Source organism: Bidens hawaiensis, unplaced genomic scaffold (assembly GCF_021521415.1).
Source record: "Bidens hawaiensis isolate Kalapana, Puna unplaced genomic scaffold, B.hawaiensis_p1.1 tig00014618_1, whole genome shotgun sequence".
In the NCBI taxonomy this organism is placed as follows: domain Eukaryota; kingdom Viridiplantae; phylum Streptophyta; class Magnoliopsida; order Asterales; family Asteraceae; genus Bidens; species Bidens hawaiensis.
Window position 1 is genome coordinate 118,603 of NW_027492275.1, and position 72,089 is coordinate 190,691.

Consider the following 72,089-nt stretch of genomic DNA (forward strand, 5'->3'; position numbering starts at 1 on the left):
TACGTTTACGTGATATTTTTTTTCTTACACTTCTTATAATTTGTTTCGTATACAATATTGTACTACTTCCATAAAATAAAGAACAAATTAGATTTAAACAATAATCTAAACTATAATATATTATTCGATAATAATTCATACCGACAATATGACCAACAACACCGCTAACTTTCACTTTCATTACAAGAACAGTTTCTGTTTAACGGATATGTAACTTCATGTACCCTTAACTTTCACTTACTCTGTTTCAAACCAATCTTGTAACATTTTAATATGCATAAAAGTCAGCATATTGCTCAGCATCAGTAAGCAACATTATTTCTTGTTAGATTGAGATTGCTCTTGACAACAAAAGTAAAATTTATAAATCTCATTTGTCATGTTCTCTATATGATTATTATCTGTCGCTGCCGAGTCATAGTTTATATCATTAAAGATTAAACCCAAATTGCTAAAATCATCATCATCGTACTCAGTTAATCCCACTAATAGCAATGCTATGGTAGGGTCTGAGGAGGGTAAGATGTAGACAGCCTTACCTCTATCTCATAGGGATAGAGAGGCTGCTTCCGGTGAGACCCCCGGCTCGATAGTAGTTTTGCATCAAGCCTTGGACATAAGGCACATAGCACTCAATCATCGGGACACCGGCTGATCGGTGCATGTGCCCTTGTCTTTCGGCTATCAACGCCACCACATGATGCCTGATTAACCTTCCGCCACTTTTAACGTTATTTTCACGAGATTAGTAAAATAACGTCAAAATTAGTGCAATTTTACTTTTGCCCACCCAAGGGTTCACACATATATACATTATATGCGCGCACCACAAGCAGGGCGTTAATTTAGTAGTTTTGAACGCGTAAACTGGAAAAAATGTGAGGCATTGAAAATAACAAGAGCCAACAAAATAAAACAAACAAACAAATTGCTTCTTCCTACGCCACCTTCGGATTTATATCAACAACACATGCACTTCTCTCTCTTCTTCTTCAGATTCACTTCTATTTCATACCCAATTATCTGTCTGAAACATCATTGTAAGTATATACCCACAAGTTATCTTTTATTATTATTATTATTTGATCTTTTATTTATTTATTTATTTATTTATTATATTCTTCAATCTTTTGACCAAAAGTTTTGATCTTTTTGTTAAATGTGTATTTAGATGTGGATTTGCATTCATAGGTTTCAAGATTCTGTGTCAAAGCTTTGATCTTTTTCTTTTGACAATTTCAAGAGTTTCAAAGATACCCATTTTGGGATTTGTGAAAACATAAAAACAAATGTGGGATTTGTGCTAAAAGATTTCATCTTTTTGACAAATTCAATATTTTCAAAGGAGCCCAGGTTGGATTTGTGTTGAAAGATTTGATCTTTTGAGAGAAAGAGAGAATTCGGGTTCGGTAATCCGGTTTTGATTAGGGGGTTTTGTGCAAGAGATGTGGGATGTTCAAAAAACTGATAAATTGTTGTTCGCTGTGTTGGTTCGGGCACGATACTAATAATAATAATAAGGAAAGTGTTGTTAGGATCAATGGTGATTTTGGGAAAGACGGGTTGTTGTGGTATCATGATATTGGGAAACATGTGTATGGGGGGTACTCCATGGCTGTAGTTCAAGCAAACCAGGTGCTTGAAGATCAGAGCCAGATAGAGTCCGGTCCCTTTGGGACGTTTGTTGGAGTTTATGACGGTCATGGTGGGCCCGATGTCGCACGATACGTTTGTGATCATTTGTTCAGACATTTTCAAGGTTTGTTGCTGAACATGTTAATTTTTGTACTCATTATATGTGATTTAAATCATAATCTGATCTTGTGTTAAAGTGTAATGCTAGATTATATCTATTAGGTTATAGATTTAACTGTTTAACATAATTTGTAAAGTTTGATACTCTAGTATTTACAACAAACTTTTACCTGTTTATTTGAATCTGATTTAAGAGTAAATTTCAAATTTTGTCCGTTATGTATTACCCACATCACGAAATGTGCCATTTAAGCTGGATAGTTACACTGAGTGTCATTTGTTTTGAAATGTCATCACGCTTTATGTCCTTTCCGCTAAACGAAGTTAGCTTTTGAGGTTAGTGTTATGAAAAATGATCACTTTTCCCTTACCCCTTAAAGGACGAAATGTGTAATTCTCACTAATCTTTTTATAATTACTTTGAGTTTAAATAAACTAATTAAAATATTTGATAATGATCTGTTTTATCCAAACATAGTTGAATTTGCAGTGATTAAATTAATATACAAGTGGCAAGATGGGTGGGGTGGTTAACAGGTCGGTTTTAGTTAGGTCGGGTTGACCCGTAAGCCCATATATTGACATTTTTTGGTTTTTAATGTATAAGTAGTGCATTTAATATCTGATTAAGTGATTAAGGAGGCTATATGAATTAAACTAAATTCACTCTGGGGGACTTTGACCTAGGGGTGTTCATCGGTTTGGATATCGGTTTATTAGATTCAGTTTTGAATTTGTTTTGGCCTAACTGACAACCGAACCGATCCAAATTAGAAATGTATCTAGCCGAGTCAAATTTAAAAGACTAAACCGGTTATTCGGTTATCTGATTAAATTCGGTTACCATTTGGTTTATTCAATTGAGTTTTGAGTTTAATTGGTCCTAACTGAAAACTGAACTGATCCGATTTAGAAATGTGTCTAACTGAAAAGAATTCGACTTTAATAAGTTTACAGTTCGGTTATTTGATTATATCGGTTATTATTCGATCCGGTTATCTAATTAAGCGAAGATTTGTGGAACCGAAAACTGAATTCACAATTCGGATACGGTTAGGAACGAAACTGAAAATTGAATTTACAATACGGTTCAGTTTTTTCCGGTTACTGATATGGTTTGGCTTTTGGGGTTTTGCACTTACCAAAATTTCGAGAATCAAAATGGCCCAAATTGGTCTCATACCAAGAATTTAAATAGAAGATAGGATTTTTATTTGATTAATCTTAAGGTTGGTGTTTAACTGTTTATGCAGCATACACAACTGAAAATCATGGTATTGTGACACCGGAAACGATCAAAAGGGCATTTCTTGAAACCGAGAACGGGTTCACGACTCTTGTATCCAAAATGTGGAACGCTCGACCCAGCATTGCAACCGTCGGATCTTGTTGTTTGGTTGGGGTCGTTTATCATCATACGCTTTTTGTTGCAAATCTTGGAGATTCTCGTGTCGTGCTCGGTAGGAAAGTTGGTAGCAGTGGAGGCATAAGCGCCATTCAGTTATCAAAGGAACATAATGCTAATCTTGATAATATTAGACGCGAACTTAGAGATTTGCATCCACATGATCCTCAAATTGTGGTAATGAGACATGGAGTTTGGAGGGTTAAAGGCATTATTCAGGTATTATACTAAACGAATGAAAATGAGCACATTTCAAATTCGTTCATTTATGTTTGTGAACGTTAGGTCATTAAATTCAATTATGTTAATTTAGGTTCGTAAATTTACGTTTGTTTAAGTTTGCTAACATAGTCATTGAAATTTTTTTTGGCCCGCTACAACTTAGTCTAGATTTAGTAACTTTTTAGGCCCAATACATTGTTCTTCACATTACTTTTAATTGGTTTTAGCTCAGTTATGCTTGTTCGTTTATGTTTGATTTACATTCGTGAACCGGTCGTTTATATTGTTTACGAATGAACTCAACGAATGCGAACATTTTCATTTTCTTCACGAACAAACACAAACAAGGAAAGCCCGCTCTTTTAATTTTTTGTGTTTCGATCGCTTGTTCTGTTAGAGTTAAACTTTCATTCAGTTTGTTTATAAGCATGTTTTGTTTATAAAATAATGATAAAAACACACTCACTGGTGAGCAATAAATAAGCCGATTTGTGTGTGTTTTATCTTAATTTATTCTACACTTTGTAGGTTTCTAAGTCAATTGGGGATGCGTATATGAAGCATGCGCGGTACAACAAGGAACCGATTGCAGCAAAATTTCGGCTCCCGGAGCCGATGGTGATGCCGATTTTGTCTGCTAGTCCATCTATCATTTCGCATCCGATTCAAGCGGGTGATTCTTTTCTTATATTTGCTTCTGATGGTTTATGGGAACACTTGAGTAATGAAGAGGCGGTTGATATTGTTCATAGCAGTCCACGTGCGGTGAGTTTCTTGTTAGTTTATGCCACTTGTTTTATAACTTATTACGAGTTCATTTTAATATTCCAATTAGAGTTGTTGAAAAAGCTCGCAGTCTGCTCAAAACTGGCTCGTTTGTAAAAAGCTGAGCCCGAGCCAGGGTCGGATCGGCTTGTGGCTCACTCATTAACTGGCTCGTTGGCTCGTTTAAATTATAGCCCAAATGCATACTCACACATAAATATATGTGTGTATACTGTATACATTGTAACTTAAAGGCACATGACAATTTTTAATGAAAAAAATTTAAAAAATAAAAAACAATTGAAAATTCTCGTTTGACTCATTTAAAAATAAAGCCCAAATTTGAACAAATACACACACAAATATATTTAGTGTGTATGTGTGTGTATATATATATCAGTATGTTACAAATATTATGTTTTGTTTTTATATTTGTTATTGTTTGTAAAATATAAAAATTGATTAAACGAGCCGGGCTCGAGCTCGAGCTCAACATTTTAGCTCGGTAAAATAAACAAGCAGAGCTATGGCCCGGCTCTGCTCAGCTCGTTTACAGCCTTATCTCTAGTGGTCCAAATAAAAAAGAAATGGGTCAAACACGATGAAAGTCACCCGAAATGTATTTATTTTTCTTTGTAGGGAATTGCCAAGAGGCTGGTGAAGGCTGCTTTACACGAAGCAGCTAAAAAACGAGAGATGCGGTATTCCGATCTTCGTAAGATTGATAAACGTGTAAGGCGACATTTCCACGATGATATAAGCGTAGTTGTTCTGTTCTTAAACCATGATCTCATATCTAAAGGGTCAGTCAACGGCCCTCACGTCTCCCTCCGAAGTGCATTAGAACACTAGTTTCTGTTATGGTAACTTTAATATTTAAAGGATGATATTTTTTTTCTTTTATTTGGGAACCGTTTTATGGCTGATATTGAGTTTGATTTTGTTTGAGGGTATTTATTTTTATGAGTAACCGAAGGCAAATTTTTTTTTCTATGTTAGTTTGTATTTGATGTGTTAAAAGTTGTGCATTTGCCTGTTTTATTCCCGTTAGGATGTTCATGGTCTGATGGTCAAATTTGGTTGGTTTGTCACAAAATTTGAACCAAAATTCTTAATATGTTTTCGGGGAAGAACAAATCAAACCGGTTGGGTGGATCGGTGAACCGACTTCTTTTAGCTGTTTGAACAAATTAAAACTTAAGTTAACGTAACGAGCACCCCTGTAGGTTAACGCCATTTGCAGTTTAAGCACTTGTGGATTTTTTGCACGCTTACCATATTCTTTTTGTCAATGTGAACCCTCCTCCGTTCAGTCAAATGTCCGTTGGAGTGTTAGAATTCGTACGAAAAGACAATTAGACCCTTGTAGTTTGCAACTTACATTCGCACCCTCTCTTCTTTCTCTCTCCCTACACCACTACCACACAATTTCTTTCTTTATCTGGCTCTCTCCGGGTCATTCAACTTGAGGGCGAAATGACGTGCGTCTCCATTAGGTGGTGATCGTGTACCAAAAGATGTTTCATCTCCATGAGGTTGTAACCTGATTAATGTTTTTGATTGTATTGTACTTTCTTGACTTTGGAACAAAAGATTATAGAGTGATTTCAAGTCAAATGGTGCCTCAATTCTCGGAATTATAATGCAAACCAAATACAGCAAAATCAAATTTTCTTTTCCAAAACTGAATAATAGAAGATGCATTCGAGTTCAAAACATCAAAACCCCTAATTATATACATCCAAACTCATACCCACAAAGAAATCAGAAACAAAATCAACGTATATGAAAGCTTAATTGAGTGTCTGGTGATTGATTTGGTGGAGATAACAAAGTCTGTTTTGCGTGGCAGGGAGTGTAGAAGAATCTAATTGATATACGGTCTGCTCGAACTGCCTAACAGCACACTGCTGAAGCATAAGTGCATCTTCTGTTAGGTTCCGATGGTGATCATCAAAAAATTATTTATTAAAACCCGGTTCAATAAATATTTCAAATAATAGTTTATAAGAATAATCTATCTAACAAAACCGATGAGATAGATATACTGGATGAGATATCGAAGTTCAACGAATGAGTGTTGGTTGATGAACGGCGCGGAGGCGGTGCAGTGTGGCGGCGAGTGATGGTGATGTGGTGGTGTCTTGCAGAGGTGATATATGTTTGCTGTCGTGATTAACAGAGAAGGAGATAACACGTTTTGTTTGTTTTTTCTTTAAACTTTTTTGTTTTTATAGGAACCCTTTTTTTTACGGCTCCAAATTAATTGGAGTGTTTTCCAAGTCAATCCTGTATTATCATTATATAATTATACTATGTTAGTAGTCCCTGTGATACACGGGTTTAATAAAATATAAAGATGTATTATAAAGTTTAATAAATTAGAAATTACTTGAGACAAAAAGAAAGTTACATGATTATGTTAGATATGTTGTGAAACAAGCCTAATAGCGTTCTCAACGTGCCGCCCGTGTAGTCAATCATTTGCATCTTCAGCCATTTACTTGCGAATCCTTAGGTTGAATAACGTTTCATGATCTTCATTTGAAAACTTCTATTGCATCATCTCGTAAACATATACCACTGTATTGATAACCCTATTGTGTTTTTCTGCATCGACAATACTAGCCAAACTTGTTTTGATGAGTTAGTAAAATATAAGTACATATCTTTCATACCTGAAATATATATATTTTAACCCATTCTGATGTCTCCTAGCTATACACATGTTGATAAATATAAATAAAAGATATAGAAATCATGTATAGTTAGCAATAAATAATAATGTGCATATGCATTTAATTGTGATACTTTTGAACCCAGAATATTTCATATTGTGATAGGAAATGATATAGAGTGCATTGTTGGACATCTTTTAACGTACTCAAAGAATGAATCTTGTATTTGGTAAATTGTCTCAACATTTTCATATGTACTTTGATAGATTGATAAACATATAATTACACATATACTCAAACCGCAAGTTGAGCAATAATCACATCGTGTCAAGGTATTTCAAAAATTCTCCTTCTAAAAGTTCTGCAATTTCTCTCGATGATGTGTATAACATCACTGTAAACTGTGATTATATGAACTTTAAGAGTAAAATTTTGATAAAAGTATTACTAATGACATCCAACTTATCCCCCTCCGTATCAAAATAATTATTGAGTGTACCATGCTCAATCCGACTATATCAGTCCATACGCAATAAGCATAACTCTATGCATTTTCCAATCTATCATGAACTTCTTTCCAACTTGACAAATTATGCATGTGTATTCACTTTTCTAGGATTTTTGCTGCATAAATTTGCTCATTTGACACATCAATTTTGTATCACATATCAAAGGTCCATATTGTACCATTTCTTTATTTATTGAGATATTGTACTCATCATATAGATTCTCTTCTATGTGTATGCTTATTGATGCACAAGAATTCCATCATTAAGATGTATTAGTTAACCTTTCAGGTATTCAACTACCTTAGGAAACTCTTTAGGAGTTACATTTATATTCAACATATTCAATAATCATAACATATTCAAATATGAATCTGTATACAACATGAGTCATAGTGTTCTCGAGAATTTAATTTACATGATTTGATAATTCAAATCCTTCGAAGACTTTCTTGTAAACTTTCAGTATCAACTGAATCACACTATTTATTAGACTCATATCAATTCTCTGTTTTTATTATCAGACTATTTAGATATCGGAAAGTCATTGCTTCCACTATTGGAGAATGTGTCTCCTTATAATTAATCATGGGTCTTTGCAAAAATTCTTGTGCCATCAATTTTTCCTTATATAACTTGATGAATTTTCATAACTCATATTCAATACCCGTTTGTATCTAACACATTTTACAACTTTAGTTGTAAAAACTTTCCTTTATTTAGAGAATTCAACTCTGCCCCGTTTGCGTCTTTCCACTTTGGCCAATCATTTTTACAGGCAAATTTAGAATATTGATCCACCTCATCATCATTTCAAGCGCTAGTTATACATATATATAAAAGTATAGCGACGTCGACTTTATTTCGATTCCATATATCTTTGTAGACATGATACAATATAATTTATTGAGAGCTCTTTGTTTTCAGGTACCTAAGGTTCTTCAAGAACCATTATGTCTAATCTCTTTCAAGAGACCTTTTACTGCACCTCGACTTGACCATCTTCATTACTTGCTCCAATTTTCGAGGATATTTTACCTTTGGAACCGATTGGTCTACCATGTTACACGCGTGTATTAGACCCATTATCAATATGCTTTTGTCCTTCTTAGACAACTTTAATTGGAGCATTAGCAGTTGGTATATGTGTCTTAGATAGACACTCTCTTTTAGTCAGTGAATCGTCTGGTAATTGATTCATTAATCTTTATACATGAATTATCCTTTAAACTTTTAGTTCATAGAGGATCAATGATAATTTATTTCAACTAAATTCATTTTCCAACTGCTTTATTTCTCCCCCTAATGTTGGGAATGTTGATTCACTGAAGTGAAAACTAATGAGCTATAAAAAGATTAACGGCTCTAAGTATATAATCATATATATCGACATAAATTCCCAACTTCCTTTGTGACCTCATCTTTGTGTCTTGTGGTGGATTAATTTCAGTAGTTTTAATTACTTAAACCAATTGCTTAAACCTTTATAATGCATGAAGATGTGATTCTTATAATCAACAAAGAAAATATAACTAAAGAAATTGTAATCATCACTTCACATAATGCTCTTTATTTAATTTAATAAATTATAAGATCAAAATTAAATGATGTGGGAGAATAATAACTATTAATCAAGGTTTTATTTATTTTTCTAAAAAAAACCGTTAATTTAGAGGCTAATTAAAGGAAGGATTTTCAAACGATTACAAAACCATATTTATGTGCATTGCTTGTTTAAAAATACATAGTACATGTCTCCGGAGGTTTTCTTGGATTTGGGTGGTTCTGCCCACCAACTACAAGAAACACAAAACCAAGAATACTGTTTGTGTCCGTCTTCTTTGGTTAATACAGTGACCAGAAAACTATTTCCTTTTTCATTGTAAAAAGAATGTAGTGGGCATGGAAGTAAATTAAACAATATTTTAAAATCTTTTCAGATGCGAGTCTATCTTTTTATTGGGCTGAAAAAGAAATACTATTTTTCAATATAATGATGATGTTCACAGTTTCATAATTCTATTCAAATGATAAATATAAATCACCTTTTAACCCAAAATTGTATGCATCTTAATATGGATTATGTTTTAGGGAATAAAGACCAATGATAAATAAATTAGACAATACCAGCGTACCTTATGATAAAGCAATCATGTTCCAAAAGCAACTCGTGCTGATAACGTGTTGTGAAACAAGCCTAATAGCAAACCAATAGAGATGAACATGTAGGGAGAAATAGAGAGATTTCATTAATTAGATGTATTGCAATGAGATACAATATGATATTATATAAGGATGGGAAAATTTGAAGAATAAGCCAAACCTATTTTAGGTGTTGATAACCATAATTATAATTATTCATAATAAGATACTCATATATAACACGGGTTAGTTAAAAACTATAATGGAAACAACTACACAATATGAAACAGTTAGAAAGAATTTGAAAAATAAATATAAAGATGTATTGTATATAGTCGAATTGATCAAAAATTACAAGAAAAAAAAATTACCTGTTGAATGCAATTCATAAAGTGTTATGGATTAGGAATCATCTTAAAAGTATATATCGTTCCGTCAAATCAAAATATTATAACCTTTGAAAAGAATAAAGTGTGTTAATTTTTTCATATATAATGATGTTGTGGTACTTGATCGTTGTGTGTATGTACTATCATATATCTATTTTAATTCGAATCAATATTATCAACATTACATTATAGAAAATATATATACACGCTAATGAGATCTGCACAAACTTTCGAATCAAGCTTCAACTTGACAGTTAACTAAAAGTTTGCACTCAATTAATCATACATGTTGCAAGGGTAGCATTATTTCAAATGAAAATAACAAAATTAAAACTAATTAGAAATTAAGTACTTCCCCTGTATAACATATTTAGATTTGAAGGTATCTACCACCACGTCTTAGGCCTTGCCTAAGCATACTCAACATAAAAGAAGCACATGCATCCCATGTTCTTGCAATTTCTTTGTGACATAGGTTATGACAAATACTGAATCTTTGATTTTGTTTTTTTTTCTTGAAATAGCTTGAAACTTCTTGCTATGAAATAAGCATACCAAGCGTGTCAAAAGACAAGAATACCCCTCTGCATTTTTACTTAAAAATTATGATTCATTGTTGCACATATGACCAAAATACCCTTTTACAAAACATAAATAAGTGCAACAAAATCAATACTGAATCCACTTTTCGAATTCCTAAAAATTCAAGACATTCAGTTGAGTCAGTTTACTTAGAACTTCATGATTGTAATGAAAAAGAAAAGGCTCGAAAGGAATAACAGGAATTTAATGGTCACCCAATCCAATCAAGTCTCATTCGCTTTCATATCTTATGTTGCCTTAAACTCAAGACATCATTCACTGTAAAAAATGGTAATGGTATGTGAACAAAATAATTTTTGAAAACAATATCTTAATAAAAGAAGGGGGGGGGGTGGTGGTGTAAGAATTAGTTACCAATCGTCGTGTCTGTCCAGCAACGAACACAAATGAGAATTGAAGATCCCGTTTTGACTGGAATCAAACTGATTTTTTTTAAAGTGGGCCTTTTTGACCCAAACCAAATTGATGATTTTTTAAAGCCACTCGTTCTAACCCAGACCAAATTGACGCTTTTTTAAAATGACATGAACTCATTTTGCTCAGAACCCATATTGACGCTTTTAAAATGATCCATTTGACATGAAGTTACTTTGCCTATATCACATATTGACCCGAACCCATTCTGACCCATGACCGGAACCCTCAAGACCGACCAAGTTTGCCAGGTCTAAAGCTTACATATCATAACTTTCAACCTCCACGAATCACGATGGTGTGTTCCAAGTCAAGTCATCCAAGAAACAAAGGTTTGTAAGTAAGAAATGATTACATATGGATGTATAATGAATGAGTGAGTGTCGAACTTTAAATTTGTTAAAACGACCGTCAAACTGAAAATAAAAAATATATGACCTTTATAAGTCAATCGGTTGTTGACTTTTATGGTAACACATATTGTTATTTTTAAAACACTATCATAGCAATTACATAAGTAGTAAGACTCGCCTTTTAAAACAAATTCATTGAAATAAACGAATCGTACCTGTTTTGGTTCTCCATTACTGCCACCAGTGGTTGATAATAGCACATAATTTGCCATATCATAATATTGGCCAACTAAACTGTGCAGATTAGTTCAAATTGAGTTTCTTATTCTTTTTAAGTATTGAGGGTTTTTCCTATAAAAGTCAGGTTATATGACCACAAATTGACCAGAAGGTAACATAACGACCACTAATTGCCATTTCCATTATGTCTCCTAGCTTCTGCAAGTTACTAAAAAAACAGCATATTGAAAGAAAACATGTATAATCAAAATAAGCAAATTCAAGTAGGACAAGAATGAATAAGACAATCACTTGCCAAGAGCACCATCAATGAAGTGGACCGAAACATGACAGCAAAGTATGTTGCAAAAGATCCTGTGACCACATTTCAGATGTACTTCAAACCGAGCATAATGACATTATAATATAGACCACCAGTTGGCTTATAAGTGTATGCTTATATTTTACATAACTAACAACTTAAAAGTAGAGCGTTCACCTCTCAATCCATCAGCACCCAAGACAACTCTGACCATCTGCGATATACAATTTTGCTTCTGATCACAGGCAATCAATGCACCGACATTAAAATGTAGAACACAAGATGTAAGAACTTGTACATCATATCTAATCATTGAAACACCTAAAAATGAAGTAAGATCGTTAAAAATCAATCGTCACATGAAACAACACATCCGACATGATCTTTACCAAACATTCATTCATACATATATATCTCTACACAAGTAAATTTCACATTTTCCATTTAAATCTCATAGTTTACTCATTGTGACATTTTATCGAACACTTGGTGTGCTTGAAACTTTAATTTAAGCATGTTCCAAGCTAATGTTATCAATTCCATTAAAAACACATGTGAGCCAACTCAACAAATTAATCTCTAAAATACATAGGCATATATAATAAGATGAATTAAATTCCTTAACAATCAAATTAAACCACTCTCTTCGATTAGTACCCTATGTTACGTTTTAAACAAGTGAAACAGTAAACAAATCCAAGACCCAATACACGATCGAACAATATTTGCTCAAACACACGAGCGTTTCTTATTATTTGAAAACAAGAAAAGAGAGTTATAAGACAAACTTAAATTCAATACAAGACACACTTGATATTTTTTACAACTAAACCATACAATCCTCATTTCAGTGTTGTTACATTTTGGTAATAAAATTTTTCTATATCATTTTTTAATAAAGTTTGTTTGATTTTTCAACAAGTAAGACCTTAAGGGTGAGTGTAGTGAGGCGCGGACGACGTGGCCGCCGCGCACATCACTACCCCTGTTGAGTGGACGTGGGCGCGGACGGCCGGAGCGGACTGGTCCACGGGGGTGGATCAAAAACTTGGGGGTGGATCAATCAAGCCCCATTACACCCTTTGGGGCTTGATCCAAGGGCTTGATCATGTGTCACGTCAGCGCCTACGTGTTGTAAATATATTGGATCACTTGGGGGTGGATCAAGCCCCACTACCCTTTGCCTAAACAATGGTTCAAGTTGTTACCACTTTGTATACAAATAATATCAACTAAACTGTTGGTGTGCAATAAACCAATTACAAAATTTAGAAATTAGCCTCGAGTTTATCTTAAGCCTTGAATTGTAACTAGCTGTTTATTTATCATTACTTATTTATAATTTTCTAATTAATCTAATTTATTTGTTCATATATACATTTGAATATTCTACTATACATCTCCAGGTGATGCTAAAGAAGCTTTTATAGTCATACCACTATAGAATTGTGTTACACAGAAAAGATGGACCCAAGGTAGGAACTTTACTTCTAAGCATGCATTTTTTATTTTCGAGTTGTTGAAAGATCAAGCCCTCGAACGAGTTTGAGTTCCATTAAACTGTGAGGTATATTTTTTATTTCTTTGAATTCATCTACATTGCTTCGGAATTCATGCTATATATCTACATGTATTACATCATGTTTGTATATTTTTGTTTTAATTAAAGAAATGAGCTTTACATTTAAATGGTTTTATCGTGTTTAAATGTAAAGGTTAAATGTTAGGGTTACATATGTTTATAATTTTGCCCATTTGGCTAAAAAGTTTTAATCGAGTCGGTTGGCTAGAACATTTTATTTGGCCTGACTAGAACCAAGGAGATTCATTAGAAAGCTTTTCTATTTGTTAATTAATACCGTAATAAATTTGTGTTTATAAATTGACATCAAATCAGTCATTTATGTATAGTGGTCTCATAACATACTTTAATTATTATTTTTTATGCTGCCCGTTTCGACCTATACTTATATTAATCCTAAGCCGTGATGACCCAAACAAATCCAACTTTAAAAAAAAATATTTGTTATCATCTGAATCGGATGATCTTTTCTTATAAATGGTCCACTCTAACCCAATGGGTTTGGTGAAAAAGAGTTAGGCTCAAAACAGGCCATTTTAACAATACTATCAATTTGATTTGATTCTGTTAGCAAGAGCTATATCTAAAATTTTGTTATGATGGTCGTTGAAATATTCCACTTCCTTAGGTGTGTTCATGTCATGAATGATGTTAATTTGTTAAGTACTTAAGTGATGACTAAACTTAGGTGTGTTCTATTGCAGGTCCTGCATGATCAAGTTAGTAGTGCTAACTTTGGGATTGTATAGAGAGCATTAGACAAGTATAGGCATATTGTAACGCGTGCGTTGGTGCAAGTGTACTCAACAATGATTGTATACGGTTACATAACTGTAGCTCACAGCAAGATGTCATTTTGTACATTGTATATTTTTATTTGTACTCGTAAACTTTGTTAAAAAAAGATATGTTTAAATGGGTGGCTTGGTAACAGTTGTGGTCAAAACAACTAATTTTCCGTACCAATACGTTTCATACAGCTTATCACGAGGGATTGACAAACTAACACAACACAAGTCTTATGTTGTATAATTATTCGTCAAAACTTAAAACCTAATCAATATCACAGACCACGGCAGCGATCTCCACAACCGCAGTTGGCTGTACGACTACAGTAAGTTTCAGTACACAAATTATTCCGTCTGATCTGATTGATAATACTATATATATTTTGTTTGTTGTGATTTAGGGTTTGTGTTGAAACATAATGATTCATATGAAACCCTAGGATCTAATTACAGGACTTGAAGATTGTTGCTTTACTAGAAACCCTAGGTTTTCATTTTCTGTTTAGAATTGTATGCTTCACTCTGTTTTTTTCATTTATTATTCAGGTATGGCTGGTGAAAATGGAAATTTTCCGTTGATGGGGCTAAATGTTGAGTTAGGGTATTTCATTATTGTGCCGGACCCTAACGGTGGCGTTCAGTTGGCGCCGGTAGGTGGTGGTGTTTTCCCTGCTGCACACTTCGGGGCGCATCTTATTCGGGGGCCCGGTTTCCGTTTTTGCCAGAACTGATCAATCCACCCCCACCGCAAGGTGATTGTCCAATGCCGGTTCCAAGAATTATGCAGTCATTAATTCGTTTCCTGCAAGCATGTGATTTTCTTTTGGAAGCTAATTTGGAGGACCTTGTTCGACAACAAAATTTCAGAGCCATACCGGCTCTTCGACAGGCAATTGGGGAGGTATTGACGCGGGCTCCGGATTTCTTTCCGCTAACCCTCCGAATGATGTGCTACCCACTTCGCCTTAATGACTCGTCTGAGGTCTCCCAATTTCACCCACAAGGTAAGTTCACTAAAACAAAACAGAGCATAATTTTAGTACAATCTGTTTTTACTTGATTTCATTATTATTACTAAAAATAAAATTATCATAAATAATATATATTTGCTATATGTAAAGTTATAAGTGAAAATTTTGGAAAATCTTCAAAATATAGCCCATTTGAGGTGACCCGCTTTTTTTTGTATATGAGTATATTCCCAAAATAGCCTTACAAAATTCATCGGCGGCGACAAGTTTTGAACCAACTCAGTTGACGTTGACGATTTTTGTTTGAGCCAATCAAAACCAACCACATGTTGCAAATTCGTCGATGTCGCAAACTTTTGATCGCAATCCGTCGGCTTCGACAAATTATGAACCTAACCCGTCATGGCTGACCAAGTTTTGAAATTTGTTTTCTTTAAATATTTAAATATTATAGTCAGTTTAACACATATTTAGTTTTTTATTTATAACTGTTAAAATATAAGGTTTTACAAAATTTCGAGTATACCGTTGAGACATACTTATATTTATCTACGTGTAGATATAAATATTACTTAAAACCGAGCCGGGTCAAATTTATATCGAAATGCTTAATAAAAACTTGGTCCTACTCGGTTTTGAACAAAATTTATGTCACGCGGATAAAAATAAGGATGTTTTAACGATATATTCGAAATTTTATACATTAAAAGTTCATAAAGTAAAACAAATTATGAGAAGAATTCAATATAATATTAAGTTAAATATAATAATATAAAAATAAAAAATTAAAACTTATATAATGCGTTTGTTCAAAATTTGTCGGAGCTGACGGACATGGCTAAAAAATTGGCGGGGGCAACCAACTTTGGTTTAGGCGGAAGTCAGGTTGGGTTCAAAATTTGTCGGAGCTGCAGATTTTGATAAAAACTTGTTAGATTGAGTCCTCTAAGATGTTTACTTTCACTCACTATCATCCAAAAACCCAGTTAAGGAATGCGCTAAGCACATGAGGGTATGAAGGTAATTCTATCCTTTGTTATTAACACACACACATATATATATATATATGTTAAATAAACTAAAATATATATTTCTATTATACTCCCCTCTTTATATCCCCTATATAATAAAAGAGAGCAGGCTAGGCCACTTGTTCCCCTTCGTGGTGATTTCTAGTTAGGGCAAGGAGGATTGGTGGTCGGAGGATGATGGAGGCGGGTGATTTGGTTGCTTAGATTAGGATATTGGTGTTAGATATAGGCTTTTTTTGTTAGTTTTTTTATAATAAAAGAAAACAAAGTGGGTCCCATTAAATAGTTAATTTTTAATTTATTTTGTTTTTAAAGTTAAGGGGTGAAATAATCATTGGCCCTTATATAGGTTTTTTTGGTTAGTTTTTTATAATAAAAAAATAAAACAAAGTGGGTCCCACTAAATAGTTACCCCCTCTGTCCAATTATAAGTATCCTAGTTTGACTTTTCAAGTCTTTCTTTTGCAACTTTGACCGTAAATGTTTTTGTTCGTGTCATATAATACTTGATGAAAATTATATCTGTTGGGTTATGAAGGCCTTTGGGCCGGTTTTATTAGGAGGCCCAGTTTTGGTTCCTAATTATGTTTAACCCTAATATTGTTTATTATATATATCCCATCATGTAATTGTAATCTTTGTTCTGAGCTAATAAGAAAACCTAGTTGCAGCCCGTGGACGTAGGTCCCCTCGCGGGGACCGAACCACGTTAAATTCTTGTGTCGTTTATATTTTCGTTTATGCGTGTTTATCGTTGTGCATGTGTGTGCTGTTTCGCTTCCGCGCGCCGCTTTGTTCCTAACAAGTGGTATCAGAGCTTTGGCTTGTTGGACACACGGTTCGTTGCACTGGTAACGATTTCGCATAAGGTTTTGGTTCGAATCTGTTTTTTGGTGATTAGGGTTGGGTGGGTCCGTCACCGTGAATAACTCTTGGAGGTCGCCTGTTTTTTTATTGGTTCGGTTGAAGGTCAAAAGGTTTTAAGGCTCAAATGTTCATCGGTTTTAAGGGTGATGATGTCGCCGAAAAACCGAGAATCTGGTTCGATTGACAAAGGATCCTTGGATGTTGTCGGATGTCGAGACATGTGGTTGGCTTTGTTGTTGCGAAGAGCAGATTTGGTCACCGGGTAGCGTTTTGCGTGCTGGTTTGTTTGGCCGGAAAAGCGTGGCCGGGGCTTCTCTTTTAGCTGCTGCATGTTGACGGTTCCTTGTTACAAGGAGGTGACCTACACGCTTTTGACTTGTTTTTTGTTTTATTTGACCAGTAAGTTTCAAAAGAAGCCCTGCGTGGGTCTTATTTCTACTGGGCTACTTTAAGTTGATGGGCCATTGTAGGTTTTTGGGCCAGCATTTGGATTTTGTGATTTTCTTATTTCAAGACTGGATGGGCCAAATGTAACAACTTGTTGGGCCGGTTCTTTAGCCTAAACACTGTTTTGGAATTATTTTAAGTTCGTGTTTTGGCGTTATTATCAACCATTATTATTTTAACCCGGTTTTGTGAAGACCATTTAGGTTCGGGTTCAGATTTGTTTGCAAGAGATTAGTCTGAGGTAACTTTATATAGTTTATTTACCGTTAGTTGATTTATCGGTTATTGCAAGAGCAAATCGGTTTATTTGACAGTGTTTGGTAGAACAACCGTCAAGTTATGGCCCGTGCCCTTGTTGTGTCTGTTCACTGTTTCCGATTTGTTCTCGTTTGTTATTGCTATAACTGAAGACGAGATGGTTATGATCGGAATGTTTGACGGTTTGGATTTTGGTTGATTGGTTTGTCATGTGAACTTGGATATAGTACTGGTGATGGATAAACTTGGAGAAAATGGAACCAGCGGGTGTGCTGGTGACGGCATAAGTGAAAAAAAAAATGAGGTTAGTGGCAAGTCATGTAAACTATTGCTCGTTTGGATGATCTTTCGATTAGGGTTTGAGTTAACTGATCGTGTGTACGGTCATAGAACCCTTGGTACCGCTTGATTTTATGAAAGTTCTACTGTTGTTATAGCTGTCTGCCTGTTAGCTGGTTCGAAACTGTGATTATTACTTCTTGTTCGTTTGGAATTGTGAAGTTATATCTTGTTTGGTGGTGATCAGTGGTACACCATTTGAGAGGTTCATAATCTCGTGTTGGGTAAAGTTATTTGCCGGGATAGTACGAGTGGGGTTCATCTCATGGAGTGTTGGTGTGGCATGGGTTGGGATAACAGAAACAGTGGGAGCTGGGCATAGTCGACTTGGTAGGTTGCGTAGAGGTGAGACATTTTAAGGGTCGATGTCGAAAGGTTTGGAATTCTGCTTTTGAGAATGTATCTGGGGTTGATGCATTGGGACTCAGTGAAGGCGGTGACGACTCTTGGGTTCAAGATTATGGTATGCTTTATTTGTTACTCACTTCAATGAAGCATTGTTGAATCTTTTAATTAAAGACTTTTGGAAGATACGAGTTTTTTTTTGTATCGTCGGAAGAAGTGAACCAACTTCCGAGTTATAAGGTCTTGGCTCGCTGAATCGGGTAGAGCTAAGGGGTTTCAGTTTGTAGACATGAAGCCTGGAGCCACAGTGATGTTAGTTTGAGCGTATTCGGAGGAGGTCTGAACATGTTCGGGGTTTTGGTAACAGTGGGAGCACGCAGGTGTGTTCTAGGTTTGTTTCCAAAGGGACGTTGGGTTCGGAGGACCAGGAATCCGAATGTGAAAATCTCTCCTGGTATAGTCTGCTGATTTGGAGAGTGTTTATCCTCTGGAAGTCTTTGAAGCCGGTTGTGTGAGTAAGTGAGGGTCGGTTAAGATTGAGGATGAGTCATTGGCGAGTTTTGTCATGGCTGGGTCTGGGATGACCTGATTGGAGTTCTCGGGAGCTTCAATAGGCCTTTCAGGTAACTGATGAGAAGGGCGGATGCAACCAGGGTGTGGATTGGTAGAAATCTTAGTTTGTTCCTAGAGAACTGGAGGCTTGGAGAACTTCTTTTGTTGAAGTTTTAGCTTGTTCTTGGAACTGGAGGCTTGGTAGATTTCTATTACTGAAGATTACTAGAGTTACTGGATGAATGAGATTGTTATATTTACTTGGATGGCAGGCTGGAATTTATCGCAAGGCCTTCAAGTGGGAGATTGTTGGGTTATGAAGGCCTTTGGGCCGGTTTTATTAGGAGGCCCAGTTTTGGTTTCTAATTATGTTTAACCCTAATATTGTTTATTATATATATCCCATCATGTAATTGTAATCTTTGTTCTGAGCTAATAAGAAAACCTAGTTGCAGCCCGTGGACGTAGGTCCCCTCGCGGGGACCGAACCACGTTAAATTCTTGTGTCGTTTATATTTTCGTTTATGCGTGTTTATCGTTGTGCATGTGTGTGCTGTTTCGCTTCCGCGCGCCGCTTTGTTCCTAACAATATCAATGTAAACCACATTTAAAACCCAATTCATTCATATATTTTACATCAAGTATTATATAACACAAACAAAAATATTGTCGGTCAAAGTTAAACAAGAAAGACTTGAAAAATCAAACTAGGACACTTATAATGGGACGGAGAGAGTAATTTTTAATTTATTTTGTTTTTAAAGTTGAGGGGTGAAATAATCATTGGCCCATCACATGCCTTGTACATGGTGTCACTTAATTGGGTTTTTGGATGACCCTTAATCAAGATGCAATAGGACGAGGTAATTAGTCTTTTAAAGGACAACGAGTGAAAGTAAATTTTTTAAAGGACTCGATCTATAAATAAGTTATGTTAATTGTGAGATGACTTAACTAAGGATTTGGATGAATGTTAATCAAAAGGACTAAAAGCGAGACACTTTTGTCATTTTAAGGACAGAGTGAAACCGAACTTTTTGAATGACATGATTCATAAAGTGACTATGTTTACAAGACAAAAGTTGTAATTCTTTCTTTATTTAATATTGTTAATATATAAATTTGTTTATAACAGCTCTCCGGTATACCGAGGATGGTTACCCATTATGGTCTCTTTGTGATGATCACGTGACGCTAATGGTAGGCGTGTATTATTGGACCGGATTCCAACGTTTGTTCTATACCAGTATATCGATTACTTTTGATGGACTGCGAATGCAGTTGACAGCTGCATGCGGAGTGGCGATTGAGCATCAATTTCGTGTCTACGTTGGGACGGTGTAAGGGTATGTTTTGGTTGAAGATGATGTGCACTGGAGGGATGCCGTGGACACTTTGGCTGCTCCTCGCATAGATCTATTAGTTGTTTCATTTTAGTTACATGTGAATTATAGGGATGAGATCAGCATAGATCTATTAGTTGTTTCATTTTAGTTACATGTGAATTATATGGATGAGATCTATCGGTACCGAAAATCGCAATTTTTTTGGCACCGATTTGGTACCAGTTTTTTAGCTTTCGATACCGGTATGGGATGGTGCCGGTATTGAAGGCAAAATTCAAAAAATATCGCTACCGCACCAGTACCAAAAACTCAATCGGTACCCCCCCCAATCGGTACCAAGTTAATATCGCTACCGCACAGGTACCGAAAACTCAAAACTTAGTATGAATATGGAACAACTTCGAATTTTGTTATTCACGGAAGAATATTTGTATTATTCTTAAAAAACTTAGTTTGACCTACCCTCTACGAACCTTTTATGAACCCCGCTTAGGAAACTTCCGCATATGCGGGTAATCTTTTACTTTTTTTATAGCTGTTTGTACTGTTTGTGATGCGTGCCCTTTCTGTTTCATGCGGGTGATGAGGATGATCCGCGGATGACTTCTGAGGAAACCCTGCATGATCCGCGGATATTATTTCATAGGTATTTGGAGCTTTTTGCTACTCTAACTCTATAACCCGTTTCATGAAAAGTCTACATATTCGTAAAATATTTTGTGATTGATGATATTATATTTTTTTATAGTTAAAGTCGATTAAAAAAATCTAACAAGACGTACGTTGTTGAAAATATCAAAATTTGCAAGTGTTAAAAGACAAAAACTTGAAATAATCCGGTATTTGCATGTTGAGTAGTTATGATAGCTTATTTCATGTACACGTTTTTATCAAGTAAATTTTTTGTATCAAACTCCACTAAATCATACAAAAATTACATATAAAGTTTAAATGTGTGCATTAAACTTGACGTACAACAGCAATTTAATTAATGGCCACTAACATATACCTCTACAAAGATCATTATTATATATTATGAATACGAACCAGTTAAGAGTCCGTGCTTTACACGAATAAAAAATATAAAAGAAAGAAAAAAAAATTATTATATGTGATACTTAAATTCAATCATTTAATATAATAATTTTTATTATTAAATTTTTGATATATTATGCACTAATTTTAAATTGAAACCCAAATTTTAGCTTTTGATTTATTTAAAATAAAATATTAATACAGATATTGTTATATCAAATATTGTGTGTATAATATTTATAACAAGATGTATAATATTTATAACAAGATGTCACAACTTTGAAAACTAAATTTAGACAGAATTACAAATTTTGTTCTTTAAAATAAGACGAATTACGGTTCGTGTCCTTTTCTAAGTTTCCTTGCAAGCGGTGTACTTTAAACTTTTTTTTCCTACAAGTTATGTCCTTTACGCTAACTGGGTTAGAAAAACTCTGTTAAATCCCATCACGTGAGAAGCATGTGAGGGTAGTTTTGTCTTTTTGCCTACCCTGCAACTTCTTCTTCTTCTTCTTCTTCTTCTTCTTCTGTTTCTGTATCTATTAACACACACACTTTGGATTCAAGATTCCGACCAAAAATCCAGAAAAATGAACCCAGAAAAATGGTGCCAGAAATTAACGATTTTGCGGCTGAACCGTCGTCTCCGACGGAAATATCGCCGGAGTTTCAAGATTCCGACCAAAAATCCGGTAAAACATACCCGAAAAGAACCGGGTCCAATGCTAAAGAGTTTTTCACAAGCTTTTATCTTAAAAAGAAGAAAAGAAAACAAAGACAAAGAAGTGTAGACAATTTAGACATTCTTTTACACCATTCACAACCTCCGGTCAACACCCACCTCCCGCCGCCGTCTCCGCCACCACCGCCGCTGCCACCACCACTACCACCACAATCAATCCTCAACAACTTATTCCCATCCAAAAAAGAAAGACGAAAAAAACACCACCGCCGTCGCCTCACCGCCCGTCGATTACGCCCAAAAAAATAGTAATATTGCTTTTGAATACCTGTATGGGATAATTTGAATCAAACAAGTTTCTTCTGCAAATACATATTGTAACACGTCATTCATTATATACATCAAATTGGATGAATTAGGAAACACGAAGCAGTTGTTGGAATCTAAATAGAACATAACAAATAATAATAATAATAATAATAATAATAATAATAATAATAATAATAATAATAGAAACGTATATAATACCCGATCGCCGATATTGCACTGATTGGTTTCGTCGTGTGCCATGAACTTGGAGGTGCGCTTGAAGTAGCGATTGTAAAGCTTGTTATGGAAGAGCCTGTTGACGGCCACCACCACCGACTTCTGCATTTTGTTCGACACCACCATTCCCACCACCGATTTCATTTTCGTCACCAAAACCCTAACCCCCAATTTCGCAGGCGAACAAAACCCTAACCAGTGGTTTATTATTAGAGAGAGAAGTGGTTATGGTGATGGTGTGGTAGAACATAGAGAGAGAAGTGGAAGTTGCAGGGTAGGCAAAAAGACAAAACTACCCTCACATGCTTCTCACGTGATGGGATTTAACAGAGTTTTTCTAACCCAGTTAGCGTAAAGGACATAACTTGTAGGAAAAAAAAGTTTAAAGTACACCGCCTGCAAGGAAACTTAGAAAAGAACACGAACCGTAATTCGTCTTATTTTAAAGGACAAAATTTGTAATTCTGTCCTAAATTTACAAAGATTAATGTTTTGTTGTAAAAATTAAAAATAAAAATAAAATAAAAATACATTATCTATCTATACTTATATAAAACATGAGTGAGGGACCTCTTAATTTTTAAGAGTTACAAAACTTCTTACTTTTAATACAAACTATAATGCATATGATTAAGACATTTAGAGGGAATTTTGTCTTTTAATAATTTTGTCTTTTAGCAAAAGCAAAATCATATTACGGTTTATTTTAAATTTATTCAAAAATAATTACAAGTTTGGTCCTTCAACTTTAATCACATTTTGTTAATTTATATGATACTTACATATATGCCCCTTATTTTAAATGAACTACACCGACGATGTTAAACGTTTATAACTTTTTCACACGCTAATATTTTTTTAAAAAACATTATACCATAAAAACGAGTATTATATTTACTTTAATTTGAGTATGGTATTGCTATACTTTTTCATTTTAAAAAGTTAACATGTTACGTGATTACCATTAAAGACTATCAAACGAATCGGACGGGTTCGTCCGTTCGGGTCATGGGTCTAAAAGGTTAAGGTTGGAAACTTGGAATGGGTCGATACAAAAAATGTTAATTTGGTTTGAGTCGGAACGGGTTTGGGTTGAAAGGGGTCACGTCGTAACGAATTTCGGGTTAGAACATTGTCAAGCGGAGTGAGTTGCTGGTTAAGATTATAACGCCGCAATATGGGCATACTATCTTCGGGTTACGTGGATACCATTGTGAAGTCACGAGATATGAGAAGACAATGTGATATTGTGAAATATGAAAATGTTAAAAATTAAATATAAATTTGGTTTTATACTTGAAGATAAATCACATTATATATATGAAGTCAAGAAATCAAACACAATCACTTTAGGTGTTTGTTCTGAAAAAGGTCTTCACAACCTCTTTTGTATGCGTCGTGCAGACCACACACAAACACTGTCATTTGCAGACCGTTTGTTTTCTCGAAGACGTTTCATTAAAAAATGTCTGCGGAAGCTCTTCTTGGTGTAGAGTTGGCCCATCCACTTTTGAGATTTTCTAGGGCTTGCAGAGGGTTAAAACACTACACCCTACCAACACCCACTACCCACCACCACCACCCACCGTTCGCCAGCACCACCATCTACCACCCTCCACCACCGCCACCATCTACCACCCACCACCACCATCCACCCATTGTTCGCCACCACCATCGTCCACCCCACCACCCACCGTCCACCATCACCACAACTTTCCATCACCACCACCACCACCACTGTCCACCATCGACACCATCCACCACCATCGTTTACCACCACCTACCACTACCACTATCACCATCCAGCACCACCACCACCCACTACCATAGTTCGTACACCAACACCAGTTTGTTTTAGCCATCTACAGTACCATAGTTCGTACACCACCACCAGTTTGTTTTAGCAATCTACAGACGTTAAAAAAAACAGTCTTCTTCTTGCAGACTGTTGGGGTTTGGTCCACCTCTTCTTTTACAGATGTCTGGAGATATGATCCGCAGACCACATGTATTTTACCTCTTAAAAAACAAACAGACTAAAGGTCTTAGGCTCGAAACCCGTGTCACACAACAATTTATTTTTCAAAATTTTATAAAGCCTATGGGTCATGTTATAATAGGAAAACGGGTCATGGATCATAATACAATAGGGAATAGTGACATGACATCTACTTGTCATTATATGTGGATTGCATAGTTAAATACAATGTGAACAAAATTATGTTTCTTTAATAGATTAGTTAGATTATAATTGAAATCGATAAGATATGTCAATTCCATTTTTAATTTTCTATTTTCTCGTCTAAATTACAATAAATATTATTTGTTTTATTAGAAATTGTCTCATTTTAGAATATATGATCTTTATTTATAATATAAATAGTTCTTAAAATGCCTATAAAAAGTGATTAGAAATTTGAACTGAAAAATTAATTAAGAATAAATATGGGATTGTCATATTGTTTTTATTATTTTCTTTTATTAAGATACTAGATTTTATCCCCCGTATTACAAGGGTTGTTTTATATTATTCGTTTATAATATTTACTAGATTTAGAGCCCGTGTAACACACGGGATTATCAATTATAAAATTACAAGCAAATCAAAGAATTACATAATGTATAAGAAAAAATGTATCGCATCTTTGCTTGTATATATACTGTGTGTACATAAATTATTTTATTTATATCACAAAATGATTTTTTTTATTAAACTTAATAACACGCGTCAAAACGACCCCGTGAACACTCCTTTTATTGAAACTTTCATTGCAGTATCATATAAGTATAATTGAAAGAATTCAGGAAGAAGACTTTTCATTTCTCATACAATAGTAGTTCTGACCATTCGGCCTAAATACCGAAGAAGCGTTACTTTTATTGATATATTTATCGATTTACAACCCACGGAAGGAAATGAGAACATTAAATTATAATGGAGGATGTTGTTCAAAAACTATGTTTTTCTGAGCTACGCTATGAAAAATATTTGATAAGTTTCAAGGGGCTTCTCGACTTTGCCATAATGACAATATAAAAAATAACATGTTAACCTTTTGTGAATATTTTGTTTCATTTGAACATAGTTTTACATGACATGCTTTTCATACAACGTTCTGCTTACCATTGAATGAAAAGTTAATGCTGACACATATGTTTCAGATTTGATAAAGTTAGAAGCATTGATGTGCATGGGGTGGCATGCAGGAAGTGCTCACTATCTTTTTTTAAATTATAATAGTCGAAGGAAAAATAGTCAATTTGTCAAATCTCGAACCTTTGATTATTTTCAAAAATGTCCATGATAATAATACTGAAACCCGAATCATATTTAAAATTCTAACTTTTATCCGTTTGATATTTTGAAGTCAATACTTTGAACCCATAATATATTTGACGATAAATCTATTTGTATTCTCAAACTTTTAAAAATATTCAGATTTCTCATTTTTGACCCGCAACAAATTTTGACACAAATGTATTTAACTTGTACCAAACAATATATTTACCATCTTTTAACTGTATAAATCAAATTTAAGTTTCACAAAACCCGAAACAATCATTCATAAAAAAAATCAAGTAATTAAATATGATAAACTTTGTTATATATGAAAGTGATTGGTATATATTAATAGATAACTAAAAAATAAATATAGTTTACTAAACTAACCGAAAAAATAAATTGATAAATTTAAAACATGTATTATAATTTATAAATTTATATGACAATTTAAAATAATAACAATAATATATAAATGGATTAATTTTAAAAAAATGGATAAACTTTTAAGCATAGACTTATAATTTATTGATTAAAAAATTGTTTTGTAAAACGAAAGCATATTTAAGTTTTGTTTTTCTTTGTAATCTTTAACAATATACATAGTACAATATGTTAATAATAACATTTGAAATTATAATTTTTTTCAATCTTTAACAAACATGGTTTGTTGTTATTTTTGAATTTCACAAAGTATTTTGAAATATATAGTAAAATAATATGTTAATATATACTTTTATAAAAATGTATAGAATAATATAAATATAATGTAAAAGGAAAGTAAATATGACATATATTGGGGTCAATTAGGATCTTGGTTTTGGAGGAAAAAATGTTGTGAGGTTTAACCAAAGACTGACATGTGCCACAGTTATTTTCTTTTATTTATTATAGGTAGATATATATTGTTTGGCTTTTAATTTTAGGAAAATTGGATTTAAATAATCCCACCTTTAATGGATTGGCCAATAATAATCCCACCTCCGGTATTTCCTGCTGGCAGTCCCACCTTTTCAATGTTTTTTGTTTTATAAACCAGCGTTAAAAAAAAACTTAACGGGGTTAAGTATTTGCTTATGTGGCGAGTGACTAGGCTTTTTAATATCCACCTGGATTTTCCCTTTATATTTCCCCCCTCCCATTACCTACGTGTATACTCACCATAAACCCCAAAACTAACTGAGGTTAACCACCACTCCTCCGGCCACCACCTCTACCACTTACCCCAACACCACCACCACTTATCACCACCAACACACGTCGCCGTCACAACCACAAGCCATCAATCCGCCCCCCCCCCCAAAAAAAAACTCCATCTCTGACGACCATTAAATCCGGCCACCTGACCACCACCATCACCGCTGCCTGACCACGCCACCGTCACAACAAGCGATCAACGCCACATCTCCGTCTATGCTTTCTTTCTCATCCACAACCAACACCAAGCATCACCATTAAATCCGGCGACTGCTCAAAGCTGACGGCAAAAAATCACCACCACAATTTCAAGATGTCGGCGACCACCAATCACCGCCACATTCAGACCTTTTCTATCCTTTCTCTCTCATCCCAAAAATCAATCACTGGCTCATAAGATAGAGATAGAAGAAACTGATCCGAAACCCTAACCTTATGCTCACCGTCAATCTCCGACCGTATATCCGATCTCAAATCCACCGTCACCCTTGACTTTCGTCCTAACTCCGCCGCCGTGCCGGAAACTGAAATCTAAACCTCAGATCCGTCCAGAAATATTAGGGTTTCTAAAGGGAAAAGCCAGGTGGAGAGAGGGGGGGGGGGGGATATAAAGGGAAAAGCCAGGTGGATATTAAAAAGCCTAGCCACTCGCCACATAAGCAAATACTTAACCCCGTTAAGTTTTTTTAACGCTGGTTTATAAGACAAAAAACATTGAAAAGGTGGGACTGCCAACGGGAAATACCGGAGGTGGGATTATTATTGGGCAATCCATTAAAGGTGGGATTATTTAAATCCAATTTTCCTTAATTTTATTATTGTAAAAAGTTAATAATATACTTAGGATTTGATAATGAAAGAATTTCACAAATAAATGAGATGCTATAAACCGGTTTAAGAGCTACATAGGTTTGGTGAAACCCATGACCCGCTTATTTTTGTTACTATAAAATTGTTTCTTAATTATATAATGTATTTTTTTAAAAAAAAATCATATATTATTTTTTAGTATATCCCTATTATATAGGATTTCATATCAAATATTTGACGAGATTAATTTTTAATGAGATGTTATAACCCGTTTAAGGAATATATGAGTTTGGTGAGACTCATACCCGTGAATTCGAGTCAAACGCATGAGAAGCCTCAATTTACAAATAATGCAATCTGGTGGCTTGAGAGAATGTAGGGAGTAACCAGAAAACTTATAAATGTTTCGTTTATATATATTACTAGTTTGATCCTCCCGTGTTACGAGAGTTTGTTTTAGTTATTATTTTTAATCGTTTTGCTATTTTATAATGATTTATTTTATTTTTAACGTAGGTTTGTTATATATATATATATATAATATATTAGTTTTTTATTATATTTTTTAGCGTTTGGGTTTTTCCAATTGAGATGTGTAGGTTTTTAGATTTTTAGCGAACAAATATAAAAGAACATGAGATTTTTTTAAATGAACAAACATGATCATAAATATTTGTCTAATGATAGGGGACGTTGATGTAGTTGACGATGGTGGGTAGAGTCGGAAGTTAATCGACGATGGAGATGATAGCCCAACAACAAAGAACATGTAAAGAAGATAAATTAAAGAGTTAAGTGTCATTTTAGTACCTGTGGTTTGGTCAACTACGTAACTTTAGTACCTATTATTTATTTTGTGCAAATGGCTATCTCAGTTTCAAAAAACTTGCATTTTTAGTACTTTTTTTCTAATCCCGTATATTTTTTCCGTTAAGTCTGGGTTAATTTGGTAACTTCGTTATTTTCTTTTTCTTGTTCTTTTCTTTTAAACACTTATATCTTGTACTCCTAAATCCCCAAATCATAACAGCAACATCCAAATCCTAAACCCCCATATATCGTAAAAATTCAAACCCTATGATGATATGGAGAAAGGGTTTGGGGATTTAGGATTTGGATTTTGATGTTATGATTTGGGGATTTAGGGTTTATAAGATATAAGCGTTTAAAAGAAAAGAAAAAAGCAAAGAAAATCACGAAGTTACCAAATTAGCCATGACTTAACGGAAAAAATAGACATGGTTAGAAAAAAAGTACTAAAAATGCAAGTTTTTTGAAACTGAGGTAGGCATTTGCACAAAATAAAGAATATGTATCAAAGTTGCGTAGTTGGTCAAACCACATGTACTAAAAGAGCACTTAACTCTAAATTAAATTATGGTTTGATGATGAAAATGTTACCAATAAATGAAATGTTATAACCCATTGGAAGGCTATTAGGGTTTGGTAAGACCCATAACCCGTGAAAATTATTTTTTTTTGCTGATTTAGAGGTTATTTCACAAGTCAATCAGATGTTATAACCCGTTTAAGGGTATCCGGGTTTGGTGAGACCCATGAGTCCATGACCCGCGTAAATTATTGTTTGATTATGAAAGAGTTTCATAAATAAATGAGATGTTATAACCTATTTAAAGACTATTCGGGTTTGGTGATACCCATACCCACGAATTCGGGTCAAATGCATGAGAAGCCTCCATTTAGAAATCAAACAATCTGATGGCTCTAAAGAATGGAGAAACAACCTGAAGGTGACACATAGGATTTAATGATATGCAATTATATAGATAGATAATAACAATAAAATTAAGAAGAGAAAACTTACGTGAAGCTACTTCCTCGTATTCGTTCTTTTGTAATAATAATCCTCCGCGTTTGGCTGAGCTTGAACGCTCATGGCTGGAGGAGGGTTGTATCGGTAATTCGAAGATAAAATGAACCGTCGGTCGGACGAATTGGGTGGCCGGAATGTGACAATCGTCAATTTCAGGTTAACTCCGTTAACTCAACTCCGTCAATTCAAACTTTAAGATCGTTGAATCTATAACGTACACTTCATTACATTTAAACTAGGGTTTAAATGACGCGTAACACTTACTACATGTGTAGTCTTTCGGGATTTGCACCGAAACGCAAACGAGTTGACGCAAACGATTGATAAATAAACGATAAACGTAAAAACAATAATTATGTGATTATTATGTGTTAGTATTATGTGCTATGTGATAAAACTATGGTCATGTTAACTTATTGGGCAAGTATGATGGAATGTTCTAGAAAAACAACACTTGGAAAGAAGAGGGACTAGAGTGTAACTTGTATTATTATAAATACATCACTAATAAACAAACCCTAACTTATTATTAACCTACAACCCTAAATCGGCTCTCTCTCCCTCTCTTGATCCACGGCTGCCGTCCACCTTCATCACACACACACACATCAATCAAGAGATTAATCCAAGAACTAGGTGCTAGGAAGGTATACTTGATCATCTCTTACCTCCTTGTTGTGTAATTTTGATGTTTAATGGGTTGTATGTAAACCCTAACTCAGCCGATTATATGTATGTATGTGATCAATATGATAGTTGTTAGTTGGATAATAGATTGATAACTAGATTGATGTTGTTGCATGATTGATTGTTGTTCTTGATTTGAATTAAAACACAAACCCTAATCTTGTATGTATGGTGTGATTTATATGCATGGATAGTAGTTATGGTGTCTAGAGGGTTATATGGATGCATGATAGTTCATAGATTGTTATGATGTTGAGTTTTGATGTGAACAGATTCTGGACAGAATATATATACGATGTTTAACTGACTGTAACGAAGTGTAAACGTGAAAATTGATTGAGATTGTGAGTACTGCAGTAAACTAGGTTGAGTCTAGTTTCTATAAAGTATAAATTCGTAATTTTTGGATAAGTGGAAGTATACTTTTATGATTTTACAAAAACGTGATGCAAAGCTGAGCTGTTAGACCTGCTGTTAGGTTATATTGTAAATTCTATATCTCATGAACTACGAGGCCAATTGGGTTGGTTCCACTTCTGGAAGTTGACTCACTGAGTTAGGAACCAAACCCAAGTGGTCTTGCATTTATTGGATTTTTCGTTTACCGGGAATTGCAAATAACATTCTGTTGTGCATGAATCTGACTGATATGAGTTTACTGTAGTGTTTTGATCATTATGAGAAATCTATATGGAATAAAAATAATATAAAATATGTTCTGGAAACCTAAGACATGTATGTTTCAGTGGTGATTTTTGGTGAATTAATTGAGATGATATGATCGGTGAAATAGTACAATCTTTCAAGTAGAAATTCTGTCACAATGAAACTAGCTGCTGAGTTGTATAGGAATGCATGAAATATGATAGTTTTTATATAATTGTGGTATTTTGACCAAAATACCCTTGCGGGGAATAATTGCTAGTTGATTTCCATGAATTGACCAAATTGCCCTTATGGGGAATAATAGTTAGTTAGTCTTTGTTTGTTGACCAAAATGCCCTTACGGGAATAATTGCTTGTAAGTATGTTATTAATACATGACACGAAAGTAATTGCTCACTCGTGTATCGTATCACAATTGTACTTGTTTAAATCACACACGGTTCACAAACGAAACACGAAACATGATACGTGCATAGGTATTATGTGCCGAGTCTAGAGACTCGTTAAAACGTTCCGATACTTAGAAAATCTCTTTGTTATTTTAGAACGCTAGAGAGTTTTCTACGACGCGCATCACTCGGTGATCTAATTTGGAATATTCTTCGCAAACAGTGAGTTCACTTACCCCGCTCTTTGAACTGTTTTCAAACGTTTTTCACTTGGGGGAGATAACATACTCCGATAAACGCATTTTTGAGATAAACACATATTTAAGATTTTGTTATAAATTATATATATCACTTGTAGAGGCTAAGCGGCACGTAACCCTTGAAGTCCCACGCATCGAACCGGTTAATATTTGGAATAGCGAGTCACTGTTGAGTAGTACTACTGGGTTTGACAAACCCCACCCGACGCTAAGCTCAACTGGAGGTTGAGTGGGTGTAATTTTTGGCTAACACTTACCATGGTCTGGGTTGACCTGGTGACGGGCACTTGATAAACAGTCAGCTTCGGTCTCGAACCACTTAGTAATACTTGTTGTATAGATTAGCTACCTATCGATATATAATTTGACATAACATTATCTGGTAACACTTAAACGCTGTAACGTGGTTACACACTTAAACGCTGTAACGTGGTTACACACTTAAACGCTGTAACGTGGTTACACACTTAAACGCCGTAACGTGGTTACACACTTAAACGCCGTAACGTGGTTACGCAAAACTTTTAAACGCCGTAACGTGGTTACGCAAAACACTTAACGAAAACGCTGAACTCAAACGCTAAACGATTTGTCTTATATAACTTGTGAACTCACCAACCTCGTGTTGACCCCTTTTAGTATGTTATTCTCAGGTAGCCGAGGCGGGCGCGCGGTTTAGGAGCATGCATTAATTGTTAAACATCTTACTCTGCAAACTTAATTTTAACATTTACATTTGGTTTTAAGTCGTCCTGCGTGACGCAACTTTTGAATTAAGGTTTTACGCTTCCGCACTTATTTTTCATTTAAACGTTTTCTTTGGTTTGGTTATAACTAATGATTCCGATCCTGCCAGTTCACACCCTCTGACGGTAAAACTCCGTTAGTGGATTTTGAGGGTGTGACACGGAAGGTTGCCGAGATAACATCCCGTTGGTCAGACGAATTGGAAGGTTAGCATACGTCATTGCTACACTCCTTTGGTTGTCAAATTTATCAATAAGTGGGTGTTTGGGATTGCTTATCTTTTTGCTTTTTGCTTTTTGGAGAGGCAAAATGTCCAAAATGTCCCTCCAAAAGCAACTAAAAGCACAATTTGGTGCTTTTGGAGGGACATTTTGGACATTTTGCCTCTCCAAAAAGCAAAAAGCAAAAAGCAAAAACGATAAGCAACCCCAAACATGCCCTAAAACTAACTAGACAAACAGGAAGTTATTATCATGGCTAAATAGCCCTTTGAGGTTTCTTTCTTTTACATTTTCATCCTTTTTGTTGGGTTTTCAATTTGTTAACAGTTAATCAATCAATAGGGACGCAAGGTTCACATCACATTTGTTGGATATATTTAATATTTTAGTGTAATTGGATTTTATGTCAACCAATATAAATAATAGCTTTTATCCCCGTATTACGGGGGTGTTTTACATTATTCGTTTCAAATATTTATATATTTTGTTTGGATTTTAATTTTATGTAATGAGGAAGTTAATTATGTAATTAGGATTTGATGATGAAAGATTTTCATAAATAAATGAGATGTTATTAACCGTTTTAAAAACTATCTGGGTTTAGTGAGACCCATTACCCGCTTATTATTTTTTACTATAAAATTGTTTTTTAATTATAAATAATTTTTTTATAAAGAAAATAGGATATTAATTTTTAGTATATCCCTATTTTATAGGAATTTTCATATCATATATTTGGTGAGATTAATTTTTTAATTTAATGAGATGTTATAACCTTTTTAATGGCTATCTGGATTTGGTGAAACTTATACCCGTGAATTCGGGTCAAATGCATGAGAAACCACAATTTAAAATAAAGCAATCTGATGACTTGAGAGAAAATAGAAAGGTTTCGTTTATAAGGTCAAGTTATTTTACAAAGTTGAACAAAAATGAGAAGGGCAATTTTTTTTTGAAAATAAATCATAACTCAAAATTTAATTAAAAAAAAACGTAAAAACACAAAAATGTTTCCACCGTCTTTCTCATTCTCATAATAACCACAATAGTAATAGAAAAAAGTCGTTGTGTATTTTTTTTATCATTGTGTTTTGTGTTTATTTTCGTCATTGATTGTGCCTTTTTTCCTTGACAATGTGTCTTTTTTTTCTTTATATTGTGTTATATTACTCAAAATTGTGTTTTTTTTTGTTTGGCATTGTGTTATATTTTGCGATCTATTGTGTCTTTTTTAATTATAATTGTGTATTTTGTTCATTTTCGTCATTATGACTTTGAGCTCACCATTGTGTCTTTTCGTCATTTTTTTTATTTTTGGTATTTTTTTAAACGGGAATAATGGCGGAAACATTTTAGTTTTTTTTTTATTTATATTTTGAGTTATGATTTTTTTATTATTATTTTTTTAATTTATTTTTATGAGGTTTTTTGTTATGGTCATAAATCCTTATCACACTTCTCATTTTTGTCTTCATTTTTATTTTAACTTTATCTTCGTTTATATATATTTATTTAAGATAGATAGATGTTTATGACTTTATATGGCGGCCATTTTTAGAATTCTTATTTGCTTATTCAAATTAAGACCTAAAATAACATTTAAGGAAGTTGCATTATTTTAATTAAAAAAATTGGATTATAATAATCTAAACTATTGAGTTCTGGCCAACAATAATCCCTACCAACAATGTGACTAATAGCCGTCTCAACTTTTAATTTTGTTACCACTAACGATCTAGATATAACAAACCGTTACTCCGTTAATTTTTTTTTGACATGATGTGTTAGTGTCAATTAACTAACTATTTAATAATTAAATTTTATTATTAATAAAATGCTTACCCTTTTCATCTTCTTCGACCTACAACCCCACCGAATTCTAACCATGTAACCACCCAACTTATGAAAACCTCCGCCATAATCCACTGTCGGAATCATCATTGTCAACGCCATAAAAAACAAAGATGTTTAGGAATTTGCTGACTTTGTTGGCTAATTGGATCAGCATCATGCCCAGGCCACCTGTTTTGGAATCTTGCTGGAACACTTTTGAGTTTTGACCTTAACTCTAGCTATTGTGCGACCATTGCCGGAGGCATGGCAGAAGACCGACTATAAAATCAAAACCTTAACGCCGCCGACATGTGAAAGTCTCTACAACCAGCCCACTTGTTACACTTGTTCTCATCTGTTGGGGCTGCCAAAGCACCTTCACCGTCAAAAAAATGGAAAAGAAATTAAACAAAGATCATTACGAATTTAATGACTTAGTCGGCTAATTGGATCTGTTTTGCTAGGATGTGTTTTGACTAGGTGAGCCATGAGCGACAGCGGGTGGTGGTATAAATGTAGGGTACTAAAAGGACCCAAATACCCAGAAAAAACATCCGTGGGTGAAAGAGGATCCCCTCAGAAACCACCCGCAGAACATATAAATCACCCGCATAACTTAAGTCAGAGGAAGAATGATATAAGAATCCAGAGACTTTTAGCGGAGTGACCCAGACGTCCTCAGAAGCCTTCCGCAGGGCACTGTTCAAACCCGCAAAGGAGGCTAAAGAGTGACGTCAATGGACAGCTGTAATCGACCAACTTACTTCGAGAAGATTTACCAAGATTCTTTCTTGGAAAAAACGAGACATAATAACCAATAAAAGGAGGACAGATGGCAAGGCCCTATAACTGTGCACATTGCCAAAATAGCTCTTCCTATCAGGTGAGGACACGTGTCCAGGTTGTTACAACCATGCACATGGCTAAAATAACTCGGCCTATCATATGTGGACACGTGTCCAGGTTGTTACGAGAACATCTTAGAGAAAGAGACAGCTTGACCAATTACATTCCCTTACCCTTCGGCTATAAATACCCTTCGTCATCTCTGTGAGGTATTCATTCACTCACCACTATCTACTCTCAATACTCAAGTACTTTTTCTCAATCGGATTTGTACTTATTCTTACGCCGGAGGGTGATTACGGGAAGACCCCCCTCTTGTCCTTCCCGTAACGAGCTCACGGTGGTTGTTTTGCAGGTTTTCGTCATTGAACTTGGGAGATCGGACTCGTATTCTTAGTTTGGTAATTGATTGACCCGAATCCTATGGACTCATTGATCTAAATCGTTAGGGATTAGATCCATGTTTCTTTAGGTGGTTTGATTAGCTAGAATGATCCAGTGAATCTATTCATGTTTGCGGTGATGGTGGTTTCTGGCGGTAGGAGGTGGCTGCCATGGAGGACAAACAAAGAAGAAGTTGGGTGGCTATGGGGTTAAAGTTTGGTAGGTTTGTAGGTTGAAGAAGATGAAAAAAGTGAGTATTTACTAATTGACACGTAACGCTTTCGTCACGTCATTAAAAATTAATGGAGTTAACAGTCGGTTATATCTAGATTGTTATTAGTAACAAAACTGAAAGTGCGGAGGAGCCAGATGAATACGAGCATATGATTCATGAAGAAAGAATTCGTGCTAGAACTCTAGTTTATGATGAAGCCCCTATAAGATCCCCATCTCCTCCTTTGACTTTGCGGAGGAGCCAGATGAGGGACGGTCTTAGGAACGAAAGATTCTGTGAGGAAGAAATGGGAGGTGGAATTTATGACAGAAGTTGTCCAACGACGCAGGATTCCTCCCGCCTAATCGAGTTTGAAGACTATTATTCTAGAGGTCGGAGAGACCCGACGTATCACCATGATGAAGTAAGTTACTTCAGCGGTAATAGTAGGGCCCCTGGAAGAGAAGAGACTAGTCGCTCACGTGCGATAGTTCGTCATACGGAGTATCACAGTGATGCAGAAGAAGATTTCACGAAACCATATCGTCCCGCAGGATTTGCTGAAAAGTCAAAATTCATTTCACGCATTGCAACAGCTCAATTCCCAGTTAATGCGAAAATTCCTACGTCATTAAGAAAATATAATGGGATGTCAGATCCTAGCGATCACTTATTGGATTTTGTGGCAGTGGGAGGAGTCAGCGGTTGGACTCTTACCTATTGGTGCCCTATGTTCGCATTGACGTTGACTGGGGCGGCGCATGAATGGTTTGAAAAATTACCTGATGGACAATTCAAGAGTTGGGATGACTTGGTGACCAAATTTTCTCATCACTTTAGTCAGCAAAAGAAACAAACTCGTGATCCGTCCGAAATTCTAGATGTCATTAAACGTGATAATGAGTCTATTGAAGACTTCATTTCTCGGTTTAACGACGAAAGTCTGAATATTGGGGGGATTAGTGAAGACATGCGTCGTGGAGCCGTTCGCAAGAATCTGCGGAGCAATGCCCTGATCTGCACCTTAACTGGCAAAGATGGAATGCCCAAAGCTTGGGACGACATAATGTCACCCGCAAAACTTTTCGCTTGAATTGAAAAGACCTTGGGGTCCGATAGTCCCAAACAGTTGCCAAAGGTAGAATTTCAAAATCCGCGGCCAATAGGCAAGCTAGGGGAACAATTTGGCCAAGAATTCAACCTTTCACGGAAACATCAAAACAATTTGATGCAATAACACTGATTGGTAACTGTGACAATCGTCAATTTCAGGTTAACTCCGTTAACTCCGTTAACTCAACTCCGTCAATTCAAACTTAAGATCACTGAATCTATAACGCACACTTCATTACAATTAAACTAGGGTTTAAATGACGCTTAACACTTACTACATGTGTAGTCTTTCGGGATTTGCACCGAAACGCAAACGAGTTGACGCAAACGATTGATAAATAAACGACAAACGTCAAAACAATAATTATGTGATAATTATGTGTTAGATATATGTGTGTTACTTGATTATGTTATGTGGAATGCTAAACAAGAAACAAGAACCAATTAGTTAGGCTAGTGATGTAACACTTGAAAGTAGAGGGACTAGAGTGTAACTTGTATAATTATAAATATAACCTTAACTACAAACCCTAACCTATTTTTCTAAACCTACAAGACCCGATCGGCCCCCTCCCTTGTTTCCCCTTGGCTGCCGTCCACAAGCACACACACATACAAGCCCTAATCAAGTGTTTAATCCAAGAACTAGGTGCTAGGAAGGTATAATTGATCATCCCTTACCTTCTTGTTGTTTAATTTGATGTTTAATGGGTTAATCAAAAACCCTAGGCAGCCGATTTTTCTTATGTATGTATGAGTTAACATGATGATTGTTGAATTCATAATGATTGATAACTAGTATTGATGTTGTGCATGATTGATTGTTGTCTTTGATTTGAGTTGAAACACAAACCCTAATCTTGTATGTATGGTGTAATTGAGATGCATGGATAGTGGTTGTAGTGTCTAGCATGTTATATGATTGATTTGTGGTCCATAGATAGTTAAATTGTTGAGTTTTGATGTGAACAGAATCTGGACAGAATGTGTATACGATGTTTAAGTGACTGTAACGAAGTGTAAACGTGAAAATTGGTTGAGATTGTGGGTACTGCAGTAAACTAGGTTGAGTCTAGTTTCTATAAAGTATAAGTTTGTAATTTTTGGACAAGTAGAAGTTAACTTTTATGATTTTACAAAAACGTGGTGCAAAGCTGAGCTGTTAGACCTGCTGTTAGGTTATGTTGTAAATGTTATATCTCATGAACTACGAGACCAATTGGGTTGGTTCCACTTCTGGAAGTTGACTCATTGAGTTAGGAACCAAACCCAAGTGGTCTTGCATTTATTGGATTTTTCGTTTAACGGGAATTGCAAATAACATTCTGTTGCACATGAATCTGACTGATATGAGTTTGCTGTAATGTTTTGGTCATTATAAGAAATCTATATGGAATAAAAATAAAATAAAATATGTTCTGGAAACCTAAGACATGTATGTTTCAGTGGTGATTTTTGGTGAATTAATTGAGATGTTATGATCGGTGAAATAGTACAATCTTTCAAGTGGAAATTCTGTCACAGTGAAACTAGCTGCTGAGTTGTGTAAAAATGCATGAAATATGATAGTTTTTATATAATTGTTATGTTTTGACCAAAATACCCTTGCGGGGAATAGTTGCTAATTGATTGCCATGATTTGACCAAATTGCCCTTATGCGGAATAATGGCTAGTAAATTGTTGTTGTTGACCAAAATGCCCTTACGGGGATAATTGCTAGTAAAGTATGTTATTAGTATATGACACGAAAGTAATTGCTCACTCACGTATCATATCACAATTGTACTTGTTTAAGTCAAACACGATTCACAAACGAAACACGAAACATGTTACGTGCATAGGTATTATGTGCCGAGTCTAGAGACTCGTTAAACGTACCGATACTTAGAAAATCTCTTTGTTATTTAGAACGCTAGAGAGTTCTACGACTCGCATCACTTGGTGATCTAATTCGGGATATTCTTCGCAAACAGTGAGTTCACTTACCCCGCTCTTTGAACTGTTTTCAAACGTTTTTCACTTGGGGGAGATAACATACTCCGATAAACGCATTTTTGAGATAAACGCATATTTAAGATTTTGTTATAAATTATATATCACTTGTAAAGGCTAAGCGGCAAACGTAACACTTGAAGTCCCACACATCGAACCGGTTAATATTTAGAATAGCGAGTCACTGTTGAGTAGTACTACTGGGTTTGACAAACCCCACCCGACGCTAAGCTCAACTGGAGGTTGAGTGGGTGTAATTTTGGCTAACACTTACCATGGTCTGGATTGACCTGGTGACGGGCACTTGATAAACAGTCAGCTTCGGTTTCGAACCACTTAGTAATACTTGTTGTATAGATTAGCTACCTATCGATATATAATTTGACATAACACTATCTGGTAATGCAAAACGCCGTAACGTGGTTACGCAAAACGCTTAAACGCCGTAACGTGGTTACGCAAAACACAAAACGCCGTAACGTGGTTACGCAAAACGCTTAAACGCCGTAACGTGGTTACGCAAAACACTTAACGTAAAACGATGAACGCAAACGCTAAACGATTTATCTTATATAACTTGTGAACTCACCAACCTTGTGTTGACACTTTTAGTATGTTATTCTCAGGTATCCGAGGCGGGCGCGCGGTTTAGGAGCATGCATTAACGAAAATACCTTTTTGTTCTGCAAACTTATTTTTAACAGTTATCTTGGGTTTTAAGTCGTCCTGCGTGACGCAACTTTTGAATTAAGGTTTTTACGCTTCCGCACTTATTTGCATTTAAACGTTTTTATGGTTTGATTATAACTGATGATTCTGATCCTGCCAGTTCACACCCTCTGACGGTAAAACTCCGTTAGTGGATTTTGAGGGTGTGACAGATTGGTATCAGAGCCATTGGTTATAGCGAACTAGAAGCTGCGTGCATACTAGACTATAACCGCGACGACTCATTAGTTATAATGATACGCACTGCATAGGTTTGTGTAGTCTTGAAATCTTATCTCTTTACCTCTTTCACTCATACGCGCGCGCATACACGGCTTACCTGTAGGAATGTCGACGCCACCCTCATCATCATCCGATTCGATGACGCATGCTCACGAGAAGGAACCGCAGTTACCTACCGCCTCGCCACCCCGCGTAGTCCCGGAACTCGAAGCTCCCGCACCGAAGAGGTACCGCCTATCCGGAGGCCTTTATGAAAACGACGTTAGCTGGGATTGGTACCCTAACATGATCAGACATATGGTCTATCGCGAACAAGTTCCCCCGTTGCCTCACCCGAACCACCCTGCTTATCCCAACACCCTACCACCCATAGCCGAACCTGTAGAGCGAGTTCTCGCAGCTGTCGTTTCTTGTTTGGAGCGTGATGTGGGTTACATGCGCTACACGAGAGAGAACGTTTCCAGATTGTTAAAAGACGAAACCGAGAATAAGGAGGAGATTGCCCGCATGGCAGCGGCAATGAAAGATATGCAAGGGGCTAGTGATCAACAGATGAAGGTTATGATGAAGATGCAAGCCGAGATGATAGACTTGAAAGAGCAACTCCAAGAAGAAAGGACCCGAACTGAGATAGCGTTAGAGCGTTGCGATGTCTTACAAATGCAACTTGCTCAGAACGCAGCCGAACCTGAGGCAGAGCCTGAGGCCGAGCCTGGGGCAGAGCCTGAAGTAGAACCTGAAGAAGATCCCGAAGAGGAGCCTGAGGAAGATCCCGAGGAAGATCCCGAGGAGGAACCCGAAGAAGAACCGGAGGAAGAACCGGCTGAGGAGGAGGCACACTCAGAGGTGTCCTCAGATGACGACATCTAGTAATGATGACACTTAGATGGAGGGGTTGTCTCCATCCGAACTATTATTTTTCTATGATTTTAAGGATTGATTGGAAATACTTTGTAGCGAATACAATGGTTTTAATCATGAATTTTTATTTAGACTAATATGTGGTTGTGATGTGATGTTGTTTCTTATTTTCTTTCTTACCTATCTTTTTATTACATGTATGGTGTGTTGTATATGAAAGAAAAATTCATGTTTAACATTTTATACTGTGATTCTAGGAAATGGCCGGAAGAAACGCTGGACGAGGACGTGGTAACATCAACATGTCTGCAGCTAAACTCCAAACTCTGCTGAATGACCATGTCGCGGCCGCTTTAGCCGCACACGTTCAGAATCAAGCTGGAGGTCCGAGTGGAACGTGTACCTTCAAGAACTACCTTGACTGCAAGCCCAGTACGTTTAAGGGCACTGAGGGAGCTATAGGCTTCCTGCGTTGGGCTGAGAAGGCCGAGTCGGCTTTTGAGATGTGTAATTGTCCCCCTGCTAGTAGGGTCAAATTCGCTGCTGGGACACTTGAGGATTCCGCCCTCACTTGGTGGAATTCAAACGTCCAGATCCTTGGATTGGAACTGGCTAACGCGATGAACTGGGAGGAGTTCAAGAACATGATGCGAGAGGAGTATTGTCCGAGAGAAGAGATTTCAAAGTTAGAATCAGAATTTTGGTCAATGAAGATGGTGGGTTCGGAAATCGAAGCCTACACTACTCGTTCGCACGAGTTGGCTGTGATGTGTCCGCGGATGGTGGATCCGCCGAGCAAGAGGATAGAAATGTACATTGATGGATTAGCACCGCAGATTCAGGGCATGGTGACGTCTTCCAGGCCAGCCACGATCCAACAAGCGATCCGTTTAGCTCACAAACTGACGGATCAGGCTGTGACCCAAGGTGCGTTACCACCGAGGGGTTCGACCATTAAAGCCCGTGACAACCAGAGTAACGACAATAACAGCAACAACAACCCGAACAGCGGAAAGAGAAAGTTTGACAACACCAGATCCTCGTCCTCGAACCTCCCACAGCAACAACACTACCGTAAGCCCGAATTCACTCGGAGCTTTAACAATCAGAGTCACAACAACAATAACAACGGTAGCGGGCAGGGTTCGAGCGGATATGCTGGGAAATATCCAAAGTGCAATAGGTGCAACTATCATCATGTTGGCCCGTGTGACCGTGTCAAGTGTCAGAGATGCGGAAAGATGGGTCACCAGGCGAAGGAATGTAGAGGAGACCTTGCGGCAAAGGGTGCTCCTAAACCACTTATGACGACGAAGGGATGTTTCGAATGTGGGCAGGAGGGTCATTACGGAAAGATTGTCCCAAGCTGAAACAGAACGACAACAATGGAGGTAATGGAAGTGGCAGTAGTGGTGGAGGCAATGGCAAAGGAAGAGCTTTTGTAATTGGGTTGGGTCAAGCCCGCAATGATCCGTACGTGGTGACTGGTAAGTTCCCTGTGAACGATTGTTTTGCTTCTGTATTGTTTGACACTGGAGCTGATAGGAGTTTTGTGTCGAAAGCCTTTAGCCAACTCTTAGACTTAACTCCAACTCCGTTAGATGCTAAGTTTCCTGTTGAATTAGCTGACGGTAAGACTATAGTAACGACTCATGTACTTGCGGGATGTAAGTTAAAACTGTCAGGTCATGTCTTTGATATCGACCTTATTCCTTTTACGCTTAGTAGTTTCGATGTCGTGGTCGGCATGGACTGGTTATCCGAGAACCGAGCGGAGATTATATGTCACGACAAGATAGTCCACATTACTACCCCTTCCGGCGAGATCATTTCAATCCGAGGTGAGAGAAGCGGCATGACCACCAGCGTCATTACCCTCATGAAGGCGCAGAAGTACCTACGAAAGGGTCATCCGGCAATTTTGGCGCAGATTGTTGAGAAACCCGCGGAGGAGAAGCGAATTGAAGATATACCGATTGTGCGAGATTTTCCGGAAGTTTTCCCGGAGGATTTGCCTGGACTCCCTCCTATACGACAAGTCGAATTCCAAATCGAGTTGACACCCGGTGCAGCACCCATAGCACGAGCCCCGTATCGGCTCGCACCGGCGGAGCTTCAGGAACTGTCCACTCAGTTGCAAGATTTGTTGGATAAGGGTTTTATCCGACCTAGCTCATCGCCATGGGGAGCCCCTGTCTTGTTTGTCCGAAAGAAAGACGGGACTTTCCGAATGTGCATCGACTACCGGGAGTTGAACAAGGTGACGGTCAAGAACCGTTATCCTTTACCACGAATTGATGATTTGTTTGACCAGCTTCAGGGATCGAGTTACTACTCGAAGATCGATCTGCGATCCGGTTACCACCAACTAAGAGTGCGCGAAGAAGATATCTCAAAGACGGCTTCCAGAACACGGTATGGTCACTACGAGTTTTCGGTTATGCCTTTTGGCCTAACCAACGCACCAGCCGTATTTATGGATCTCATGAATCGAGTATGCAAGGCGTACCTCGACAAATTCGTGATTGTCTTCATCGATGATATTCTCGTCTACTCCAAGAACGAGACTAACCATGAAGAGCACTTAAGGGTAATTCTGGAACTATTGAAGAAGGAACAACTGTATGCTAAACTCTCGAAATGTGAATTTTGGCTTCGCGAGGTTCACTTTTTAGGACATGTGATCAACGAGAACGGTATCCATGTCGATCCCGGTAAGGTAGAGGCCATCAAAAACTGGGAAGCACCTAAGACTCCGACTGAGGTGCGACAATTCCTAGGACTGGCCGGCTACTACCGACGTTTCATCGAGGGATTCTCAAAAATTGCTCAACCCCTCACCGCTTTGACCCACAAGGGCACTAAGTACAATTGGGGTGACGCGCAAGAATCCGCTTTTCAACTGTTGAAAACCAAGCTTTGTAGCGCCCCTATTTTAGCCCTCCCCGAGGGAACGGAAAATTTTGAGGTACACTGTGACGCATCTATACAAGGTCTCGGTTGTGTGCTGATGCAACTCGAGAAAGTTATAGCCTACGCCTCTCGACAACTACGGGTTCACGAGAAGAACTACACGACCCACGATTTGGGACTCGGAGCTGTAGTGTTTGCTCTTAAGATATGGAGGCATTACTTGTACGGTACCAAGTTTACCATTTACACCGACCACAAGAGTCTCCAACATATCTACGATCAGAAGGAGCTGAACATGCGACAGCGTCGTTGGGTCGAGCTGCTTAAAGATTACGATTGTGCCATCAAGTACCACCCTGGCAAGGCCAATGTAGTGGCCGACGCTCTCAGCAGAAAAGAAACAGATAAACCCAGACGAGTGCGAGCATTGCAACTCACGATTCATGCAAACTTACCTGACCAGATTCGCGAGGCGCAACACGAAGCTTTGAAAGATGATAATCTTCCATCGGAACTCATGCGGGGCATGAGCAAGCAACTTGAAACCAGATCGGACGGGGTCCGATATTTTGAGAACCGGATTTGGATTCCACGGTTCGGAGAGTTGAGAACTCTGGTGATGGACGAAGCACACAAGTCCCGATATTCTATCCACCCTGGCTCAGGTAAAATGTATCATGATTTAAAGGCACTTTACTGGTGGCCGAACATGAAAGCCGACATTGCCACCTACGTGAGCAAATGCTTGACTTGTGCTAGAGTCAAAATAGAATACCAGAAACCATCTGGTCTACTGCAACAACCGGAACTCCCAATGTGGAAATGGGAACACATCTCAATGGATTTTATTACGGGTTTACCTAAGACACCGACGGGATGCGATACCATCTAGGTGATCGTTGACCGGTTGACTAAGTCTGCACACTTCTTAGCGATTAAGGATCGGACAAAATGGAGAGACTGACTCGTGTTTACATAAAAGAAGTGGTGTCTAGACACGGAGTGCCTGTCTCAATCATTTCTGATCGAGATTCTCGTTTCACTTCGCACTTTTGGAAGTCGCTGCAAAGCGCGCTAGGCACCCGTCTTGATATGAGCACAGCATACCATCCTCAGACGGATGGGCAAAGTGAACGAACTATTCAGACCCTGGAGGATATGTTGCGTGCATGCGTGTTGGATTTCGGAAAAAGTTGGGAACCTCACTTACCTTTGGTAGAGTTTTCGTATAATAACAGCTACCACGCAAGTATTAAAGCAGCGCCGTTTGAAGCGCTGTACGGACGGAAGTGTCGATCACCACTCTGCTGGGCAGAGGTGGGTGACAGCCAAATCACTGGTCCGGAACTGGTACTCGAAACTTCAGAAAAGATTGTTCAAATCCGAAATCGCATGGAAGCAGCACGAGATCGCCAAAAGAGTTACGCCGACAAGCGCCGAAAACCTCTCGAATTTCAAGTGAACGATCGAGTGTTACTCAAAGTCTCACCTTGGAAAGGTGTGGTTCGCTTTGGTAAGCGAAACAAACTCAACCCACGATATGTTGGTCCCTATCGAATAACTGAGCGCATTGGTCCGGTGGCGTACCGACTGGACCTACCAACGGAATTCAGTGGCGTACACAATGTATTCCACGTGTCCAATTTGAAGAAATGCCTATCTGATGAAACCCATGTAGTCCCTTTGGAGGAACTACAAGTTGATGAACAGTTACGTTTCATTGAGGAACCAGTCGAGGTTTTGGATTGGGAAACCAAAACGCTCAAACACAGCAAAATTCCAATCGTTAAGGTTCGTTGGAACTCGAGACGTGGACCGGAGTTCACGTGGGAACGCGAGGATCAAATGATGAAAAAGTATCCTCACCTTTTTGAAGGGCTAACCAAACACCGAAAACCGCGAAACCCGGCAAACCGTCAGACATCACCGGAGGTATGAATTAAATTTCGGGACGAAATTTCTTTCTACTAGGGGATGATATGACAAACTGAAAAATTTTTTTTTTCACTCTTTCAGACTCTCATCACGACTTGACTCAAATTTTCGGGACGAAAATTCTTTAACATGGGAATGATGGACAATCGTCAATTTCAGGTTAACTCCGTTAACTCAACTCCGTCAATTCAAACTTAAGATCACTGAATCTATAACGCACACTTCATTACAATTAAACTTGGGTTTAAATGACGCTTAACACTTACTACATGTGTAGTCTTTCGGGATTTGCACCGATACGCAAACGAGTTGACGGAAACGATTGATAAATAAACGACAAACGTCAAAACAATAATTATGTGATAATTATGTGTTAGATTTATGTGTGTTACTTGATTATGTTATGTGGAATGCTAAACAAGAAACAAGAACCAATTAGTTAGGCTAGTGATGTAACACTTGAAAGTAGAGGGACTAGAGTGTAACTTGTATAATTATAAATATAACCTTAACTACAAACCCTAACCTATTTTTCTAAACCTACAAGACCCGATCGGCCCCCTCCCTTGTTTCCCCTTGGCTGCCGTCCACAAGCACACACACATACAAGCCCTAATCAAGTGTTTAATCCAAGAACTAGGTGCTAGGAAGGTATAATTGATCATCCCTTACCTTCTTGTTGTTTAATTTGATGTTTAATGGGTTAATCAAAAACCCTAGGCAGCCGATTTTTCTTATGTATGTATGAGTTAACATGATGATTGTTGAATTCATAATGATTGATAACTAGTATTGATGTTGTGCATGATTGATTGTTGTCTTTGATTTGAGTTGAAACACAAACCCTAATCTTGTATGTATGGTGTAATTGAGATGCATGGATAGTGGTTGTAGTGTCTAGCATGTTATATGATTGATTTGTGGTCCATAGATAGTTAAATTGTTGAGTTTTGATGTGAACAGAATCTGGACAGAATGTGTATACGATGTTTAAGTGACTGTAACGAAGTGTAAACGTGAAAATTGGTTGAGATTGTGGGTACTGCAGTAAACTAGGTTGAGTCTAGTTTCTATAAAGTATAAGTTTGTAATTTTTGGACAAGTAGAAGTTAACTTTTATGATTTTACAAAAACGTGGTGCAAAGCTGAGCTGTTAGACCTGCTGTTAGGTTATGTTGTAAATGTTATATCTCATGAACTACGAGACCAATTGGGTTGGTTCCACTTCTGGAAGTTGACTCATTGAGTTAGGAACCAAACCCAAGTGGTCTTGCATTTATTGGATTTTTCGTTTAACGGGAATTGCAAATAACATTCTGTTGCACATGAATCTGACTGATATGAGTTTGCTGTAATGTTTTGGTCATTATAAGAAATCTATATGGAATAAAAATAAAATAAAATATGTTCTGGAAACCTAAGACATGTATGTTTCAGTGGTGATTTTTGGTGAATTAATTGAGATGTTATGATCGGTGAAATAGTACAATCTTTCAAGTGGAAATTCTGTCACAGTGAAACTAGCTGCTGAGTTGTGTAAAAATGCATGAAATATGATAGTTTTTATATAATTGTTATGTTTTGACCAAAATACCCTTGCGGGGAATAGTTGCTAATTGATTGCCATGATTTGACCAAATTGCCCTTATGCGGAATAATGGCTAGTAAATTGTTGTTGTTGACCAAAATGCCCTTACGGGGATAATTGCTAGTAAAGTATGTTATTAGTATATGACACGAAAGTAATTGCTCACTCACGTATCATATCACAATTGTACTTGTTTAAGTCAAACACGATTCACAAACGAAACACGAAACATGTTACGTGCATAGGTATTATGTGCCGAGTCTAGAGACTCGTTAAACGTACCGATACTTAGAAAATCTCTTTGTTATTTAGAACGCTAGAGAGTTCTACGACGCGCATCACTTGGTGATCTAATTCGGGATATTCTTCGCAAACAGTGAGTTCACTTACCCCGCTCTTTGAACTGTTTTCAAACGTTTTTCACTTGGGGGAGATAACATACTCCGATAAACGCATTTTTGAGATAAACGCATATTTAAGATTTTGTTATAAATTATATATCACTTGTAAAGGCTAAGCGGCAAACGTAACACTTGAAGTCCCACACATCGAACCGGTTAATATTTAGAATAGCGAGTCACTGTTGAGTAGTACTACTGGGTTTGACAAACCCCACCCGACGCTAAGCTCAACTGGAGGTTGAGTGGGTGTAATTTTGGCTAACACTTACCATGGTCTGGATTGACCTGGTGACGGGCACTTGATAAACAGTCAGCTTCGGTTTCGAACCACTTAGTAATACTTGTTGTATAGATTAGCTACCTATCGATATATAATTTGACATAACACTATCTGGTAATGCAAAACGCCGTAACGTGGTTACGCAAAACGCTTAAACGCCGTAACGTGGTTACGCAAAACACAAAACGCCGTAACGTGGTTACGCAAAACGCTTAAACGCCGTAACGTGGTTACGCAAAACACTTAACGTAAAACGATGAACGCAAACGCTAAACGATTTATCTTATATAACTTGTGAACTCACCAACCTTGTGTTGACACTTTTAGTATGTTATTCTCAGGTAGCAGAGGCGGGCGCGCGGTTTAGGAGCATGCATTAACGAAAATACCTTTTTGTTCTGCAAACTTATTTTTAACAGTTATCTTGGGTTTTAAGTCGTCCTGCGTGACGCAACTTTTGAATTAAGGTTTTTACGCTTCCGCACTTATTTGCATTTAAACGTTTTTATGGTTTGATTATAACTGATGATTCCGATCCTGCCAGTTCACACCCTCTGACGGTAAAACTCCGTTAGTGGATTTTGAGGGTGTGACAGTAACAAGAATAAAGCAAGTACGTTCACGCATAACACTAATAGTTGGACACCGCTGACGAAAACCCCTTCAAAAATTCTAACCACAGAAAACATGCACTTCAAGAAACTGCAACCAATTGCAAAACGATCATTTCTCAATCCCAAGCAACACTTCATGTATCATGATGATATCGGTCACAATACAGATGATTGTGTTACTTTGGGAAACGAGATCGAAGCTGCGGTGAAATCTGGAAAGTTGGAACACTTAGTGAAAAATGTGAAAGGAGGAAGTAACAAATCATCCGCACAGGCCAACCCTAGTCCGGCTAATAAACAAGTTAAAGATTTGAACGTTCACATGATTCAAGGCGGACGGGTCAGCGGATATAAGAGACAACAATTTGATGAGGAAGAGTGGAAAAGTGAGCCCGTAATTTTCCCGCTGGTAAAAGGGGCCCATGTAACAAAAGCGCGCTGATAATCACTGCTCTTATCGGACATTATAGGTCACAATATGGCTTCTTCGACATATGAAGAACATAAGACAAAGAAGATAAGGTGAGGCTTAAGCCAATTCATGCGCCGGTAACTGGTTTCCGGTTACGAGGTCATGCATCCACGAGGGGTGATTCTTTTCCTGTCACACTCAGCGATGGGATTCATTCCAGAACTAAAGATGTCGAATTCCTGGTCTTGCCAGCCAAGTCAAAGCATGACATAATTATCGGTAGGGAAGCGATCAGTGATTTTAATGCTCATCCTTCCACAGTTCACGGTGCGGTAAGAGTTCCAAATCGCACCGGCGTAGCAATTATCCGCGTGAAAAAACATTGTATCACGACAGAGAATTCAAAACCAAGCAAAATCCCAAGACAAGCAGTAAGAACCGGACCAGAGAAATGGGTGTTGAATATAAAAATTTTCAGAACAAACGCTTGTGATTGGGTCTGCTATCTCCGAGATAGTAAGGACGTTTTTGAAGCAATTACTATAAAAAACATGAATATTTTTGCCTGCCAACCCGCAGACATGACATGTGTCCCGAGAAAGATCGCGGAACACAAGTTGTGGGTGAATTTGGCATTCACGCCAGTTGTTCAGAAGAAACGGAAGATAGGTATCGAGCAAACCAAAGCAATGAAGAACAAGTTCAAGATTTACTAAATGATGGAATCATTCGAGAAATTAAGTATCAAACATTGGTGGCAAATCCGGTTATCGTTCCCAAAAGTAACGGGACATGGCGGATGTGCATTGATTTTAAAGATCTGAATAAAGTTTGCCCAAAAATTGTTACCCACTTCCGGAAATTGATTTAAAGGTTGACGTAGTGGCACCCTTCAAGTTTGAGTGTTTTTCTTGATGCTTATAAAGGCTATCACCAGGTCCGCATGGCGGCAGGTGATGAAGACAAAATCGCGTTCCGCACGGACCAAGGCACCTTTTGTTACAAAATGTTGCCCTTTGTGTAACAACTCGGACATTTCAAAACTTATATATGCTATATTTATTTTTATATTTTTTTTAAAACCCGACCCATTTAGATGTTCGGGAATTTTATCGCCTTTATCGAGAAAAATTTAATATTATTATATTATTATTTAATTAGTTATATAACTTATAATTATAACTTTCATGATTTTGCAAAAATGACCCACACTTAAAACTCTTATCCTTTATTGTTGCCATCCTCAAACATCAAGGACTAAAAATGAAATTTTGTTATAATCCATTTTATCAAACTGGATATCCATCATCCAAACCCGAACCCATATTCATTTCTTGCACCCGATAGCTTTATCATTTGACTTGGACCGTAATGTTCATGTTATTAGTGATGATTGATCTCGTAGATATCTTGTTTACACTATTTTCGGCCTAAATCACGATCTAATTATGCTAATACAATCAATCATGACCCGTTCCTCCTTATTAACGAGCCGATGCTATTATATACTTATTATACACGAAATCGTTTGTATTAATTCAATTAAATGCTAGGATACAATCTCCTAACCCTAGCTAACCTTAACCCTATACTTAATTCGATCATAATACCCCGTGATTACCTGTTCATCATCATCTTCAGCCGTCCCCTGTCGAGCTTCGTTACCCTATCACCAATCGTGTTTAAAGGTAATTAATTCCATCACTGTGTTCGCCGTTCTTCATTCTTTCATAACCCTAACATTAATTTGATTAATACTTACCAGATAAACGGATTACGAATCTAGGGTTCTTATAGTGATTTTGGGTTTCTGGGCTGCGAATATAAACTCTTAAATCTGTTTACAACCAACTAACTGGTTAGTCCAGTTGGTTATTTGTTTGTGCGCGTTATCGGTTGAACCAGCCACTGGGGCGGATTCGAGTCCCGGCCAGGGCCTTTTATATTTATAAAAACAGTTTTGCTTCTTTCTTTTTGTTATTATTATTATTATTATTATTGTTTTAAAGGTTTAAACAAATTAGAAACCATACTATTTTATTTAACCGACACATTAATCAATCATCTTTTTCGAATCCTCGTTAAAAACCATATATATGAATGTATTTGTATATATATGAATATATGTATGAATATGTATTATGTATAAAATTGATTTTAATCTTGTTAATTATTGTATTTAAAACTAGTTTAAGAATTTTATAAAACAGATCATATTTTATATAAATATTGTTATTTATCCCTTATTATTTATGATAATTATTTCTAAAGATATCTTTACAAATAGCGAAAGTATAAATAAATACATTAAAGGTATTTTAGTTTAAATTAAATATTTTAATACAAATCTCTTTATATAATTTATCTAATATTATAAATATTATTTATTCAAGAATTCTTCTTATAATTTGATTTTATATAACTAAAATATGTTTTTTTAATAAACCCTTGATAAATAAAGCTTTGTTAATAAAATTAATAACAAAGAAATAAGTAACTTTCGCGATAACCCATTTGATCATTAAATCTCGAATCTTATCGAATCTCGAACGTCTTTGATTAGCATTCGTATTATAAGTTCATAGTTACTTATCATCATAACTCATAAGGATTTTCCGTTGGACAATCTCGAAAGAAGTGACATTTCGTATCTTGTTTATCTCGTTTGCTTCCTCGACCAGGTGAGTACCACATTCCCTTATTTTTACTCGTTTTCTCATGTTTTGGGGACATATGCGTAAACTATATTTCTCATATATATTTATACTCAAAACTGCAACTATTGTCTTATGTGTTAACAACTTATACGTTTCTTGTTTATGTGCTTATTTGCTTTGTATGCTTCCGCATTCGGAGAGGTCCAACATAATCTCAGTCTAGTATGATCATACGCCGGTCGTTATAGCCTTGTGCTTCTCGACATCTCAGTTATACTTGCTCATTTGGTTAATTTGTTATTCTCATATGACTTGTTGCAGCTACGTATTTTGTTATATATACTATATGTACAACTAAACTGGTGTGTTGCTCACTCAACATGTGTTGTTGACAAAATTCTATTTTATACGTATATGCAGGTTATCGTATAAATTTAATGCAGATTTGTGAAGACTAAGTGAAGAATTTAAGTTAGAAATGATACGGCAAAGAATTTAATTTGTAATTGTTGTTTGTTTAATAAGTTGTATTTTGTACTTGAATTATTTGAAATTATTAAATAGATATTGAAACTTATATTGTGCATGATAGTAACCTTAAGAGCTGTGACAATCAGTTCGCGCCCCGACATTTCCGCCTTAGGTTGGGGTGTGACACTTTGGGTTAGAAAATGCGGGGGCCACTTACCAATGTTTGATGGACGAAGCTTTTAAATGCCAAATTGGACGCAACCTTGAAGTATACATGGGTGACTTGGTAATAAAAAACGTCGAAGAAGATCAAATGCTGTGTGACATCGAAAGAAACATTTGACACTTTAAGACGGATCAACATGAAGCTCAATCCAAGCAAATGTTCTTTTGGAATGGAGGAAGGGAAATTCTTGGGCGTGATTGTTGCAAGTGCGGGTTTTAAGGCTAACCCGGATAAAGTCAAAGCAGTCGCATGCATGCCTTCACCTTCCTCCCTCAAAGAAGTACAATCGTTAAAGGGAAGATTAGTTGCGTTGAACAGGTTCTTAGCCAATCACGCGACAAAATCTTTTCCATTTGTATCAACTTTGAGAAATTGTTTGAAGAAAATATAGTTCAAATGGACCGCAGAAGCAGAACAAGCTTTTACAGAAGTAAAGAAATGTTTAATGGAGCTGCCCACTTTGACAGCACCGCAAGCAGGGGAACCACTTACACCGTACTTGTCAGCGTAAGACATCGCCATCGGAGCTAAACTGCTGACGGATAGAAAAAAATGTGCAAACACCAATTTATTACGTCCGCATAACGTTGACAGATGCAGAAACCCGATATTCGATGATGGAGAAGTTGGTGTTGGCACTGGTTTATGCGGCTAGACGCCTCCGCAGATACTTTCAAGGGCGTCCGATCAACGTGTTGACTGAATACAAATTGAAAAATGTGTTGAGTAAACCAGAGTTATCCGGAAGATTAGCTAAGTAGGCTATTGAACTGGGGGAACACTCAATTGAGTACATGACTAGACCAGCAATCAAAGGCCAAGTATTCGCAGACTTCGTTATTGAAGTCCCGCAAGAAAAAGAAAAAGATTGTTTGATTGAACAACAGACCCTAATACCACCGGAGCATGATCAGGTGTGGTCATTGTTCATGGATGGGGCTTCGAGTGGCGAAGGATCAGGCACAGGCCTTATATTGGTTAATTCGGAAGGCCACAAATTTACTTATGCTGTCAAATTGGACTTCAAAAGTACCAATAATGAAGCAGAATATGAAGCCATCTTAGCAGGACTACGGATAGACAGATAGCTTGGTGTAAAACATTTGGAAGCAAGAGTTGACTCGATGTTAATCGCAGGACAGATCAATGGTACCTATGAGGCAAAAAATGATGTAATGGCTTCTTACTTATTGCAAGAGAAGGATCTTCTTCTGCAATTTACCTCTTGCAAAGTCATCCACATCAGAAGAAGCGAAAACAAGTCCGCGGACACGTTAAGCAAGCTAGCCTGACAAACTTTGAGAATTTTGCAAAATATATCCGAGTGGAAGTCCTCGAGCGTCCCTCTGTGCCGCAACACCAAGTGTTGATCATACAAACAGGAGAAAGTGTTTCGTTGATGGTTTGTCATACGAGGACCGAAAGCATCTTAAGGCCTCGTGTAATCGTCAATTGTTGAATCAGCTTGAGGAAGATGATTGGGAATTTTTGGAGTTCATGTGTGAAGATTTCAAGGCAGAAGCAGCAGCTGAAAGACGAAGACGTGGTAATTCATCAAGATCCATTAAGTCTTGCAAGTGAGACCGCGAGAATTACTGAGTTGGAATGTGAATTGGCTGAGTTGAAAAAGGGTAGGAAGAAAGAGGTCGGGAAAGTTGGTGTTAAATTCCTGGTCTGTGAAGATTGTGGTGAACTCGGGCACAAAGCAAAAAATTGCCCCGATTTTTATGATGACGAGGAGGATGATACCGAGGAAGTCAGTTATGCTTACGGGGATTCCAAAGGCCAAGGGTTCAATTCGAACACATATCACCCGGGCCTGAGGAACCACCTGAATTTTCGTTACGGGAACGCGTCTTCTCAGTTGAACCCGAATTTTCAGGGATCGAGCCAGAACAGATCGCATGGTAATTACCGCCAGAGCGGTTATCAGCAGGGTTCAAGTAATTAGAATCGGGGGTATAACAGTGACAGTAACCGGGATGAATATTCTTCGGGTAATCAGGAACAGCAGAAAGGGTCCTCGGGCAATTCGGATGAGTTAGTACACTCGAAGTTGGATGCGTTATTGAAAGCTATGACTGATCAAAAGGCCGAGACGAAAAAACAGTTTGAGTTACGGGATAAATCGTTAGAGGCAATGATGAAGCAAATTGGTCAGCTCGCTTCAGACATGGCGAAATTACAAAAGAATGCGGGTCAACTTCCGAGCGACACCACAGTTAACCCGAATCATCACAGTTCAAGATCGAAAAAGCACGTCAACCAGGTAAGTATTTTACGTAATGGTAAGAAATATGATAATAAGGTTGGGGGTCCACCACCATTGGTTGATGGGGTGGTGGAAGAGGATGATGAGACTCTCTTCAGTGGCGACGAGCCGGAACCGATTGAACTAAATAAACCTAACAAAAGTGAAACTAAAAATAATAAATCGGTTCCGAAGGATGACACTAACAACTCTAAGGATAAGGAAAAGGTGAAAACCGCTCCATATCCCAATGCTTTGTTGGCGCCATCAAAGGCGAAGATGGCATCAAAACGAGGCCCGAAACAAGAAGAAATGTGGGAAACGTTTAAACAAGTCAAAATTAACATTCCTCTTTTAGATGCCATAAAACAAATTCCCGCCTATGCTAAGTATTTAAAGGAATTGTGCACACATAAAAGGAGTCGTAAGATTCCTAAACAGATTGATTTTACCAATAATGTGAGTGCAATTCTTTCGGGTGCTCTTCCACCCAAGCTATAAGATCCGGGAAGGCCAATTATACCCATTCTAGATCTTGGAGCTAGCATCAGTATTCTCCCGGGCCGTTTATACGACCAGTACGATTTTGGCCTGCTTCGTGCGGCTGCCACCACGGTTGTTTTGGCTGACCAGACACCAAAACTGCCCCGAGGAATATTGACTGCCGTTATTGTCAAGGTGGAAGACTTTTACTTTCCAGTTGACTTTTTGGTCCTCGATTATGTTTCGGGTGAAAGGACCAAATAGCTCACGGTTATCCTCGGTAGACCATTTTTGGCTACCACAAATGCCAACATTAATTGTAGAAATGGTACTGTTGACATGGCATTCGGTAACCGTAAGCTGAGAATTAATGCTTTCACATGTGGAGATAAATCTCCGGTCGATGACGAGTGCTTTATGGCCGATGTCATTGACGAGTGCATTCCGTTATACGACTCTGTCGTCAGTTCGGATGGCACAGCGGAGACGTGTTTTTTGTTTTACAGGTTACAGGTGGAAACAGACAAGTTGCTGGAAGAGGATGAAAGACAAATGGAGATCGCAGCTGTCCGAGGAGACCGTCCACCATGGTCAGTTCAGGTGGAACCGCTTCCCGAGAAGATTGATACTGGGTTGAAACCGTCAATGCTGGAAGCACCGAAAGTCGAGCTGAAAGAGCTCCCAAAGCATTTAAAATATGCTTTTCTTGGTAAGAATAATACATTGTCTGTTATTATAGCTTCTAACTTATCTGTTGAACAGGAAAATGATTTAATGGAGGTGCTGGTTGCGCATAAAGAAGCAATCGGGTGGGCGATAGCGGATTTGAAGGGAATCAGTCCCTCAATTGTGATGCACAAAATTTTAACAGATCCGGCTGTCAAACCCGCGCACGATGCTCAGCGGAGGTTGAACCCTAACATGAGGGAAGTGGTGAAGAAGGAGGTGCTGAAGTGGTTAGATGTTGGCATTATCTTTGCCATATCAGACAGCACGTGGATGAGCCCGACACAGACAGTACCGAAAAAGGCGGGCATCCAAGTCGTCAAGGACGACTCAGGTAACGAGGTCGCCACCCGGCCGGTAACCGGGTGGCGCATTTGTATTGATTATCGTAATCTGAACGCGGCAACATCAAAAGATCACTTTCCGCTTTCGTTTATCGATCAAATTGTCGAAAAGCTATCTGGTCAAAAATTTTATTGCTTTTTAGACGGGTATTCTGGGTATAACCAGATAGCTATTCATCCTGAATATCAGGAAAAGACCACGTTTACGTGCCCATATGGCACATTTGCGTTTAGGCGAATGCCATTCGGGTTATGTAAAGCCCCCGCCACCTTTCAGAGGTGCATGATGAGTATCTTTTCAGATATGGTTGGGGAGTCTTTGGAAATTTTCATGGATGATTTTTTGATTTTCGGCACATCTTTCGAGTCATGTTTAAACCAACTCGAAAAAGTTTTGAAAAGATGTGTTTAAACGAATTTGGTTCTTAGTTCGGAAAAGAGCCATTTCATGGTTCAAGAGGGAATTGTATTGGGCCATGTTGTTTCGAGTCGAGGGATCGAGGTGGACCGGGCTAAGGTCCAAGTTATTTCCACTTTACCTCATCCCACCAATGTTAAAGGCATTAGATCATTTCTGGGGCATGCCGGGTTTTATAGACGGTTTATTAAAGGTTTTAGTGACATTAAACCCTTATGTAATTTATTGCTTAAGGATGACTCGTTTGACTTTAATGATGAATGTGCTAAGGCTTTTGACATTTTGAAATTAAAACTAGTTGAAGCCCCGATCTTGCAATCACCCGATTGGAGTTTACCTTTTGTTATAATGTATGATGCAAGTGATTACGCGGTCGGGGCTGTTTTGGGTCAATGGGTTGACAAGAAACCCGTTGATATATACTATGCAAGTAAAACTCTCTCGGATGCTCAATTAAATTATACCACAACCGAGAAGGAGTTACTAGCAGTAGTATATGCTCTAGACAAATTCCGGTCTTATATTTGGGGTAGTAAAGTTATTATATTCTGACCATTCTGCTGTCAGGTACCTCATGGACAAAAAGGATGCAAAACCGAGACTTATCAGATGGGTTTTGCCGTTGCAAGAATTTGATTTAGAGATTCGGGACAAGAAAGAGAGTGAAAATGTTGTTGCAGATCACTTGTCCCGAATTATGATGGAAAATGGGAACACTGATGGGCCCATTAATGAGTCCTTCCCGGATGAGCACATCCTGGCAGTTTCACAAAATCCCTGGTTTGCTCATATTGTTAATTTTAAAGTTGCAGGTGATTTACCAGAGCATTGGCCAAGGAGAAAGAAGAAACAGTTGATGTCCCAAGCTAAACATTATATCTTGGACGATCCGAATTTGTTTAAAATTGGTGCAGATCAGATGATCAGACGATGCATACCCGAGGATGATTTCAGATCAGTGTTGGAACATGCGCATTCGTCTGCGTGTGGTGGTCATTTTAGTGGCCAGAAAACCGCTCGAAAAGTTTTAACGAGTGGTTTCTTTTGGCCTTCATTGTTTAAGGATGCTCACGAGTTCGCGAAACACTTTTTAAAGTGTCAACAACTCGGGAGTATTTCTAAGCGGACGAGATGCCTTTGAATCCGATCCTAGTTGTTGATATTTTTGATGTTTGGGGGATCGACTTCATGGGCCCGTTTCTGAATTCTCATGGTAATTTGTATATCCTAGTGGCCGTCGATTATGTTTCTAAATGGGTTGAAGCGATAGCCAGTAGGACAAATGATCACATAGTCGTTTGCAATTTCGTTCAAAGTAATATTTTTTCGAGATTTGGAGTCCCCCGAACCATCATAAGTGATGAGGGATCTCATTTTAAGAATTTTAAATTCGGGAAATTGCTTAAACGATATGGTGTTGAACATAGGATTGCAACTCCTTACCATCCACAAACGAGTGGACAAGTTGAGGTTTCCAATAGGCAAATAAAACAGATTTTACAGAAAACTGTTCGGGTGGACCGAAAGGATTGGTCAACTAAGTTGACCGATGCCTTATGGGCCTACCGAACCAATTATAAAACGCCAATTAGAACAACTCCTTATAGACTTGTGTATGGAAAGGATTTCCATTTACCGGTTGAAATTGCACAAAGAGCGTTTTGGGCTACTAAACAGGTTAACATGGATTATGATGATGCAGGTAAAGCGAGAAAATTGGCTTTGTGCGAGATTGAGGAATTGAGAGACGAGGCATTAGATTGCGCGTCCGCTTACAAGGCAAAAATTAAGAAAGTTGACGATGCTAATATCCGGTTGAAGAATTTTGAAGTGGGTCAACGAGTGTGGTTGTACAACACAAGGATGAAGCTCTTCCCGGGTAAGTTGAAAAGTAAGTGGACGGGTCCGTATTTGATTGTAAGGGTCGGAAATCATGGTCAGTACGAGATTGAGGATTTTGATGATCATTTGAGGCAAATGGTAAATGGCTATAGACTGAAGCCATATTTGGAGATGAAGGACATACACGAGCTGGATAATGAATCGGTGAATTTTATTGTGACTTCACCGGTTTATGAAGATAACTGAGTTCGAAGCATTGTCGAGCTGTAGACTTTAAATTCAGCGTTTACGGGAGGCAACCCGGGTTTTGTAAGTGTCTGTCCGGTTTTGTTTTTATTTTATTGAGTTTTGTACTTAGTGTCGTCTCGAGTTTTGTGCAGTAAACACCAAGTGTGGGGAAGCTCGTTGAAGAATGGAAAATTAGAGAAATTCGGTAAGCATGGGTTTAGCACACGTCAATCCAGGTATGTAAAGGTATTTTCAATTTTGAACGTGTCCAGGGTGATGTCGGGATGCCAAAACAGGTGCGTTTTCGAAAAATTTCAAACCTGACTTCTGGACCCATCGCGGTACGCGATGGGCATGGCTTAACACCCCATCGCGGTACGCGATGCGGTTAAAACCCTAATTATCCCAGATTGGGTGGCGGTACGCGCCCAACCAATTTTAACCCATCGCGTATCGCGATGGGTCTTGGAGCTCCGCCTGACCCAGTTATTTATAAACCCTTCTTTCTTTTTCTTTCTTCTTCGTCCCCCCTGCTCTCTCTCTCTCTCTCTCTCTTCCCGTCTTTCCTTCTTCTCCAGCGTCCACCTACCACCCACCATCTCCGCTACCCCACCACCGATAACTGCCACCACTCACACCCACCACAGCCACCACCATCCACCGCCGTCTCCATCCATCTCTGCCCAACTCCGACCACCGCCGCTACCCCACCACCGATAACTGCCACCACTCACACCCACCACAACCACCATCAGTCACCATCCATCCACCACCAACACAGTCACCGCCCCACCACCCACCCTCATTTACATACCATACTCGTTTATCGCCGACACTTCTTGTTCTTCGCTTTCGTTTACGATCCGACATCGAGGTAAGTGTTTAATGTTTTTTTATTTTTGTCGGTTTAGTAACTTTATGTCGAGTTAGTATTTCGACCTCTTGCGGGCTGGTTAGGGCTGGTTACTATATGTTTGGAAGTTTGGCTTAGAAGTTTGGGTTAGTTGTTAGTTTGTTAAAAAGTTTGTGGGGTTTATTGGGTGTGTCGGAAAGTTGATTCGGATTAGTTATTGGATTGACGACTTAAGATTATTCATTGTGACGAGTCGGGTTTTGTTGTTCACATTTAAAAATCATTATTTTATTATAAAATAAATGATAGTGTTTTTTCGATATTAAACGATTTATGTGAATGTATTTTTAAATATTTTATTAATACTTCAAAACCCAACTAGACATATTAGTTGTTGTTGTGCACGTTTTTCGAGACATTTATTTTGTTGTTAGCTAGTTCGAGTCAATGGTCTGTTTTGTGTTTTGTCTTGTTTATTGGAGTCCGTCTGCTTATAGCGTCTGTTTGTCAAGTATCGAGTCGTGTTTGGTTGTGTGTGGTTAATCGAGTTGTGTCGAGTCGCATTTGATTGAGTGTTTGTTAATTGAGTCGCGGGGCCGCTTTGCTAGTTTGGTATCAATGATTTTGATTGATTGGTTAATTGATTACCCGCCTGTACTCAATCTCCATTCGGGCGGGTTAATCTGGTTTTTAGAAATACGCGCAGGGTGTCCCCGAATTTTTCGTCTTTATTTATTTTTATTTTAATATAAAAAAATAAAAAAATAATAAAAAAATTAATTAATATTATTTTATTATGTGGGACAACCGCGACCGAAATGCTATACGGTTGTCGCCACATCGCTTGTTGACATATCTAATTTGCTTGATTGATTTTGCAGATATGTCTGATGCACCAGAGTCTTCTCGCGCCGCGGGCTGCAAGAGGCGGAGGGCTGACCCTTGTGTCATCCGCTACGATAGTGATGAGGTGCAGATTGTCGAGGGCATCAAGCTGGCAGATATTATGGGTGATGGACGTATTCCTCATCAGGTTCTCCGATTTTACTTGACCACAGATGAGTATACGAGATTTCAGCGGTGTCGACAGATGCAGCTGCTTCACCACCGTTCGTTTGACTGGACATTGCTGCGTCAGTTGGAGATCGACACCCAGGTACAGCCATTGTTGATTGCTCTGTGGGCAAATGTGCTTGCGTGTGACTTGATTCCGTACCTCGAGCTCACACGTGAGTTTTATTCGACATTCGACTTTACGCCCATGGAGTTCAGTGAGCCACGCGCAGTATCATTCTCACTGGGACGACAGTTGTACGAGATGTCCGTCCCAGAATTCGCCGTGGCCACTGGATTTTATACGGCCGAGGAGGTTCAGGCGCCTGCCTTCCTCCAAAGTATACGTGGTTACACAACGCATACTCAGGACCCCCGTGAGCACTGGCTCACGGAGGCCCAGCTCGGCCAGTATTGGGCGGAGATCGCCGACGGGGCCCACTCCAGTGCTGTTGTGGAGTCGTCTATTCGGGACCCCGTCCATTGCTACATTCACAGGATCGTTGCTTGTACTCTCATTGGCCGACATTTGGGCCACGAGAAGTGCAGCAACTTAGATCTGCTGTGTTTATATTCTATTCTTGGCCAGCGACCGGCCAACGTAGCGATGCTCCTGCTCACGTCATTCGTTCAGGGTAGCAGACTCCAGGGATCCTCGGCACGCTTACCCTTAGGGCCTTATATTACGAGGATCACCTAGCAACTTGGGGTATTTGAGCGCTATCCGACGAGATACTTTACGCGGGGACCGGCTATAGGCGTTTTTGGGATATTGGAGGCCCGTTGGGATGGGATCGTTGTGGATCATGATCCACCAGTTTTAGTCCCGGTCCAACAGGGTCCGTAGGCACCACCACCAAAGGGATCGGAGGCTGCAGTTTCACTTCAGCGAGGTATTCCGACACGCCGGCAGCGTCGTCCGACTCCGCATATCTTGCTACCGCAGCAGCAGCAACCACTCCGAGAGGCAGCAGCATCTTCATCGTGCCAGCCGTAGCAGCCAGTCACATTGGATATGATTTACCAGCAGCAGCAACGGATTTAGAGACCATTCTGGCACAACGGGAGGAGACGCGGGCCCACTTGGCCCGCCATGATGATTACTTTAGTTTATTGTTTGTTGCTTCGCAGGTACCGCTCCTTCAGTCATTGATCATTGTGGTGGACCCGCCAGCAGATCCGCAGGATGAGGCGGATGATGATCCGCCAGTACAGTAGGTTTTTGGGTTACCCTTTTTCACTTTATTTTGTTTTTATTAGTATTATGGTTTGTATTATATTATATTATATTTTGGGGAATCATATTTGGGTAACTGGTTGGGCTTATATGTTTATATATCTTTTGATTGTTGCTGTGTTTGATTTTACTTGTATATTTTGTTGTAATCGAACTTTGTGGGTGTAGTTCACTATAAACCCTCACGAGACCCCACTCGTCCTCCCGAGCTACCGGGGGGTTACAGGGCTTGTTGCATACGCTAAATGCAATAGGATTCCTACGAAAGTGAGTTAGGTCTTTTAACGTTTTTAACTAATTTAACAGAATTTATTATGAAACGACTTAATTTGGCTCGATAATTGTTTTAATGTAAGGCCCCGTACCCGATAGCCCTACTTTAGTGTCGGATTTACTCATATACATAATTCTTACAATCAGAGTTAATTAAAACTTTCGCGGAAACGTCAACTTAAATAATTCATTACAAAACATTAAATCTTTTCTTTGATACCATAACACAAAACATTATATTTAAAACATCTTTTCTTCCATCTTCAGATGTCATCCTTTCAATCCATGCCATGTGCCATCCTCATGCTAGTTTTTTGGTCTGATCACCTGCGTGCATACTAAAAGTCAGCTATGCTGAGTGAGTTCTAGTTAATCAAGCAACTTATCATACAATCACTACATGCATCATATACGTATCCGAAGACACGTAGTCCACTATCTAACCTGCTCACCTTACCACTTAGCCTCTTATTTACACCTACCACTTTGCCACTTTAATAACGTATAACGTTATGCCACTTTGCCACTTTAATGACGTAGTCACGTATAGGCTTACCCTACCACGTACTATCGTCATGCCACTAACACTCTTACTAGACTCTTGCCACTTCTAACACACTCTACCTCTACTTGTCTACAACACGCTTCATATCATTTACATAATAAGCAAGTCACATCATAGCATTCATACACACTAATAACCACTTGGCAATCACTATCCTTGGCGATACGTGCAATATCCGAAGATCGTTCACGTACCGACAAACATTGTATAATAGCTACCTCGTATAACATCTATAGCATACAGTTACCACTTAAGGTAAGTGTATTAACTAATCACATCAAGTATGCACACAGCCCCGAAAACATAACAAGAAAATGGGGCTAGAAACTCACCTAAACTTGGTTACTTCTTCTACTACTGATTATTCCTTCTCGAGCTGTGCTCGTCTAACTGTTTAATAATTGAATATCAAATGCTACTCTAGCCATTCTCATTACTACTTAATTAGTCTTACGTGTCTAAGCCTATTTTACTTCATTGAATCATTACCCGGTTAGTTAATCGTTACTCGTTAATCCTTTAAGGGCATCTTTCATAAATTATCAAAGTCCAAGGGCTACTATGTAATCATCTCATTCCTTTCTAAGTACAAGGACCATTCTGTCATTATGCTAAACTTCTAGTTCGTTACTTTGGTCTTAGCGAATTGGACTTTCTAATTCGTTATCTCTGTTAACGAATGGTCTTAACGAATCAAGGGTAATTCGTTACCCTTTTCCCTTAACGAATCGGATAAAGAATCAAGCCTAGTTCGTTAGGCTTCCTTATGCGAATCAGCTAAAGAATCACCCTCCAATTCGCTAAGTTCCCATAGCGAATCAGCTAAAGAATCACCCTCCGATTCGCTAAGTTCCCATAGCGAATCAGCTAAAGAATCACCCTCCGATTCGCTAAGTTCCCATAGCGAATCAGCTAAAGAATCACCCTCCGATTCGCTAAGTTCCCATAGCGAATCAGCTAAAGAATCACCCTCCGATTCGCTAAGTTCCCATAGCGTACTAGGGTTAGGTCAGGTCCCTGACACCCCTATCCTCATATTAACTTTTCCGGCGCCGCCTTTCCGGCGCCGTCATTGTCGGAAAGCCGCCGGAAATACGCAAACTCACCGGAAAAACGAGTTTTAACTCGTTTTACACCATTTTTCGCCCCGTTCGATCTAGATCTGAGCTAGGGTGATCCCTAAGCTCATCATAGATTCGGTTTATACCCGATTCCACCCGGATCTCATGATTTAAATGGTTTAACGGTGTCGGCTCGTCGTTTCGCAACTATATCTAACGGGTTAAGCTCATACAATATTAAACTATCGTTACCTCGGGTCGGTGCTCGGTTTCCTTCTTGATTTAGGCTAGAGATAAGGAAGAACTAGAGAGAAATATTAAGTGTGTGTTTTGGTGGTGTATGAAATATGTGAGAATGAGGATTAAATGTTGATTAATGGTATTTATATTTAGGGATCATGGGCTCAAGCCCATGGACTATCCTTCCTTCTTTCATAACCCAAGTCCATAACCCATATCCATTACCCAACACTAGCCCGACCCATACCAACTCCTACTCTATTTATTTAATTCCCGATAACCCGAGTAAACTTTCCCTCTATTATTAAGTAATATAATTAATATTATTTTGGAAATTTAGGGATGTTACATTTAATAAAAATAACAGAAAAATCATTTTCATAACTCTTAAAAGACCTATGTCTTACACTTGTGAGAAGCTTGCTTCTACATTTCTCCAGATTTTGCAGGTTCGATTGTCAGTTTGGTAATTGGATGAGACGAGATTACACGAGTGTTTTCGAGAGTTCACGAGCCGACTGGTCCTTCTACAGTCCCGTTGATATCAGGTGATTTCAGTTTCATAATTTAATTTTGTTTCCATTACTTTAAACGTTAAAAGTGTAATTGTATAATTGTTAGTAGAACCGCCATACCTAGCTCCCGAAATTTTAAAATTGCTTAATAGTCATAAAGTCAATTTCAACCCCGTCCCTCAATTGTTCATTAAACGTTCTATCAATTTTAACTTTGAGGACAATGTTAAGTATTCTTACATTGAGGACAATGTAAACCTCAAGTGTGGGGATGGGGGAAATTTGAAAAATTTTTGCCTAATAGTACCTCGAAGAGTGTTCAGAAACCAAAGTTGTTAACTGTTAATTATTGCCATTAATGCCAAGTCATAGGTTTCTGGTCATGGTTGGTTTTTCAGCGTCTCATTAGTCTTACTCACAAATGTTTTTATAACGAGAAGTTGAAAAGGGGGTCGTTTAGGCGGGGATAACGAGTCATGGGGACAGGTACACATGTTTATATCGTCAACCCTATTCCTTCGGTACGTGTGTGAGTTGACCCAAATATATATAATACACATATAATATATAGTATACACATGTCATTTGAGTGCTTTCACTGATGTTCTTGGATTATGATATCACAGTTGGCAAAATGCAAAAGTGATAGAGGCAACTAGGTTAAGCCTCGTTTGGATGAGCGTGAGTGTGGGTATTGGGGGGTTGGGGCCTCATTATTACACATATGAGGTGAGGTTAATGTGTGGGGCGGGGGGTTGGGTCCCTTAGAAAACATTTCTTAGACTTATTTTTCGTTTGTTTAACCCCGACATTATGTTACGAGACGATCCGGCTTACTAGGTTTATTTGTAACTGTAATTGCTTTTGTTTGTTATTTGTACTTATTTCATTGTGAAGCATCACGTTATTATGCTTAAAAAATGAGAAAAAGACAAAAAAAGATGTCTGTTTATATTCAGTTATGTATTCTGTAGTTCGTTGAAGTTCGTTTATGTAAAAAAAATATGTGAAATCAATATATTGTTAGTTTGCTTATTTAGATGTTCAGTATATTGTTAGTTTACTTATCTAGATGTATATAATCAGTCGGTTAGTTGTATAATAGTTTCGTTTATTTAGATGCTTTGTAATAAGCCGAGTCGGATCGTTTGAGCTACTTAAATATTTCCCTTCCATACCCTTACACATGGCCCCGTTACAACCCTTTTAAAGACCTCTTGATTTGCATTTGTGCCAAAGCAACTTGATGGATTAATATGTACTTATGAGTGATATTGAGAGCTGAGTGATACTGGCACATCTTTTGCTAGTCCATTTATTAAACCGAGGGGAGAGATGTTATATTACGAGTGTTATGAGCATGTGTGCCTTAACCGGAAACAAAGTACACCTGTCTGGGCGGCTCTATTGTTTTTATTATAGCATTTAACCGTATTTAATCTAAAAACAGTGTTAGTCTGGGAAACTGGGTATGACCTTAAACCTTACTAGTATTAATGGCGATAATCTACATACATATGATGGAGGTCGATGTTTGCTTTAGAGTTTTGCTTGAGGGCAATCAAAAGATAAGTGTGGGGATGTGATGGTTAGTTAATTTTTATATGTTTTAGTTCGTTTATTATTTAGTTTTAATTGTTTATTCTAGAACTATCGATACTTCATACGTGTATTATTGGGTTTCAGGTCACAGGCGTTAAAGTATTCAATATGGGCCTGTTATGACACGGAATGAAGACCCGGGATGTCCAGCATGCAAAACGATGACATTTGTTGAAGTTGGATGTAGCAGAACCTATCGCGGTACGCGATGGGTGTGTTGAGGGTCCCATCACGTACCGCGATGGGACGTAAATGAAGCTTTGACATTGGTCAATCGCGGTACGCGATGGGCCATAGAAGACCCCGTCGCGTACCGCGACTGGAGTGCAGGCGAGAATTTTAGGTTATATCTTCTTTTTCATCAATACATAACCCTAACTCCGTTTTGACGAACCATAGGCGATTCCAGCAGCTCCAAGAGGCGATTTCCACCATTATAGCTTGTGCCAAGACCTTCCATATGATCCATATCATCCGTATCGAAGATTTGATGATGTCACGGCTCGGCTAATCTCCTAGAATCGTACCCGGGATGTATAGTTTGTAACCTTTTACAGTTTTTCTCATGTGATTAAGAATACTTGTATATTGTTATTGATGATTGATATATGATTATTGATGTTTAGTATTTCTGTGTGTTCGGTCGGTTTAGATTTACGTTAGTCTGAATGATCTGTTACCAGTTGCTAGATAATTAATCATATAACTGTTTGGTTAGATTGAATACGATAAAACATACAATTACCCTTAACTGAGTCACACTGGCAAGGACCGTTTGATAACCAGTGCCGTGTGTAAAGTAGTTGTTGATGTCTAAGGTTTTGTCTGGTTGATCAGTTTTCAGTTAATCGTTAATAATCAATCTGTTAGGTTGCATGAGATACTGTTTGGTTGCTTCTTGAATTCCCGGGTGTGATTTGCTTTGTTAACTGTTTACAACTCGTTTATTTGTTCGTTGCTTAGTTCTCTACTCTTACTAAAAATTGCTTGTGTGATCAGCACTAAAAATCAGTCACTAACTATTTAGAATAATTAGGTTTTTGATTGACTCAAACGACGGTCATCATTACGTCTAACCACCAATCTAAGTGTCATGGCTCTAATACCAATCTGTCACACCCCGACCAAAGGCGGCGAAACATGCCGGGGTGCAACGATTGCCTATAAGCGCATGACACTATTTAACGCGACAATATTTAACAAACTCATTCCATTTCACAATATCGGTAATGTCACATAACCAAATATTCATAATTCAATTACAAAAAAATATGACAAAATATAGCAAATCAAATATTGTTCATTTTTGCTAATAACTTAAAGGTCTTGACATTCGTTTTCTCCACAAGCATCGAATCAACCGAAATGCAAATATGTAACATTTCATAAAATAAAGTTTGTCAACACAAAGGTTGGTGAGAAATTCCTAAGTTTGAGCAACAATAGTATATAGTAAGAAAAGACACAAAACTAGTATACGAAACAATAAATAAGAGCTATAAACTTGGATAAAATAATTATTTATAAAAAGTTAGCGACACCCAACTATAAGGGGATTACAAATAGTTTAGGATTTTATAGTTATCGTTAATTGCATTACGTTAACGACACCTTGCCATGAGGGGTTGCCAAATGGTCTAGGATTTATAGTTCCACCATCCAAAAGCGATAAACACATAGGTAAATAAGCATAGAACACCAAATCGAGCAATTATTCAAGTAAAGTATACAACAGCGTTTGTGGTTTAATACCCAAGTATAAAACATTTAGTTTAGATAAGATGAAATGTCACCCCCAAAACAAAAGATAGAAAACGGGGTATGAAGTTACTCACGTTCAAGTAATAAACTTGAAAGATTGATTATTTGGAGATTTGCCGGAACGACGAGTTTAACGTATGAAGCCTAAATAAAAGAAAGTCTTGGATTTAGAAGGGTTGTCTTGAAGATCTTTAAATAAAATAATTTTTGAAAAAAGTAAACAATTAAAGTTCAAGGTTTATAACGTAACTATTTAAGAATTTGTAATAATAACCCTTTAAAAATGTAAGTTTGCTCGAAACCGAATTAAAGTATCTAACCTTAATATTTACTTAACCTATGTTAAGTAATAAGGTGAGAAAATGCTAAATGCAAGTTCCTTTGGGACAAAGATACTAAAACGGGTTTTTAACGAGTGTCCGAGTTGTTTGTTCGGGTCTTGATAATTGGTCAAACCCAATGTCAGCTTTCCAAAATAATGAATGTTATGAGATAACTCAATAAAACTTTATAAGACTTAACAAATTATGTAGATCTATTGTTTTAGAACTAACAACGTACGTTAAGCGAGTTTTAGGTTTTTTCGGTCCAAACTATGTTATGAGATCAAGTTGGATCCAACAATTCCAAGTACTTAAGAAAATAATTAAAATCAGTTTGTAAACTATTTTTAAATAAATATACAAGTCTTGATAGCTAAAAACACACTTGTGTGTCTTACGCGAGTAAAAGTCGAATTGGTTCGGTTTCCATCTCACAAGATGTTCCTTGATGGTTTCCATATGCCCAAATATCATAGATCTTGTATAATAATTTATAAATGAAAATATTTAAGTTTTACAACTACAAGTTAACAACAAGTCTTTTAAGCAAAAGTTTCGGTTTGGTTCGGTTTCCATCTCCCAACGACTTCATAGATGGATTCCACATGCTTAATATCATTGAACTTGTAAAAATGATTTTTTAAACTCAAATCTAATATTAAACATGTTTAAACAACTATTTTAACAAAACTAGTAAGCAAAAGTTCGGTTTCCGGTTTGGACTATTTACGGTTAAACCGAGGTTAGTCTATACAAACCCACACCATGGAACTTCATAAATATGACAAATTAACTAAAAGAGTAGAAGTTAGTCATGGTTAGTATGTGCAACAAGTTATGTGTGTGTGTATATATATCATGAACACGAAGTCCTCCATGAAGCCTTGCCTTACGAGGTCGAAACTTAACCAATCGGAACCGGAGAAGCAACTACCAAAGGAAACAAGGGGTGTGTTTTATATATATGTTGTACCACCATATTCAAGTGTTAGTAATATGAACAAGTTAGAATGAAAGACTATGGATAGTTTGACTTGAGAAGTCAAACCTTCAAGAATTCATAAGAAATAACAATCTTGAGTCTGGAGTTTTGAGAGAGTTTTTGGAGATGTAGCAAAAGTAAAATGAAGAAGATGGGTGTGTATATATAGGGTAAGAGTCAAGGCTTCTTTACAAGGTTCCTTTTATGTTTAAATGAAAATAGGTTGGTTAAACAAACAAGCAAAGCACAAAACAACAACAAAAAATGAATATGTGCAGCAGGGGGTGTAGGCACCGTGCAGCCTACCCTTTCCCTCTGGTCGTGCGGCACGGCGTGCCTAGGGGGGGGGGGAGGCTAGCCCAGCTCCTCTTTTGTGGTTCGTTTGTGCGTCCGGAAGTTCGTTTTTTATGTATTTTAGTCGTTTTAAAGCCGTTTTTGAATCCGTAAAAGAGGTTTTTCAAATTGAACAAATGGGAATGTTTCGGTAACATAAAAATCCAATATTTTATATATATGAGTTTTGGTTTACAAAATGGGTCGGTTTACAACATAAAACAATGCATATACGACTACAAACAAGACCCGAAATTGACGAATGTCACATCTGTGGCCCGGGACATCTTACCCCACATTTCCCCCATCGACTGCCATTCTCGCAGTATATCTTGCCCACTGGAAACAGTATAGGACAGGGCATAGTTAAAACTGAAGGCGAGATCATGGCAAGCGTGACCACGCTAGAAAGCGCATTCAACGGGTGGTACACTGCAGTTGATGAACTCAGCACAGACGTCTTGATCCGTAAAACCGGACCCCTGCGCAATGGCCCAACGTGGTATGTACAAGTGGTAATCCTCCCATGGATTCGCCATCCCATAATAATCAGAAGTTGAGTGTTGGAAATGGGAACCCTCCCCTCCACCCGCTAGGCACGGTGGCGAGAAAGTTGAGAAATGAGAAGCAGACTTGGGAGGAGAAGATAGAGATTGATGCGGTGATTTCTGTGTCTTTGGTTCCTCAGTGTCCTTGACTAGTTCCTCCCCCCTGGAACAAGACACATCATTGGACTGGATGGCGGTAGTAGGAGGAGATGGAGGTTTCTACGAGGATACGCCTTCATCAGGAGTACCACTCGTTTCTACAAAGAACAAAGAAAAAAATGTCAAATACAAAGAAGCATAAAATAAAGTAAAATTTTTTTGCATAAACTTACTGGCAAGCTCTCTCACGCAATCTGCAAGGCTGGTCTTTTGTTTCTTAGTGCCATGAGCCCGATGCTTCTTCTTGGTTGGCCCCTCTTCGGCATCCGCGTGAATGACTCCCGCGTCACTAGCCTTAGAGGACCATTGCTTCCTCTTCCGTTCTAATTCTTCCAAAGCGCGCATGACAGACAAAGTTTCAGGCGCATCATCAGAATTATATTCTTCGCGGGATGACCAATCGTCGTTTGAAGACAAGAGCACGATCACCCCGTCGGAAGTTAAAGCATTTAATGGACGTGAATTCAAAATATACGCACTTATTTGAAAAATCGCTTCTGAAACCACCGGTTCAACGCACACTTTGGTAGGGAAGATGAAGCGATCCCGGGTTTTGTCAAAAATGGGCAAGTCCTTCGCATCGCTGATGCGTTTTTGCGGACAACCCATGTCGTCTAGATGGGCGTCTAGCATCGACCCTTCACCTGGAAAGAATGCAAAGATGATTAAATAAACACTTCAAACCGAATGTTAGAAATTACTATGATCGAAGACGTCCTCATACACATTTTGAAAAAGGCTCCAACTCCGGGTATGGCCACAACTGGCTCATACCTGCCCACGCCAAAGCTTCCTCCGGAATGGCCCGCATTGGTGTAAGCTTTTTCATCAACGTCCGGAACCATTCCTGGTCGTCATGAGAAGCCACAGGCATCTTCGGAAGCTTCTCATTTGCCGGGCGGAGAACCATCGTGATGGGCACAACGATTTCCGAAATCCAAAAGAACTTCGTCCTCCACTCGTATGCGCTACAAGGAGGCTCAGTACCAATAACCCTCTTGGGTATGGAGGCGCAGTTGAACTAGCTGCCACGGTTATGAATCCGGTAAAAGACTGGAAATCGGTCAACCTTAGGCGTAAGGCCATTCGCCCTACATACGAATTCAAAATGACGAATCCGCATGAGTCCGAAAGGATGCACTTGTGAAAAATGAATCCCATAGCCACTAAGAAGATTCCCCAGGAACTTGGTCATCGGAAACCTCAGATTCCCGTGGGAGAAGAAATCAGCGTAAACAACCATCTTGCCAGCAGGAGGCTTGCTGGCAATAGACCCAGTGGTGGGGAACTACGGTGCCCATTCTGGCGGAATCCCATATGCGTGAATAATCTTATTGAAGTCAGGTTTTTTCCAACTAACTTCGATGGTATCAATATTGGGGGAAGAAGATGATGTCTTTTTATCGCCGGCCATTATTTCAATTGAGAAAAGGAAACATCGAGCAATCGTGTAAAACTAGAGAAGTTTAATCGGAGATTTGGGAGAAAAATTTAAGGAGAAGTTTAAAGAATGAAGGCGATAAAGGAAACTAAAGGAGGACAATCGCCCTATTTATACCCATCGCAGTTAATGCGATGAGAGTTTTGATAGTGGAGAGAGAGAGAGAGGTGGTCTACTCAGGACATGACACGTCACGCAGGAAAATTGAAAAAGCGAAAAAGGCGAACATTCGGGTACAGTTGACAGCAGGCATTGACGTCACATCCACTTTTCAGCGCCTGTAAGCTGTCAAATCGTCCCTTTTTCATAGTTATCCCCAAAAGACGGAAATATCTCCACCTAACTCAAAAATTCAAAATATCCCCAAAAAATATCTTAAGTCCAAAATTTCACCCGCATAAAACTTCACGCGGAAGAAACAATGGACTGGGGGACTTATAGAGGTAGGGTACTAAAAGGACCCAGATACCCATAAAGAACATCCATGGGTGAAAGAGGATCCCTTC

General features: G+C 37.9%; 2 protein-coding genes across 3 annotated transcripts; both read left to right on the forward strand.

Annotated features, from left to right (window-relative positions):
* Positions 1 to 942: 942 nt before the first annotated feature.
* On the forward strand, positions 943 to 10,344 carry LOC143547111 (putative protein phosphatase 2C 42). The gene is made up of 6 exons (XM_077038617.1): positions 943 to 1,044; positions 1,172 to 1,759; positions 3,009 to 3,379; positions 3,911 to 4,147; positions 4,787 to 5,373; positions 10,266 to 10,344. The coding sequence occupies exons 2-5, from the start codon at positions 1,453 to 1,455 to the stop codon at positions 4,997 to 4,999; spliced, it is 1,128 nt and encodes a 375-aa protein (XP_076894732.1). The 5' UTR covers positions 943 to 1,044; positions 1,172 to 1,452; the 3' UTR covers positions 5,000 to 5,373; positions 10,266 to 10,344.
* A 4,259-nt stretch (positions 10,345 to 14,603) lies between these two features.
* On the forward strand, positions 14,604 to 20,468 carry LOC143547107 (uncharacterized). 2 transcript variants are annotated; one of them, XM_077038612.1, is made up of 3 exons: positions 14,604 to 14,793; positions 14,869 to 15,147; positions 20,089 to 20,468. In XM_077038612.1, exons 2-3 carry the CDS (start codon positions 14,907 to 14,909, stop codon positions 20,295 to 20,297), a joined length of 450 nt encoding a protein of 149 aa, XP_076894727.1. In that variant the 5' UTR covers positions 14,604 to 14,793; positions 14,869 to 14,906; the 3' UTR covers positions 20,298 to 20,468. The 2 variants fall into 2 exon arrangements, with proteins under 2 accessions (XP_076894727.1, XP_076894724.1); XM_077038609.1 differs by having other exon boundaries at positions 14,604 to 15,147.
* Positions 20,469 to 72,089: the final 51,621 nt, after the last annotated feature.

Bases quoted from the DNA above. Each gene is read 5' to 3' on its own strand.
- LOC143547111 (XM_077038617.1), top strand. From the start codon at position 1,453: ATGTTCAAAAAACTGATAAATTGTTGTTCGCTGTGTTGGTTCGGGCAC. The intron at 1,760-3,008 runs GTTTGTTGCTGA...CTGTTTATGCAG, and splicing joins TTTGTTCAGACATTTTCAAG to CATACACAACTGAAAATCAT. The intron at 4,148-4,786 runs GTGAGTTTCTTG...TTTTCTTTGTAG, and splicing joins TTCATAGCAGTCCACGTGCG to GGAATTGCCAAGAGGCTGGT.
- LOC143547107 (XM_077038609.1), top strand. From the start codon at position 14,907: ATGCCGGTTCCAAGAATTATGCAGTCATTAATTCGTTTCCTGCAAGCA. The intron at 15,148-20,088 runs GTAAGTTCACTA...TGTTTATAACAG, and splicing joins CTCCCAATTTCACCCACAAG to CTCTCCGGTATACCGAGGAT.